This window comes from Salvia hispanica, chromosome 2, assembly GCF_023119035.1.
Source record: "Salvia hispanica cultivar TCC Black 2014 chromosome 2, UniMelb_Shisp_WGS_1.0, whole genome shotgun sequence".
NCBI classification, from domain to species: Eukaryota; Viridiplantae; Streptophyta; class Magnoliopsida; order Lamiales; family Lamiaceae; genus Salvia; species Salvia hispanica.
Window position 1 is genome coordinate 30246770 of NC_062966.1, and position 67450 is coordinate 30314219.

General features: G+C 36.5%; 12 protein-coding genes, 1 long non-coding RNA gene and 1 other non-coding gene across 23 annotated transcripts in view; 6 read left to right on the forward strand and 8 right to left on the reverse strand.

Moving 5' to 3' along the window:
• LOC125207912 (amino-acid permease BAT1 homolog) overlaps positions 1-272 on the reverse strand; it is a 7449-nt gene extending 7177 nt beyond the window's left edge. The window contains exon 1 of the mRNA XM_048107425.1: positions 64-272. Coding sequence (XP_047963382.1) covers positions 64-152 — 89 coding nt within the window. The 5' untranslated portion in view covers positions 153-272. The remainder of the gene's footprint in view (positions 1-63) is intronic.
• A 1048-nt stretch (positions 273-1320) lies between these two features.
• Positions 1321-4356, reverse strand: LOC125204016 (lipid phosphate phosphatase 2). Of its 2 annotated transcripts, none has more exons than XM_048102551.1 (9): positions 4215-4356; positions 3809-3897; positions 3186-3410; positions 2873-2960; positions 2617-2726; positions 2402-2492; positions 2093-2281; positions 1950-2009; positions 1321-1625 (listed from the first exon to the last, which is right to left on the reverse strand). In XM_048102551.1, exons 2-9 carry the CDS (start codon positions 3866-3868, stop codon positions 1462-1464), a joined length of 987 nt encoding a protein of 328 aa, XP_047958508.1. In that variant the 5' UTR covers positions 3869-3897; positions 4215-4356; the 3' UTR covers positions 1321-1461. The 2 variants fall into 2 exon arrangements, with proteins under 2 accessions (XP_047958508.1, XP_047958509.1); XM_048102552.1 differs by having other exon boundaries at positions 4125-4291.
• Positions 4357-10890: 6534 nt separating this feature from the next.
• LOC125203614 lies at positions 10891-13191 on the forward strand. Its single transcript, XM_048102001.1, has 2 exons — positions 10891-12090; positions 12189-13191. The coding sequence occupies exons 1-2, from the start codon at positions 11000-11002 to the stop codon at positions 12991-12993; spliced, it is 1896 nt and encodes a 631-aa protein (XP_047957958.1). The 5' UTR covers positions 10891-10999; the 3' UTR covers positions 12994-13191.
• Positions 13192-17142: 3951 nt separating this feature from the next.
• Positions 17143-21664, reverse strand: LOC125207945 (elongator complex protein 2). Its single transcript, XM_048107466.1, has 10 exons — positions 21427-21664; positions 21248-21335; positions 20960-21045; positions 20567-20720; positions 20174-20334; positions 19414-20076; positions 18761-19082; positions 18436-18644; positions 17823-18000; positions 17143-17741 (listed from the first exon to the last, which is right to left on the reverse strand). The coding sequence occupies exons 1-10, from the start codon at positions 21574-21576 to the stop codon at positions 17254-17256; spliced, it is 2499 nt and encodes an 832-aa protein (XP_047963423.1). The 5' UTR covers positions 21577-21664; the 3' UTR covers positions 17143-17253.
• A 2579-nt stretch (positions 21665-24243) lies between these two features.
• On the forward strand, positions 24244-29306 carry LOC125207946. Of its 6 annotated transcripts, none has more exons than XR_007174041.1 (10): positions 24244-24707; positions 25024-25101; positions 25501-26244; positions 26344-26446; positions 26846-26946; positions 27030-27204; positions 27530-27700; positions 27773-27873; positions 28551-28814; positions 28914-29306. XR_007174041.1 is itself a non-coding variant. In XM_048107468.1 (9 exons), exons 1-9 carry the CDS (start codon positions 24402-24404, stop codon positions 28557-28559), a joined length of 1788 nt encoding a protein of 595 aa, XP_047963425.1. In that variant the 5' UTR covers positions 24244-24401; the 3' UTR covers positions 28560-28817. The 6 variants fall into 6 exon arrangements, 3 of the variants coding, with proteins under 3 accessions (XP_047963425.1, XP_047963424.1, XP_047963426.1); XR_007174040.1 differs by having other exon boundaries at positions 28551-28666; XR_007174039.1 differs by lacking the exon at positions 28914-29306 and having other exon boundaries at positions 28551-28666; positions 28737-28817.
• Positions 28709-29994, reverse strand: LOC125207947 (E3 ubiquitin ligase BIG BROTHER-related-like). Its single transcript, XM_048107470.1, has 5 exons — positions 29524-29994; positions 29318-29431; positions 29150-29248; positions 28941-29063; positions 28709-28848 (listed from the first exon to the last, which is right to left on the reverse strand). Exons 1-5 carry the CDS (start codon positions 29869-29871, stop codon positions 28717-28719), a joined length of 816 nt encoding a protein of 271 aa, XP_047963427.1. The 5' UTR covers positions 29872-29994; the 3' UTR covers positions 28709-28716.
• A 2991-nt stretch (positions 29995-32985) lies between these two features.
• On the forward strand, positions 32986-34118 carry LOC125203310 (auxin-responsive protein IAA32-like). Its single transcript, XM_048101626.1, has 4 exons — positions 32986-33140; positions 33446-33655; positions 33736-33844; positions 33921-34118. Exons 1-4 carry the CDS (start codon positions 33005-33007, stop codon positions 34021-34023), a joined length of 558 nt encoding a protein of 185 aa, XP_047957583.1. The 5' UTR covers positions 32986-33004; the 3' UTR covers positions 34024-34118.
• Positions 34119-36739: 2621 nt separating this feature from the next.
• LOC125204788 lies at positions 36740-38031 on the forward strand. Of its 2 annotated transcripts, none has more exons than XR_007173647.1 (3): positions 36740-37387; positions 37479-37578; positions 37658-38031. It is a non-coding gene; the product is annotated as an uncharacterized LOC125204788 (long non-coding RNA). The 2 variants fall into 2 exon arrangements; XR_007173648.1 differs by having other exon boundaries at positions 36740-37358.
• Positions 38032-40554: 2523 nt separating this feature from the next.
• Positions 40555-43011, reverse strand: LOC125204470 (receptor protein kinase-like protein ZAR1). Its single transcript, XM_048103134.1, has 2 exons — positions 41428-43011; positions 40555-41351 (listed from the first exon to the last, which is right to left on the reverse strand). The coding sequence occupies exons 1-2, from the start codon at positions 42899-42901 to the stop codon at positions 40711-40713; spliced, it is 2115 nt and encodes a 704-aa protein (XP_047959091.1). The 5' UTR covers positions 42902-43011; the 3' UTR covers positions 40555-40710.
• A 6989-nt stretch (positions 43012-50000) lies between these two features.
• LOC125203827 lies at positions 50001-53892 on the forward strand. 2 transcript variants are annotated; one of them, XM_048102298.1, is made up of 12 exons: positions 50001-50153; positions 50278-50376; positions 50493-50577; positions 50968-51037; positions 51432-51492; positions 51574-51627; positions 52025-52181; positions 52263-52353; positions 52599-52708; positions 52977-53083; positions 53452-53562; positions 53652-53892. In XM_048102298.1, exons 1-12 carry the CDS (start codon positions 50067-50069, stop codon positions 53769-53771), a joined length of 1152 nt encoding a protein of 383 aa, XP_047958255.1. In that variant the 5' UTR covers positions 50001-50066; the 3' UTR covers positions 53772-53892. The 2 variants fall into 2 exon arrangements, with proteins under 2 accessions (XP_047958255.1, XP_047958256.1); XM_048102299.1 differs by lacking the exon at positions 50001-50153 and having other exon boundaries at positions 50283-50371.
• A 3448-nt stretch (positions 53893-57340) lies between these two features.
• LOC125206773 lies at positions 57341-58587 on the reverse strand. Its single transcript, XM_048105998.1, has 3 exons — positions 57947-58587; positions 57636-57845; positions 57341-57567 (listed from the first exon to the last, which is right to left on the reverse strand). The coding sequence occupies exons 1-3, from the start codon at positions 58585-58587 to the stop codon at positions 57522-57524; spliced, it is 897 nt and encodes a 298-aa protein (XP_047961955.1). The 3' UTR covers positions 57341-57521.
• A 1413-nt stretch (positions 58588-60000) lies between these two features.
• Positions 60001-61637, reverse strand: LOC125208025 (wall-associated receptor kinase-like 10). The gene is made up of 3 exons (XM_048107569.1): positions 60802-61637; positions 60671-60727; positions 60001-60327 (listed from the first exon to the last, which is right to left on the reverse strand). Exons 1-3 carry the CDS (start codon positions 61598-61600, stop codon positions 60293-60295), a joined length of 891 nt encoding a protein of 296 aa, XP_047963526.1. The 5' UTR covers positions 61601-61637; the 3' UTR covers positions 60001-60292.
• A 739-nt stretch (positions 61638-62376) lies between these two features.
• Positions 62377-62448, reverse strand: TRNAP-AGG. The gene has a single exon. It is a non-coding gene; the product is annotated as a tRNA-Pro (tRNA).
• A 3567-nt stretch (positions 62449-66015) lies between these two features.
• Positions 66016-67450, forward strand: part of LOC125207854 (uncharacterized hydrolase YugF-like) — a 2889-nt gene continuing 1454 nt past the window's right edge. For both annotated transcript variants that reach the window (XM_048107354.1, XM_048107355.1), the window contains exons 1-4: positions 66016-66285; positions 66807-66901; positions 66978-67075; positions 67165-67214. In XM_048107354.1, the coding sequence (XP_047963311.1) occupies positions 66088-66285; positions 66807-66901; positions 66978-67075; positions 67165-67214 (441 nt within the window). In that variant the 5' untranslated portion in view covers positions 66016-66087. The remainder of the gene's footprint in view (positions 66286-66806; positions 66902-66977; positions 67076-67164; positions 67215-67450) is intronic.

Here is a 67450-nt window from a genome sequence, read left to right on the forward strand (position 1 = left end):
TTCCAGAAATTTGGGATTAATTTTTGGAGGGAAAATTAGATCGGAGGAGAGAGAAATACATACGAGAGGGTGCGGCGGAGCTCCTGCTTGTAACCGAGCTGATTGAGGCGAGAGTCGCCGGAATCCGGCAGCCGGTGGTAGGGAGCTTCCATCGTCGATTATAGTAGTTGTCACTGTCAGTGTGTATATTTTTCTGTGGACTTTATTGCTTTATTTGAAGGGTCACGATTTGATTTTATACGCGATTGTGTATGCACATTATTATACATATATATTTTTCTTTGGCTTGAGTAAGATATTCTTCTTTATTTTGGACTACTATTTTTGTTTTTTTATTTCTTTCACATATTTGGATTTTATTTTCGATTTTTTAACTCTTTTGTTTTAATGATAAAACTTTTCAAGTATAATGAAATTCGTTGTTTTAAAGTATTCATGTAGAGTATGAATTAATTATGATATATGAATATGCGTATAACATGAAAAAGAATAAGCAATAAAAAAAATAACCATTTATCTCATTGGAATAGTCTAATCAGGGATAATATAAGTTTCAGATAAAATAAGAGAGAAAGTAATAAAAGTAGGAGTAATTAAAATAACGTAATGGAGGGTGTGACTCACAAATTAAAAAAAAGAAAAAAAAAAAAAGAAAAGCAAAGGTTTATATAGATAGTTATTGACTATTTATATAGGATTTATGAAAAATGAATTCAGCCAATTTTTACAAGACGGATGTAGCAGTATAGTAAAGCGTTTAGACATTGGTTATAACTTATAATTGAATAACTGTTCTTATTAGAGAAATCGTTCTTTTTTAACTTTTTCCTAAAAAATTTCCAACTTATGAGCATGTCGGGAATCACATTAAAAGATAACCTGTTTTCTGATTTTTATACTATTGAAATCTGTGCATTGAAAGGTGCGCGAATATTTAATTAGTTCTATTAAACTTTACAAATTACTCCTACTAGAGCAATTTATCAATACAAAAATAATTTTGCATTTGGACGAATTATCATTTTTTTACTTTGTATTTCCATGATTCCAGCCTGTTAGACACGATCTAGATCTTGCAATTTGATTCCTTTGTTGGGAAAAGACATCCATTCTTGATTGATGAAATATTTAAACTAGTATACAAAATAAAGCCCATTTCAAAGCTAGGACGAAACCCCTTCTATTTAGAAACTTGGGCCTGCCCAGAAATCATTTGTATTTTATTTTTATATTTGGGCTTGGTTGGAGATGTAGGCCCAAAAAAGTAGTAATACTACTATAAATTTTGTCTCCTAAAACTACGAAAATTAAAAAATACAGTTTCAGAAAAAATAAAACCAAATCAATATATTATATATCGTCATTGAACATCTTCAAAAGTTATACTCGCATCATAACTAAAATGTAACATAATTAACTACCTACGTAATTCACAGGGGATAAAAAAAAAATCTTCATAGCCTACCTTCTTCCAGACTCCATTGCATCAAAACTAGAATCCAAATTTTGATCAACACGGTTGTTACTGTTTGTTGCAGTCCGTTGCATGATGATACCGTTAATGGTGGGCGGGGCTGTGGAACGCGACTCCTCAAGTGCTCGGAAATATGCATAAGGACCCCAACCTAACACCAACATCATCGATCAAATCAAATCAAATCACGCATTATGTTCATGTTGGAACGAGACAATAGGTGATTTTTCTAGTTCTAACAGAATTAGGTAATCTACCATGGGAATTTCATAGATAATGAAATTTCAAAGTTTAAGTGGCAGTACGTCCCTCCCCTACAAACTGGTCTATAAAGATAAATGTGGTGTCTTGTTTTATAAACACAGATCAATGAGTATATATATCATAATGGCTATGGTTTAACAATATGACAAGTATAAGTAATAAAGTGCAATATTTAAAAAAAGTAACAGCGTAAGTAACAATGGGAATCTACCTTCAGAGTGATATGGAGCCGGGAAGAACTGTAGGTAGCACATTGTAGCAACTACGAGACCTGGAAAGGTAAGCATATGTTAGCATCATTTGTCGTAAAATGTAAGCAATTAGGGCTTCTTGTAATGTCCAAATGGGACGAACCTAAGAGACCCCCAGCAAACACATCTTGCCAGTGATGCCAGTAGTCGTCCACACGGGATATACCAACAAGACACGCAGCAAGAAGGGGAAGAATAATTAGGCACAGTTTGGCCACGTGCCCCTTGCCATCAAAGCATTTGATTTTTCCTGCCAAGTATAGTGATAGGAAAGTAAGGCCTGCAAAGGACCCTGCAGATTATCATGAAAACTATCATCACATCATCAAAATTGGCTATGATCTTTGATAAAGAACAAGGTAACTACTAAAAGTTATTCATCAACACCAATAGAGGCAAGAAATCAACTCACATGAAGTATGCCCACTTGGAAAACTCTTGTGCCCTTCTTTTATGTCGCTATCTTTACCATGACACACCACGTTACCCCACCGATCATATGCCTATTAACAAGACATGTGCAATAATTGGCTTTCGAAGAGACCGCAGATAATTTTCAAATCACATAAGTTGCCTTACATATGAATAAGAAAAACAGCAATATATAGGGGATTAGAATGGACATACGTCTTTTCCATCAGGAAAGCAACGCCAAAAGAAGTCAGGCCGTGGTCGGCCAACTGCATCTTTTATTGCATCCGTGAGGACTCCAGTTATGAGCACAGCAAATAAGAGACCTGCAGTTCAGTTGAGACCATGTTGTAGCCAACTCCAGTGAGACAACGAGTAAAATCTTTTGTATCAACAAATTGTGGAGTATTTAACTTCATCATCCCACAGTCTAAAGGAAAGGACGGAAAGGAAAAAGATGAGATCAGTCTACCTAGAACGCTATGATGCAGATCGTGCACATCTCCCCTCCGAAGATAGAAAAACACAAAAACAGCAATAGGCAGCAAGACTGCATACATCTATTGCACATGAAAATTCACATACTCAGTAATACTTCAGCAACAGTAACCTTTTAAGGCAAAACCATAAATGTGGAAAGCAAGCCCGGATTTCTATATTAAAAACATCACACACACGCATACACTGCAGCTTGATAATACAGTAAGTCTTTAACTGTTCTGCAATAGTGCAATGATCACAAACAAATATCTAGATGTCATAGTCAATTGAGGAAAAAACCTCACCGGAACTGCCCATATTGGCACCGTGTTTTCCTTCATAGGATATCTGAGATCTGTCATCATGCCTTCCCCAACAAAACGATAGAACGGGTGAATGATATTCAAAGTTATCTCTATTGCCGCGAGCAGTATTAGTATCAGCCAGTCGTGCTTATGACTTCTTGCAAGCTGTCTTCCATGAGTCTTAATCGTATACCGGCATCCCAGCTCAATCTCATTCTCTCTAGCCTATTATTCCACAGATACAAAACATGAGTTAAACTGCAGTTTATAATCCAGTCAAGATCAAAAAACAGTACACATACAGGAACATCTGCTAAAAAAAATCCAAAAATCATTATGATTTATGAACTTCCAGCCACTATTTAAATGTTCCACCCCTCTTTGCTTACAACACACGAAAACACATTTTAATAGTAACTGTTTAAATCTGTATTTTCTAGAAACAAACATTCAAACAATGATAAGTAATAACAGATCAGCAATCAAGGCAGGTGGTAAAGCAGGTCAACTTTTCCCCAAAGATTCTCACTAATTAGATACACCAAGTGGAGATCATAAATGGCTTCTACATAATGAAATATCGCCGATATTAACACTGATTGAAAGAAGGAAAAATTACAAACCTGAAACATGTTCCGAAAACTCGCTGGGGAACAAAAGGAGAACCAATTTGTCAAACCCATTGGAGCAGATCAATCCGATTCGTAGAAATCTGACCGCAAAAGATAAGAGTTTAATGAATCGGAAATACAAACCAAAAATGGCAAACAAGTAATTACAAAGGGAGCACAATGCTCGAGAAAACGGAAATGCTTAAACAACAAATTACAGATAGTTTTAGTAATATTGAAGTCGAAATGGCAAATTAAATGATGCCTTTGAATTAGTAGTATTTGTTTTCTTCTTTTTGTCAAAGATGAAAAAGAGGTTAAAACTTACAGCAAGTTGCAATTCCTTAAACCAAAAATTCAAGTTTTTCTTGACTAAGATTTGCTCTGGATTTTGAATAGTGTGAGAGAAGATTGCTACCTTCTGCGATTGAGATAAATCGAAACTGAAAGATTTGCTTCGTGGTGTAGAAAATTTGAAAATGTAGTGGAGGCGCCCCCGTTGAGGCGGTTGAGCGAGTTCGATAACGGCGTTGAATCCAACTACATTTATTTGATTATTATCTGTATTTATTAGGTAAGCATTATTTGATGTTGGGCAATATTTATAATGTTTTTCCTATATTTTGCTGTCAACGGTTGACATAAGTATACAACAATTTTAATTTCTTGAATTGTTCTACGCGGCAATAATAGTCACTTTCCTTTCCTCTATTTTATTCATTATTTATGATTCAAACTTACGAAAAATAATATCGAATCTAATTAATAGATTTATCATTTTTTCAAGAAGATGTTCCAAGATTAAGTCTCTCCACATTTAACAATGTAACGTATATGAATTATGAAGTAAAAAGTAAAAGGTGAAACAATTGTTAAAAATTAAAAAAAAGGAATTTTTTTTCAATTACTCCATGATAATTTATATCAGCAGAAAAGTTAATAGCAACAAAAGGATGCTAGTGGTTTCACCTTGATAATCAGTATTTTTAAATGAAACACTATATGAGCACAAAAATTTGTGAACAAAATATTATTTACGGCAAATATATTGTTACAAATAAACCCATGGGATTAACTTCAGTATGAAGAAACATTTATTAGTCCAAATTTGCTGAGCGCGTTTATTTCAATGAATAAGACTGGGCGTGTTGGCCCTATACTGTAGACAAGAAGCAACTGGTGAAGGCGTGGGCTTAGTACACACAAATTCAATCTATTATTAAATATTAGGATAAGTATATTTCAAACCTATAAAATTGACACATTTGATCCTTGTCTATTTTGCAAGGAGTCTGGGGTGTTTGTATAGTTTTCTTCTGATATAGTCTCTTTAGTTGCTTATACTATATAAAACAAATTATGAAATTCATTGTGAAAGAGAGAGTGTTTAACATACTTACATAAAACAAAATCAAATACTCCTAGCAGTTTAAAATTCATTGTGAAAGAGAGAGAGAGTTTAAAGCCTGTGCAACAGACCAAATTATGAAATTTGGAAGTTTCGGCCTAGTGAGAGGGTAATATATAAGCCCAAATTTTGGCCCATTAATGCTTCAATGTTAACCCAGTTCAATTTGATTTCAATACGTATAATTTTATGCCTCTTATATTTTTAAAACGTACTGCATATGTTAAATTATAATTATATGATGAAATATTATTGCAATAGAATAATATTTTAAGAAATTGTAATGTTTCTATATGATATTGATTGCATTGATATCCTTCAAAATAATTAATAAATTATGTATGAAATATATTACTCCTATGATATATTCCACTCCTTTCTCCACCCACAAAATTGTCACATTATTGATGACACATTTTAATGAAATGTTTGATATTGTGTGAATCAAATAAACTTCACGCTTTAAATGTGTAATGAGTATTAGAAGTTAGCGTGGATTCTATTATTATAAATTAGAATATTTGAAATCTATTTCGAAACAGTGAAAGAAATTTTGACATTTTTTTTTATGGATGAAGTTACGGTTACTAATAAATTATTAAATTTTAATAGAATAAGATTGATAACGGGCATTTGCGTGGCACCTAACACTCGCAGGATCCGACGTGGCATGATATAATATGGCATACAAATCACCAAATTTTGAAATAAAACATTTTGTGCAATTCTGCTTCAAAAACTATTTTATTTTTTAAAACAAAAATTCAGGTGACACCTACACTTTTGTTGCATGTGTTGTGTACGAATGATTCTCCAAGTTTATGATAATACATGAACGAGTGAATGAGTGATATTCATATAGTAGGAGTACTAATTTCCTCCATGTCATCATCATTATTCCTCACATGTAACTTCAAATAATTAAGCTAGTATTGTTTGTAAATTGAAAATTAGTAGTAGTAAAAACGAAATTTGTGTTCATTCAGATATGCAGACAGTCGAATCATTCGTCATAATTATAACCAGATACTTACCGCTTGTTCCGCCCTATTAGTTGGTCATTTTTGTCATTTTTATCGATCTCCTAGTAATTATCCGTTTTTATTTATTTTACCATAAATGATAAGTAAGTCATATAATCCATTAATTCATTTGACTAATATTTTATTATAAAACTAATACTTGTTCTGTTTCCAAAGAGTATGAACAATGAGTTCAATAAGAGTTATATAATAAATAAGGAAAAAAGTAAAAAAGAGAAAAAAGGATAGTAGAAATAATATAAATGGAGAGTGTGGTCCATATTATTATAATGCTATAAATTGTTAATGATAATGATATGAGTTGTAAATAAAATAATATATAGGAATAGTACGAACGTCACTCGCCAATGAATGATTTTGAGTACGTTTACAATCAAAATATGCAAATATATCAATATACTTAATGAAACTATACCTATAGGAGGTGATATTGTCCTCAAGAGAGGTCTATTGAGCATTTGAGCCATCAAATGCTTGCAAATTTAATAATACAATTACATTTCCTTTTTGGCATTATATACATTAAATTTAGGATACTTGAGATTGAGTTGGATCCCATGTTGTGTTCCAACCACAGCAGGGGCTGCTGCCACACACAAACATATATTTTATTAATAAAAATAAATAAATAAAATTTAATATTAAAATATTGTGATGAATGAGGTACAGCAACCCTCGCTGTGGTTGAAACATAGCAGGGGATCCAACTCCTGCTTGAGCATCATAACAATTCAATGCAATGAAGAACAGTATAATGTACGGAGTACTTAATTTTAGCATACAAGCTAGTTTTGACTTGATACATTTCTTTATATATTAAAATGATAAATTGACAATATTTGACGTTTTGCTTAGAGCATTCACAAGAGGGAGCCGTCCCACTGCCGTGCGGGACGGCGGTCGGGACGACTCCTATTGTGGAACCCCTAGCCATGGGAGGTTGGTGGCGGGCGCCAAAGGGACGGGCTTGGCCATGGGTGGATGGCGGTTAGGACGGCGCTCTCTCGGCGTCTATTGCGCACTGAGCGGGAGCTGTCCCGAACTTTTCATTTTTTTTTATTTATTTAATTTCAACTCTTTATATACTACAACTTATTGCAATTTTTTTTTAATATTGATAAACAACAATTAAAATGAATTAAATTGGAGGATTGTTGAAAGGCTGTAATAAATGTTGCAAGTGGAACTTATGGAATGACTATAATTTCAACTCTCTATGTAAGACTCTTCCTATTGTGAATGGTCTTTGTTAAATATGTCCTTCAGATACTCCATAACAAATTCTTTATGCGTCAACATTAATTCTTCATTCCTGCTAAATAGATTAGAACAATGTGTTGCGGATGATTCTTTATGTGTCAACATTAATTCTTCATTCTTGCTAAATAGATTAGAACAATGTGTTGTGAATGATTTTATATACTTGAGATTATAGGTATGTGACAAAATAACTTGTATCAGATTCATATCTACTAGAGAAAAAGCATTATCATCTTTTTATCTCTAAGAAGGTGAGATAATTGAGATGTATTTCTTTATCAATGTGATTGGCTGCACAGCTGATTTCACGCTCACAAGTTTCCTCCTTTCGAAAATTCTTGAAAAAGCGAGTTCCAGCTGTTTATAAATTTAGTTCATCACTCGATTCAACTGTAAAATTTACTGGATTTCATTAGAGGAGATTAATAGTTGATTGAGTGAATTGTTTAAATTAAGTTGAATAATTAAATATATAATAGTAAAAAAATAGGCCACATTACTCACTACTTTGATTTATATGTAATAATGTAAAGGATTAGGGATATAGTCAAAATTATTTTGAAAAAAAATACTACTACTATAGTTAAATCGCGATATTATAACATGTAACTAGCTTAACAAGCAGCACACAGAGTCACACTCTATCTACATTCTACAGAGTACATCATTAAACTTTTTCACCATACAATAAACAACTAATAAGGTGGGTTCCACCATCATTCAACATAATTTTAATTTTTTTTTCCTCTCTTTCATAGTACTTTATTAATTGCACATTATATTTATATTGTTTCTAAAATCTATTTTATGATGATAAAGTAATCATAGAATTATCAGTCGCATCTTATCATTTAGTTAGATATTTTTTTTAGATAGCAACACTAATCAGTCATGTCTTATTAGTAATAAAAAGTCTTGAGAGTTTCCAAGTACTACTAGAAGATAAGAGGACCAGTAAAAAAGTATAGAAGATCAGAGAATAAACAGATAAATGCGCAATAATTCACATATAAAAATGTTATTTAAATAAACTATAATAACGATTTGAAAATCAGAAGTATGTGATCTTGGGGTCAATATATCCCCATATAAATAATGTTATTTGATTGTATTATCATAATATAATCACCTAGTTCATCATAATATACTCTAATCACTAAATTCATGAGAATGTGCATGGTATATAAAAATTAAATTAAAGCACTGACTCAGGTATATTAGTTATTTAATTACATCACTCTTAAATTCTAAGTATATATTTTTTTATTGTGAATGTATAAAAATTAGCATTACCATTGAGCTTTCCATTTTTTTTAGTTATATCACATAATAATCCGTACAGACAATAATATCATTGTGTGAAAAAGTAAGTGAACGTGTTTCTTTTTCGGCACCAAAAACTTTATACTCCGTGATATTTTTATTTTTTTAAAATATGCTATTTTAAGTGATATCACTGGCGGATCGGGGGGAGGAGGGGGAGGGGGCGGTTGCCCCATCCGCGCGACTAATTTCCTCTTGTGCGGACGTAAAATTACCATGTCCGTCCCTCCATTTGCTCCGACGTCGTCCCAAAAATCGAAAAAAATTATCATTTTCACCCTAAACGAACCTACTAATATATATTTCGCCTCCTCCGTTTATGAATTCTGGATCCGCCACTGAGTGAGATTATCTAAACGTATCACATGGAAAAGAGTAATACAAAATATATACTAATACATTCATGATTCGATATTATCTTAAATAAAATAATTAAGGATTTGGTATGTAGTTTTAATTTTTAATAATAGACGCCATACGTGAAATAAAATAAGGATTTGGTTTGTATTATATAAATTTGTTTATACTAGATACGACTTTAAAGGTGAAATAAAAATAAGGATTTGGTATGTATTAGTAGTAGTATATAAAATTGTTAATGAATTATTATTATTATTATTATTATTATTATTATTATTATTATTATTATTATTATTATTTTCCTCGTTTTCTACACATAAAAATACTAGTACTATAATTTTTCCCGTTTGCTTTTAGATCTCAACTCCAGTCGCCGTATATAATCAATCCTTTCTTCGGTAGAAAAAACTTAGTAGTAGTAATATTCTGTGTAATCCGTAATAAATAGTAGTATATCTTTGAAGTTGAGGTTCGAATTCGGAAATTCATATTTATATCATGTACTAGCATGTACTAATAAAAAGAGAAAATAATTGAATGCTGATTTATCAACAGAATGGAAAAGATATAGAATTTCACGTCATCACATACGTATTTGTTAACTGTTGCTCATTCATTTCTCTTTATAGTCAAGTTATGTCATTATATAATTTATGGTGTATTTTATGTACGTTCCTAATTTCCACTAAATCACCTATGGATTATATTTGATTTTGCAACTAATTCAGATTTTAAATCAACTTTCAATTTGATTTTGTATACCAACTTTTAAATCAACGTACTTAAAATTGTTGAAGTATTAGTAATTTAATTTGTTTTTGCAGCAAATCATGAAACCTACCTTGGGATGTTTGCTACTCCATAATCCTCACTCCGAAAAGCAAAATTTGAAATAGGTTGCTTCTAAAATCATTTTACGGAAAGTCAAGTTCTAATGCATCATTTTATTACACAACCCTTGTGAGCTTTGGTTATTATTATTATTATTTTTTTTTTTCTGAGTACGTTGTGTTGTTTGGAGCAGCTCGTTTTGGGGCTTCTATGAACTCCTTGTGATTCGTTGTTGTTCAGCTCACCATTTTTCAATGATTTGAGCATTTTTGTCTCATCAAAAAAAAAATATAGTTACAAAAAAGTAATAAAATATAAAGTAATTACATATAATTACAAATTATATGCAACATAATGTACCCACATCCCTATTGAAAATAAAAAATACAAATAAATGCCGTGTTCGGTAGTCTAGTTAAGCGATAGATAACAAAATAACTTTTTTACACATCGTTCGGTACCTTTAAAAAAAATCGTTATGATTTAAAATATTGCCGTTATTCTATCATTACTCGGACAAGTCTTGTCGTCATTCTAGCATTACCTGGAGATAATTAACCGTTTGTATCACCTCACGACAACAATAATACAAACTCTGATTTAAAAAATATTATTACTACAAAACAATTCATTTATTTATATGAAAATCCTACATGCCAAACAAAATACTATCAATAATAATAATCTCAACAATTTCACATACAGTATTTTACTTACTTATTTAAACTATATTTCTTTAACATAATAGACGTCATGCAACCTGAACAATAATGTGATGCTTTATAATTATCCCAGAAACAAAATTGGCAAAAAAGTGCATCTCCAAAGATGATAATTCGAAAACATCTGCGCGTATAAAATGGGCTTCAGTCCCCACCAATTACTATCATCCTTCGCGGCTCTCTCTCTCTCTCTCTTCCAACTCAACTTCTTCGAAGCAGGGCCCCACCACTCTCCACTGCTGCACCAACAACTACCATGACCACCATCACTCAACCCACGGCGGCGCTCTCCCCGGACTCCGCCGCATCCTCCCCGCTCTCCCGCAACCACAACTCCTGGGACGCCGATCCCTCGCCGCAGGCCGCCAAGCTCCGCCTCATGTGCAGCTACGGCGGCCGCATCGTCCCCCGCCCCCACGACAAGACTCTCTGCTACGTCGGAGGCGACACGCGCATCATCGTCGTCGACCGCCACACCTCCCTCGAAGCTCTCCACCGCCGCCTCTCCAGAACGCTCCTCAGCAACCAGCCCTTCTCCCTCAAGTACCAGCTCCCCACCGAGGACCTCGACTCGCTCATCACCATCACCTCCGACGAGGATCTCGACAACATGATGGAGGAGTACGACCGCCTCCACAATGCCGCCCCCGCGGCCAAGGCCGGCCGCCTGCGCCTCTTCGTGTTCCCCAAATCGGCGATGAGCATCGATCAGCTCCTCGTTCAGAATACGTCGAGCAAGCCGGAGGACTGGTTTTTCAACGCGCTTAACGGAAAATCGAGCAATCAGTCTACTACTGCTGCGAGCGATCGCGGATTTTCGGACTCGTCTTCGGTCAATAATCTGCTCGGATTGGACGATGACTTCGCCGAGAAGGCGGCGGAGAAGGACGCCGAGCTCAAAATTGAGGCGCCGAAAATTGGGGGAAATGCCAACGGAGTCGCGAATGGCAATTACGTAATTAATCAGGACGTGCACTCGATTCCAGATTCCCCTATGCTCGATACGACGTCGTCGTTCGGTTCCGCCTCGAGCTCTCCGTCTGTCCCCAACTTGCCGCGTATAAAGGTCCATGTGGAGGAGAATCGCAAGGTCGGAGGTTTGGGAATTGAGGAGCAGTTTCAGCAGATAAGCGTTAATCCGCCGTCGCAGAAGCAGGAGCAAGAGGCTTTCACGGCTGCCGGAGCAGCGAATTCTCCGTTTCCGGTAGCGGCTGGTGGCGAGTATCGGTTTGTTTCCGATGACGAGAGATCGGATCACGGTGGACAGAGAAAGGCGCAGCAGATTTCTCACTTTCAGCAGAAACAAACAAATGCTTTTGATCCATCCTCTCCACATTCGGTTTCGAGGTACTTTTGCTGAAATCACGCTAACAGTTTGCTTTTTCCCATCGTGCTTTGTACCCAATTTTGACCTAAATTGATTGTTGATGATATAATTTTTGCAGTGATGGAAGTGGAGCAAATCAATTGCACAGGCAGAGACAAGCTATTTATCACCAAGAACAACCCATACAAATTCAATCTGGAAACAGCAGAGCTCCTTCTAATCAGGCCGATTTCAACTCTGTGGATCAAGCAAACGCCCAAATTCAGATGCAACCACAGCTTCAGGAATCTGGTTATCAGATTCAACCCGAGCTGCATCAGCCACAGCAGTTCATTCAAGCTGGTAACCATTATATCCCGTCTAATGCAGCTCCAATCACGTCGTATTATCCCGTATATCCTCCCCAGCCGCAACCCCATCCACACCAACCCGTGCTTGATCAGCATTACCCTGTTTACTATGTGTCTGGGACTGGTAGACCAACCCCAGCTTATAATTTGCCAATGCAGCAACCTGGTTATAGCGAATTAGGCCAAACTGCGCCTTCCAGCCACCCTCAAACGGCACCTGTGGCCCCACCGGCAGCTTACAATCATGCCAGGAATGTTCCTTCATCCCAACCAGAACTGGTTAGTGGTTTGTATAGAACAGGTGCTTCGGCCGCTCCTCATCCTCATCCGGTCCAAGCGCCTGCAAGCCAACCTCAATATGTTGCTTTTACTCCCATTCACCATTCGTCTTCAGCAGCAAATCAGAATTATGCTTATGAACTCTTTGATCCAACCAACGCGCAAATGTACTACACCAGGTTGCCACCTCAAATGGCTGCTCAGTTCCAGACCTTTCATCCGGTCCCTGCTATGGCTGCGAATGATGCATCTGCATCGCACTCAGCTGAGACGATTCACCATGGTAGCGGGTAGGAGATTGCAACCGTTTCAGGAGAGCTGGGAATGGAAGTACAATTTTGCAGCAGCTGGTTTGGTCTATCTTTAAAGCTTATAATACAGTGTTATAATTATCTTTCACTCTTCTGTATTGAGGAGGTCCAAATGATCTTTTCATATTGGTTTGTGATATGTAATAAAAACAGTTAATAATATACTCTGGTCTTTGTCTTAGTATTGTGTATATTATGTTATTATCATCAAGTGAAAATGGGTATGAATATATAAATGGATCTTTGGAACAACATTGTGTTTAGTCAAATTACTGGCAAATTCTACGCCAATGTTATGAAGCTGTGCTTCCAATGGGATGTTTGTTGATGTTTAATACGTACCCAACTCACTGGTAAAAGCTTCATTGAGAATCCAAGCTTCCTGCTGTTATGAGTTGTGTTCAGATACTTTTCTTTGCACATTAGATTTTACGATTCTTTGATGCACCTGCGTATCTTTTGGCCTATGTTGATAAGTATGGTGTTATTGCATTTTGAAGATGGACCTAGAGTCATCATCATCTTCTATCTTGGACACCATTTGTGTTCTTTATTTTTCATGATTGAAGATCCTTCAGTTAAAGAAAACCAGTTAAGACCTCTGCTCGTATGCTCTGTGCGTGTGCAGCAACCCGTGCATAGCTATGCGTTCCAGGTGATTATGTCTCATATTTCCCTTGTCATTCAGTGTAAAAGTTATGTGAAGATTAGTATGGAGATTATTCCACCTTAGCTGTAACAGTGCGAGTAATTTTTGCAACTTGCCATTGTATATATCTCTGTCCTTGTCAGACAACAATATATTTTTAGTCCATATTCCTCAAGATGAGTTCGCCCTATTTTTTTCCTTGAAATGGAATCCTAACTTTAGACAATCAACTTTGTCTACACCTTTTTGTTCGTATTATATTCACAAAGATGGAATTGCTTGTCTGGATGCATTGTGCTTTTCCCTCTCAGATTCTTTGTGCAGGACGTTCGATATTCCACCCTGCGATTATTGGTAGCAGCCACGAACACGTTCCAGGTTTGAACTTTATGCTTTACAGCATCTCCAATTCTTTCGTCTTCGCTGCTGCATAGTTTCTTCACAAAAAACAGAGCGTAACGATCTCTTTTGCTTCGAGTAGATGGAATTGGACCTTACATTACTCAATGGTTTAGAAATGTGAAGTAGTAGTATCTTTTTCTTTCTTGGTGTGCTTATGAATAATGAGGAATGTTGAAATCACACAAGAATTCAATTTTAGTTAGCTTTCTTATGCTAATTGATTGCTGTTTTCATGTGACTCCACAGTTATTCTTGTGGTATTTTATCATTTGTATGCCTGCTAATTTTAATTAACTATGGATTATTCAGAGTTTAAGGTACGAGGAATGTGTAAATCTTTTATTCTAGTGTATTAAAAAAGTACTATCTGACTTGTCTGACAATTTGAAATCTGTGTATGGTGTGGTCCATGCCTGACTAGATATGTTAGGCAGTTTAATTGCTTAATTATGGTCCCGTGTAATTGCCACATCATCACTCTTGTGGTCATTAATTTCTGCTGTAGATGTAGACACATTTATTATTGCAAGAATGCTCGTTTGTCTTATTTATTCGAAGATGATATTTGACAAACATGGATTATTTCTTAAGCGAGTATACTTTCATTTATTGATTGATTTAATGACAATTCATGATAAAATTTGTGGCAACGTTTTTCTCTGAATACCAGAGGATTTATTTTATTAGTACTCCATTTACTTTTGATAAATGCTTTGGTAAGATATTTTTAGTAGGGGTGTCAAAATGGATATCGGGAATTGGATACCTGATATCCGAATCCGAAATATCGGGTAACTGAATACCCAATACCTGATTTTTCGGGTTTTGAGATTTGGTTCGGGTATAAGATTTTTGGATTACTGGGCATCGGATAACCCGATATCCGATCGGATACACCCAAATTACCCGAATTACCTGATTTTTTTAATTTCTAAATTTAATAAATTATGTATCTTTTTTATTATTTTAAAAATTAAATATACTTCCGAAATCCTTCACCTTTAAGTCACATTTAGGGCTAATGTATGAATTGTGATGTTTATTATGGATGAATGATGGATGTTATAACTTATGGATTTTTTATTTCTAATAATTTGCTGTAATTTTTTTATCTTAAACTCGAACTATTTCAAGTTTGTATCATATTCGAACTAAAGTTTGTATTTCTAAAATTTTGTAGTTAATTTTCTTAAAAAAACTAATAAAAAAATATTTTAAAAAAAATCCACAATCAGGACTGGATACCCGAGTCGGTATCTGCGTACCTGAAGGCCTAATTTACATGGTTAAGCTAACAAATGCGAAAAAAAAAGCAAGAAAACACACATGAAAATTGGTTGGTGATATTATAAACTACCATTACAATGAGTCACTAATTATAGCAAAAGAAAATAATTTATAATTTGACTAGAATTTCTCCAAATCTAGAATCCTATTCTGACTTGAATTCCAAGTCTATAGAATCTAATTCTAATCTTATGAGGATCAATAGCCCAATATCAACATGATTTGGAAAAAAAAAAGTTTATTCACAAAATCACTTTGCTATCTTCCTGGAGTTGATCTAATTATTTTATTAATTGAGTAATTAATTTTAAAATAAGCTTAACATCTTTAAGAAAATCTAGTCTTGGAATCTTCCCAGTCTATTTTTAATTTACACAACAGGATAGAGTTTTACTATTTTAATGCATTATGATTGATTCATGCTCGATCTCTTGTGATTACGAAGTCTCTACTGATTTAGAAAAATAATGATGACATAGTTTATTAACGTGTTACGTAGGATTTGTATTCTTGATGAGCATGACGAAGATTGATAACTATTTTATGCAAAACTTTACAAATAATTGAGATAGAAACAACTCGACTAACTAAATTTCATTTCTTTCACGTTTCCATATACTTTTCATTATATCGTGTCTCGCCTTTTTTCTACTTGTTCATGACTACAATCATTGAAGCTCTGGAACTTTTTGGTAGTAAGTATTTAGGCGAAAATTTTGAGCCTTTTAAGCTTTGTAACGAGTTTTTTGTTTGTTAAATCACATATATAGACATGTATATGGTTCTTTTTCATTTATTACACTCATAAAGGACTGAAAAGTGAATTAAATAGCACTAAACTATGAGATTTGCAGTTATAGATTTTTAAATATGCATATGTTAGTATCTTAATTTGTTATGTTAGTATCTTAATTTGTTCAAAAACTTGAGTCCTATGTAATACGGTACCTACTTCATATCAATATTTTAGAATCTGACTTAATAGGACCACAGAGATATTTGAATATAAAGTATATCAGAAAAAAAGAAGAAGAAGAGTTGGAGTATAAATTTCAATTGCTGAGATTCAATATGATTCGTAAACGTTCAATTTATTTATCAAAAAAAAATAACTCTGATAGAATAAGGGTAAAGAATAAAAGAATCAATCATTCTCTATTGACAATTTGACATTCTACTTATCCAAAGCTTATGTCATATACAAGTAACTCATAAACTCCAATAAACTCATATGCAAATTTTTGAAAATTGATAAAAGTTCAATATGATGTCCACTCCATTTCAAATCAATTAATTTTTCTATTTGAGTAGGTGAAAGAAATTCAAAGCAACTCTTCCTTGCATCAAAGGACAATTGATTCCCTCCAAATTATGAATGTAATATTAGTTAAGACCCTGGTTTTCCTCGCAATTTGGAAAAGGTGACTCTTGAGTGAATATAAAACCCTTTGGTTTATGTTTTTAGGCACTGAATAAAATATAATTCATTTTAATTTAATATATCGGGTTTAATAAATAAATCGTTCTTTCTAGGGAGATACATGTGAGATCTATCTTACAAGTAAAACGTTGTAAAATGACAACCGTACATAAATCCAAATACTATCAAGTATCAACAAAACTTAGATTATAAATATATTAAGATGATTTAGAACCAAGGAATATAGCTTATAAGAAAATAGATCAATAAATCGATCAAAACTCAGAAATTATACAGCATATGACCTTAGTCAGACAGAGTAAGTGCTGAAGGCAACTAAATACCACTAAATTTTCAGGTATAAATCACTTAACTAAACTCAAAACCTTTCTAGTATACATATGATAAAATGAAGTTGAAAAATACAATTACATATAACTCAAGTAGTTTCAGTTGCAGTAAAACAAACATCATTATGCAACCTGCTAAATGTGTACCTGAAACAATCTCACACAATGATCAGCTCCACAAGAAGCAAGCTGCACACTCCTAGAATCATCGCTCTTCTTCGCGCTCTGCCATCTCAGACGATGAACTGCAGAAACGTGACACAGAAACGGGTCAAAACGAACCGCAAGAGTAGCAGTTGTTGCTGCAATGTCGCCATCGCTATTTCTGGTGCTGGAGAGAGTCCACAGTTCCACTACACCATTCTCCATTCCCACTGCTAAGAGCCCGTGGTTCTTCTGGCTGTCGACCCCCAGCCAAGATAATGCAGTAATGCTGCTCTGGAACGTCGGCAGAGTCATGAGCACCTTAACTGATGAACCGTTTACCAGTTGCCATATCTTTACTGTCTTATCCCTCGAACCAGTGGCGAATTCGTGGCCAAACGGGTTCCAAGAGCATGCCCATATTATTCTCTTATGGGCCTCCTGCCTGATGACGAGTTCGTGACTTAATTCATCTTGCCCTATTTTGTGAAGTGTCACTCGAACAATCAGTATTTATTTAGATGAATTTTATAAACAATGTAAAGAAAAATGGGTGTCACCTGTATGCTTGATTGCAAATATGGAGAAATGGCGATCTCTAGAAACAGATAAAAGAAAGTTGTTGTCGTGAGAGAACTCCAATTGTGTCACGGTTAAACTGTGTGAATGCAAGCGACCTACAGCCTTCCAAGAGCCTACTTGCCATAGCCATATCTCCGCAACAGAAGCCAACTGTGCCTGTGGAGTTTGGAACTTGGTCATTTCTCAATCCTCAAATGCTAATAAATATTACAATAGTAGAGCTAATTATCAAAACATTAGATAACTCTTCACAAAACGAAATCTCATGCATCCACTATTTAAACACTGAAGAAATCCACATACGCAAAATGCTTCAGTCAAAACGACCTAATTTTGCAAATCTCTCTTGTGTCTACCTTTTGTATTAGGGTAAACAAGATTTAGAACATGGAACAAATTTCCAGCATCATGTGTCCCGAAAAGTAACTCCTCAATTCACAAAAGAGCTCCTCTTTAGTTAAAAGGTTTTTAAAAATGGAAGTAGTGGCAAGATGAAGAAATAAGCACAATTGGGTAAGCTAAGAGAGAGTGAACTCTATATTATAAAACTAACCAATTAATTTAGCATGAAAATGAAAACAAAGAAATAACCTTGCAGGATGAAGCTACTAGCTTTCCCTCATGGTCACAACAAAGAGAAAAAAGTTCATTCCCATGTCCATAGAGCTTGTGGGACTCCGGCCACAGTGTATGCCATGCCAGTTGCTCCTCAATGGGTGGTTCTGTCAACACAGTCGGAACTGCTTCGGGAATAGTTTCAAGGGTATCAATCCCTTCATTGTTATTTATTTCTTTTGACTCTGGTAAAGATGCATAACAAGATAGATTAGTTTTGAATGTGCTTTAGACTTTTCATGCACAAAATCACAACCATACTCATTTTAAAACTTTTTAAGTGGAGAAGCAAAAGTCTCACCATATTGATATATTGGCTTCTGCGATAGTCCTAAAGCAGACATATTTGCACCAAGAATTTGCACATTTGATGGAAGATCGTCAGCATAGCTAGATTTTTGAGAAGTGGTGTGATTCAGTGTCTTCAAAAAGGAGAGGGGAGCCTCAAATACTCTAGCCACTTTCTCGTCAGCCCCACTTACAAATCTGTGGTTCCCCTTACCTTTGATCATTGTCACACAATTAATATCATGGCCATGAACTTGAGGTCGTGCAATTTCATGCCAAGCCTCTCCATCTTCTATTATAGATTCATTAGACCATGCAGAAAATACCCTAGATGTCTGAAAAAGAAATAAGCAAATTGGTACTATTAAATACCACAGGGAGCCAAAGACAACCAACCGATTGCAATCATATCATGCAACGCGTGAGTTTATATCTAGCCTAAAAGTATCTTTAGCCTTCCATTATATCAATATTAAATAAGAAATTCAAATAAACTAGAACAGAAAATGAAGGGCTGGCCTTTATACTAAATTGCATCCAACATGCTCATCTAGGTAATAAAAGGAAGGGTATCTGATACCAACATTTGTCCTTAAACAACTGACAAGCATATCCAGCCAACCGATAAACGAAATTTCCATGAATGAAAATCAATAAGGTTCTTACTTGATCATGGCTAACAGATAGCAGATATTCTCCATCCCTAGACCAAGAAATGTCTGACACTGGTGCAAAATGACCAGAAGGAACTTTCTGAGGTTTCCAATCATCAAAGTCAGTGCCAACATTTTTCCAATGATGAAAAGATCCACCATAGCCATGCGCTAAAATTGAGTTCCCAGTTGGACTCCAGTGACCACCATAGAACCCTAGAGCACAATGACTCAACTCCCCGACAGTTACCATGTTCATCCATATACCAGTAGTCTTCTCAGGCTGCCATATCATCATAGTCTTGTCCATGGATGCAGATAAAATGCTCTGAGGTTGATAACATTCAGTGCCCTCAATAGAGGAGCTTTGAGGAGGCTGCCATTCCACCGAGTACACCCAATCCTCATGTCCGATAAGAAGGGATTCCAGAGATATCTGGTAAGAGAATGAACCAGCTACAAATATAGGACCTTTAATATAAGCGGCCAAACTGGTTTCTTCTTTCGTGCCGTCAGCATGGTTATTTTGTACAGCCATCTTCCATATACGTATCCCTTTGTCTTGAGATGAACTCACAAGAAGAATTGATGGTTCACCATTTGCATATAAAGGTAATGAGAAATCCAGACAACGAATCCAATCATTATGCCCTTTCAGTTCACAGGCACTGACAAACTGGAAACAGATAAACACAATGCATTCGTTTTAGCAAAAGAAAAGTGCATACTAGAGCAGGAACATTAACTAAGATAATGCATTAGATGATACACACTTTTCCCGATCTCTCACCACTGTAGATGTGAATTTTGTTATCCAAACCACCCATGGCTAGAGCTAGGTGCCCACTGTTTCCAGGCAACTCCACAAATGAAAGAGCAACCATAGGTTTTCTACCAGCAACAATAGAATGCAAGCAAGACAATTTGCATTCACCTGAGATATTAAAATAAATAAATATGAGAAATCAAATAGCAGAGAACAGCACATGATTAATTGCACCATACTAACTTCCACTACAATCCACATCAGTTGATATTTGACTATCACAAATGTACCATAGTAGAATGATAAATATAAGAAATTAAGCATTGCAATTGAATATAATACCAATGCAAAGCAAATGCAGATTTGATAGTATAGTATTGCTCAAGTCCAAGCAACTCACCCTCCGCACTTGATGGAAATATGATTTCCCATATGCTCACAACTCCATCAGATGAGGAAGATGCAAATAAAGCATCTGTCTGAGACAGCACAATTGCAGAGATGCAAGTAACACATTTTTTATGCTTTTCTGATACTTGTAGCACATTCCTCCACTGCCATAAGATTTGATTGTGAGATGAGAAGATATTAGAAATGTAGTGCGATAATGACCAATAAGTCAATAATATCCCCAATTCTTATTCATAAGTATCTGTTTTTTTCATTAGAAATAAGTTACTACAGGGATGACAAGAGTGATTATATGTTACTGGAACACTGAATTAGGATATCCATAACAGAGAACATCAAATACATACAAGACAATAAAAAGGGAAACAGAGAGAGTGAGCACTTTTTTATCAGCAAGGGAAAATTCCCACAGCAAGATTTCTCCATCAGCATCTCCAGATAACAGATAATGCCTTTCGAAATTCTTCGCTGCAAAAGAAAATCATATTAATCATAAGAAACTACTAACCACGACCAAATTCAGATAAGCTCATCAGCTCATCCAAGGAAACAAATTTCAAGCGTTAAACAAACATTCAATCCTACTCCACTTCATAAATTTCACTCCACCACGAAAAAAGGGGGGAAAGGGGATTTTTTTAACCAACATAATCACAGGCAATGAACTAACCTCTAAATGCAAACTTGCTGCTCGGCAACCAATGCGTGCAGTTCACAGACGCTTTGTGGCCCGGAAGCGTCGTCAAAATTTGCGCAGTCTATCGAAGAAAGGAAAACATCGTTAATTGACACTAGCAAAAATCAATCAACTTGCAAAATCAAACAGTAGGGAAAAATTGCAGCAAAAACCTTGGGGCAAAATATGGCAACGGCGTTCTGGGCACCAAATGAAATCAAATCACAAGCGCCCCACGAAACGTTGTGAACTATTCTGTTGCATCCTGCTCCTATGAACGCTCTCTCCACTTCCACTGTCATTTCTCCACCTTCAGCTCGCATTAACTCACGCAAATGTGTGTGTGTGTGTGAGAGAGAGAGAGGTTTTGAGGTGGACGGAAGAAGAGGTTTAAGCAGGCAACGGGGAAAGGGGAAAACGACGATTGGAAATAACAAAATGGGCTTTGAGCAGTTACAATATTGGGCTGAAATGGTTTAGTAGTGGGCTTAGTATATCTTAATTGGAATATTCAATTGCTGGAAATGAGTTGGTGGTTTGGTGAAGGGTACAGTTTTACACTTTCACGACACAAGTTCGAATAAACTATCGACAACATTCATCAAAAGTTGGAAGGAATAAACAAAATGGATGATAAAAAATACACTCTTCCTAATTGCCATCAACTTTAGGTTTAATACTTTTAAAGATAAATTTCTCATTGTTATTCCCTTTGTCCCATATTATTTAAGAGATTTCTTTTTATGGAGTACAGATTTAAGAATGGATTATATGAAGGTAAGATAAAATAGGTTGGTGAATAAAGTAAGAGAGCATTAAATAATAGGTAGAAATAACTTAATTAATTTGAGATAATCAAAAGTGGAATACGATTCAAATAACTACAAACAAAAAAAATATTATACTACTCCATGTAAGGCCTTTTAGATTGACAATTGCTCCATGATCAACAAAATCTTTCTAGCATGCATCTATCTTAACTCACGTGCTTGCGGACTAGTACTTTGCAAAGAGGCACTCTCCCGTGCGCGCAAATGAAAACGATGACAAAAAAGGAGGGGAGGCTGCGGTGTAGGAAGTTGGAAACAATGGCGGTAGCGAGGGGGGGATAAAGGAGCAGATGCCAGGGGGAAGGAGTGAAAGGAATTGCAGGGGAGGGGAGAAGATGGGAGGAAAGGAGGGGCCAGACGCGCTGATCGTCAGCACGCTCGTATGAGAGAATTTGTCTTTTATAAATGTCTAAGGGCACTAAAAAAAGCTACATCTAATAGTATGAGTAGCACTTATCAAATCTAAGCTCTTTTTCGTCATATTTTTAGAATATCTCTCTATCTGTTAAGTTCTCCTAGAATAATCATCCTCATTCATGTAGATTTTTGGAATATTTGGTACTCTATTTTAGTTTTGTTAAGTTCCACCCTCTCTCCGTGTACAAGATATATATGCAGTCTCATAAATGCATATTTACATACTATTTCCTTTTGATTTAGAAGTACGATAAAGATTCTTGTGATTGCACCCTTTCATATTTTCAAGATGTGCCACAAATATTTGATCCTCAATTTTTATCAAAAATATGAAAGATAGGGTGAGCCTAGCCCCAAAAACTAGCCTAAAAAGGGAATTTGGTTGGAGAAAAAAAAAGATGGAAAGAAGGTGTAAATAGCAAGGAATCCTCCTTGGGACCTAACACCTCATAGAAGAAAATGAGACAATTCTAGGCTACTTTCACTAAGACAAACACTTCATTTGCTCCACAATTTATGGATACACCACTATAACTGCATACATTTACTTGACCTAATCTATAATATAAAATCAAGCAACCTACAAGTGAGAATTGGATAAAATCTCACAATTTTTTGCGGTTTCGGTTCGGAACCGTAACCGCCGGTTATGGTTTTGGTTTTAACCGCTGGTTCGATAAACCTTGGGCAGGTCTCACGAACCTCTTTCGAAGACGAAGACATTGGTGGTATTTGATGAGCATTTGAATGTCATTTCAATTGGCCGATTACTCTTGGAATCTAACTATGGCTGAAACGTTTGACGCACGGCTCCCATGATCATATCTAAGTAGGAGCCGTACATTGTTCCACCGAGTCATCGACATACTCTCAGATTGATGGTTAGATCAACAGACCAACACACATGGGCATATGTGGTAAGGAAAGTGGGGGTCAATGATTCCCCAATATTTGAATAATTTATAGATGTATATTGAAATCATGCAAAGATTAAGAAATAGAGTAGCGCGGTTGGTTTACTAAAGGGGTGTTCGGTTGGTAAGACTAAATCTCATGATTAAATATGTATCATGTTTGGTTCATAAGATTGACCTCCTCAACTTAATCCTAGATGGATAGTCTCATGATAATAAGCCATAGCTTTCCCCCTCCAATTAAAATAATCCCACAACTTAATTCTAGATGGATAGTCCATGATAATTAGTCATGACAACCGAACACCACCTAAGTAGACTTAACTGGGAGAGGCCCCAAAGATTGATTTTTGATCTCTAGAAAATTATTGAAATAATAATATTAAATTTTGAAGTCATAGATAGTTGAAAAAAAGATGAACACTATAGTATAGTTTATTACTCCGTATTTAATATCATGTGCTTAGCTCCAAGTAATAATGTTATTAATAACAGTTATGTCGAAATTTTTAAAAATACTCCCGCACACGTTTGGGCTCCCATCATCAAAACACACACAAGTTCTACTAGCCTACCCTGTGCTCCCACCCTAGCCATTACCACTATCGCCCCTTGAACGTGCTTGTTTGTATCGTGTTAATTTCGTGCAGATTCGTATCGGAACAAAAATTGCTAGCCCTACCCTATCGATCACCTGTGCAATGTAATAACTGCCGAATTTCAATTCAAAGCGTCGCAACCACAAGTGAGTTCTGATTACGAACCGGCGGTTCAACGCATGTTTATCCCGTTTCCTTAACAAAAATAACAAAACAGAAAATGATAAAGAAAAAATCCTATTCTTCTTCCACCGCTTCCAAGGAACCTCCTACACACTGTGGAAGAAATTCGATTTGGTGAAACCACGCATCTGAGGTCAAACCCCAATCTGCAAATTCCCACAAATTTATTTTAAAATTCACAATTTTTACTTGAGAGTAATCAACCATGGCGATCGCCCAATCTAACATGAATCCGGCGATCCACCTAGCAGCCACCACATTCCGTCACCACCACCACCACCGCCTCCTCCAATTCCGCCACTGTTTCGTCTCTCCGAGAATTGCTTCCTTCCGCCGCCTCTCGCTCGTGTCTGCGAGAGTTAGAGCGTTCTCCACCAACGACACTCAGCCGGCCGATGTCGATAAGCTCCCGAACAAACCTCCGATATGCACCGCCGACGAGCTCCATTACGTCACGGTCAGCAACTCGCCCTGGAAGCTCGCGCTCTGGCGCTATAGCCCGTCGCCGCAGGTACTCGTCGTCATTGGTGTTGGTGGCTTGTGTTGAGTGTGCGAGCTCCTGCATACATATAGTCGATCCACGATTTAATTTCTAAGCAGATTATACTTGATTTAAGATGGTAGGCAGAAAGTGCGGCTGAAGTATTTCAGATTTTGATTGCAAATTGACCTTGAAGTAGAGAATTCCATGTTGAATCCTGGAAATTGCTATATGTACAATTTCGACAGTTATTGTCTTTTTATTAGTAATATACTTATTGAATACGGAAGAGATTATCAGTCTTATTATGGAATTTAAGTTCAAGTTAAATTTTATATGGAAGCAGGCTCCACCGAGAAATCATCCGCTGCTGCTGTTATCCGGTGTTGGAACAAATGCCATTGGATATGATCTTTCTCCTGGGGTTAGTTTGATTCTCTTTCGTGCATCAACGTTACTCATGAAGATTCTTTGAACTGTGACACAATGAAATGGTTTCAGTTGAATGAACAAAGTCTGCATCTGTAACCTTCATTCTGATTTTGTAGATGAACACACCAATCTATTAAGGGGAATGCTTATGAGGTTGAAATATAGACAATGCTGATATGTTCATCGATACCCTGAAATCTAAATGGAACAACTATTTAATATGAGTAGGCAGGATTCATTATCATCCCCAATAGCCATTATCTAACATCATATACGGACATACTGTTATACTAGTTTATTATTAAGACTGGGGATGCATGTATTTTTAAAATAAAGGAAGAAAAGAAAGGAAAACTAATGCCTTTACTTTTGAAAAAAAACATTATTGCAGTCTTCATTTGCCCGATATATGTGTGGCCAAGGATTTGACACCTGGGTACTAGAAGTTCGGGGGGCAGGATTGAGCACCCAAGGGTCGGATTTCAAGGATGTAGAGAAGTCAGCTCATGCAATATCTGAACAAATGGAAGCTGCTGCAGAGAATTTGACTAATGCTACCTCCGTGCAGAGTAAGACTTCTCGTGCAACATCAGAACAGATGGAAGCTACTGCAGATAATACAAATGGTGCTCCTGCCAACCATCAATCAACCTCAGCACTGAGCACGGAAAAAACTGAGATTTCTGTTGTAAATGAAGAACTAAATGGGCTTGCTACAGTATGGGATGAATCGAGACTGGTAACAGAATTGACAGAAACCTTTACACGCTTGTCCGAACGACTTTCTGGCTTTCTTAGTGAAAGTCAATCAAAGATCATGTCAGCGAAATTTTTTGACCAAGTATCAGATCTTTTGGAGGGCTCATTTATATATGACCGTTTTAGTGAAGTAAGGAAGAACCTTTTAAGTTTGCTGGAGAGGAGGCAAAAATCTGGTGTTGCTATCCAGATTAGGGATCTAAGTCAAAAGTTAGTTGATATCATTGATGAAGCTCAGCGTTCAGTTTCGCCTCCACTTTTTGATCTTTCAGAGCGTCTAAGAACAACTTTACAAGATCTCGAGAATCAGTTGGACTTGATTGTCCAATATGACTGGGACTTTGATCATTACCTGGAAGAGGATGTTCCTGCTGCGGTGAGGTGACATTCTGATATTGTTTCTTTAGTTATTATTTCTTTTTTTCTTGTTTTAAAAAAAAACCTTTCTATGTTTCTCCTGTCGCCTATTTCACAGATGGAATACATAAGGGCCCAAAGCAAACCAAAGGATGGCCGGATACTTGCTATTGGTCACTCCATGGGGGGAATTTTACTATATGCCATGCTAGCACGATACAGTAAGTTAGATTCCTGCATAGATGATGCATGATGTATATTCTGACTTCAATAACTACAGAGATACTCTCAAGCTCAACTGCTTGCAATATAAAATGGTTTGTGAATCAATCTCAGTTGTAAAAGCACCATGGCTCTATGCATCTTCATGAGTATAGGAAACGTGACTGTTTTAATATGGATTATTATTCACTTGGGTGATAATCCCTTCATTGGTACTTTCTACAGTTATGAGTAGTTAGTTGTCGCAATGCTTTTTTTTTCCCCCTTTTATTTGTGTAGATTTTTGAAATGTCTGACAATTTGATACCTTCATATTTAATCCTATAACATAATTATGTTAAACACATTTTTGTTGTTGGTGTTGCGATAAAAATATTTATCAGCTACTGTTTTAAAAGGTTCGGAAGGAAGAGATCCTGGATTAGCTGCCGTGGTGACATTGGCCTCATCACTCGACTACACATCATCTAAATCATCTCTCAAACTTCTTATTCCTCTTGTAAGTACTCAGTAGCATTTTTTTTAATCGGATGTGAAATGCTATCTCATCCTCTTTCTAAAATACCTTATACTGTGCTGCAGGCTGATCCTGCTCAGGCTCTGAATGTGCCTGTTGTTCCTCTAGGCGCATTACTATCTGCAGCTTATCCTCTCACGTCCAGTCCGCCTTATGTCTTATCATGGATGAATGACTTGATATCAGCCCAGGACATGATGCACCCTGAGCTGTTAAAGAAGCTCGTTCTCAACAACTTTTGTGAGTCACTGTAACTCTTACAAAGTTCTCTTTTACATTATATGTTATTAAAATGCCCTTGTGAACTATTCTTCTTGCCCATAGTTAGATGCTTCTACAATAACTAGGCTTATATTGAATTTCTTGTTTATATTGTAAGAGACGATTCCTTTTAAAAAACCCGAACACAAACTAGGCCTTGGAAGCTGGTACAACAATAACTTTTTTTAGTGCACATGGTTATTATTGGTTCTTTCTGTGAAATACTTGAAAGCACTTCACTGAAAAAATAATACCAAGCAGAAATTTTTCAACCTTCTCAATGGAATTTTGTTGCTGCTGGCAGGTACTATTCCAGCAAAACTATTATTGCAGTTAACCACTGCTTTTAAAGAAGGAGGGCTCCGTAATAGAAACAGTACATTTTTTTACAAGGATCATCTACCTAACAGCGAGGTTCCTGTATTAGCGCTTGCTGGAGACCGTGACTTGATCTGTCCACCAGAAGCTGTATACGGTTAGTTTATTATCCTGTCAGACATAGCATACTTGCCACATACTTATGCTTACACCAGTCAGTATAATTCAGAGACCGCGAAGACCATTCCTGAGCACTTAGTCACCTATAAAGTATTTGGAGAACCTAATGGTCCACATTATGCTCATTACGATCTGGTGGGAGGACGACTGGTTTGTATACTAACTCTGCCCTCTTCACTTGATCTTTAGGTGCCTTTCTCATAGGTCCATGACTTGGGTTGATTGCTTAAAATTTTACTACCTAATACCTGCAGGCTGTGGAACAAATATACCCCTGTATAATCCAATTTCTAAGCCGTTATGACTCGAATCAGTAGTCGAAAGCAAACTTTACGTTCTCTGGCACAGTATATCATCTTTCCAGAAGTCATTGGTTCTGGTGGTAGGGCAGAGTTAACTTAACTGTGCCAGTGAGCTTTCCTAGCATCCCGCTACATCAACCATCTCATGATTCATGAAGTTACACTACATTTTCACGGCGTAGGGGTGTGGGGAATGCCATTACTTCTAGACGATTCTGAACCTTTGTGACTCAAGCTATGCAGCTTTTGTTGTGGTTTGCTTTCTAGTTTGTAGTGATGCTTTTAATTCCTACCTTCAAAATCAGTACTTGATTTCTGTTTCCCTTTTGCGCGACCAGTGTAAACTAGAATGGAGCATGAGATGTCTGTAAATGATGCCCATCTTTTATATTTATGATGATACTATGTAAATCTAACACTCGAAGCTTGTATGTTATGAAGATTATTCAACAAGTGTTGTGGAGATTATTTTCTGAATACTATATTTATGTGGCTGCAAAATACTATTGAATTTTCATGATGTAGGGAACATAGCTCTGCTTAATTAAGCATTACAACAGGCAACCCCAGAGCTTGGACCACGATCTCATGCTCCTATCCAGAGTGCCAGAACCACACAAGTAAAAAGTCATGGAGAAAAGGTGAGATTTTTAGCCCCACAATTTCGAAAAAAGGCAAAAAATGGCTTATTTTACTTAGACAAGGCAGCAGATTTGCAGACAGGGCATGCATTCTTCTGTAGAAGCCACTGCTTTATGCATTCCATGTGATGATGATGGCCACATTTGAGTATTCCTATTTCATCATCTACCTTGCATCTCTCCTGCATAATTTTTGCATGATTTTAACATTAATACGACGTCTTTTTTTTGCATATCCCACTCGTAGAGGAGGGGGGAAAAGCAAAGAGTTCACCTGGCAAATGCTGCACTCCCAATCTTTGTTGATATGTTTGAATTTCTTTAGACAATTGGATATCTCTGCTTCCTGCAACCCGGTGCCTACGTACCCAATTCTGTCTCCCAAATTAAGTAGCTCCTGTTGTTGCAAAGTTTAATACTATAGGAATTGGAAGGGTGAGAGATTAGGGTACAAATAGGAATCAAGAGTTTCTGTAATAGCACCTCGTACGACATATCATCCACGTCGAGCCTCCAGTGTTGATATCGGTCGTGTTGCCGGAGTATTCTCCCCGGCAGCAGCGCTTGCCGGTTCATCAGCATCTGCATTGGTCATTACAATATAATTATATCAATAGAAATTCACAATGCAGTTTTTACAGCCAAATTTACCTCTATGATTTCTTCGGAAGAACGATAAGTAGTTCGTGACCCTATCCCAACCGGAAATTCAGCAGCTGCATCAACATCAACATCAACATCATTTCTTCTTGCTTCTCGTGAATGCTAAAACAACAAAAACATCCACTTTCCAGCTTGATCACAAATCACTACCAAAACAAAATCAAAGTTACAAAGCAGCATTACATGTTTTGTACCTTTCTGTGTGGTGCAGCTCGAGGTGCAACATCCGAAGCAATACCTATTCCTGGTGGCGTGCAACACATGTTGACGTGAGGAAGATCAACAACAACATTATCCAGATTCCTTCGATTATGCAAAGGTTTTCTCTTCTGATTTCTTGCACCCTTAGCCTCCCACTCAGCCGCTGATCTTATGATCGCCGGCGTCGTCTCCACCGCTTTACACCCCAGTCCTTTAAGCTTGACAAACATGAACACCTTCTTCTTTGATGGGATTCTTGATTCAGCTCCATTGGTTGCTGCAAACGAATTTTGTTGTTGTTTTTCGCTGCATCTTTTGTGCTCTTTTTTCACTTGAGGCATAATTCACATTTACTAGCCTCTGTAGTGTTTTGATACTAGAGAGTGAAATGAGGAGAGAGTAAGTGTTTTATGGGAAAATTTGAACTAAAGGAGGTCTTTGAAAGGAAACAGACAATCTTGATTTTTGGAGGTGGTAGGGAGAATCAAAGAAAAGTGTTCATACATGTCTACCTTATGCAATGGCTTTTTGTTGAATGTTTTACTTTTAGCTTTTTTGTCCTTCACTTGTTAAACATATTTTCTCTTATGTCCATCTCCGTACTATACTCTGTCCCATACAATACTAGTAATACTTGCACTAGGAGTACTAGTAGTTATTTCTTCAAGATATTACGAGTTCATAATTTAAAGTAAAAAATCAAAATGTGGATCTTTTTAAGATTATAATCCTCCCTCTGTGACCAATATTACTATTTTTTCATTTCAAGGGGTTTACAAAAATTAATCACTTTCTATATTTGGTAAAATTTTCTTATTGTTATACTATTAAAAAAATTACTTTCTCCGTCCCCTAATAATTGTGCACTTTGGTTCTGGCACAGGTTTTAAAAAATAAAATAAAAAATGAATTGAAAAAATTAGTGGAATAAGGATCTCACTTTTATATATATGTTTTACAGTAAAAAGTGAGAGTGGACAATTAATAGGGGATGGACAAAAATGACAATAGTGGATAATTAATAGGGAAGGGGGAGTATAATTTTTTTTTATATATAAAAGGACTTCATTTACTTTTTTTTTTCCCTCTCTCAGTCATATATTTATCAATTTTGTATAAAATTCATATTGTCCATTGCTAATATTATTGGTAGTACTATAGACTATATATAGTAGACGGTGGAAAGGGAGTATGAGTTTCAGATTGTTAAAAATATTGTTTCAGAGAAACTCTATTCGTATGCCTGGTGTTTGTGACATTGCCATAGCATGCGTATGAATATGCATTGCTATGGCCTTTGCTGGTTTTGAGGAAAAACTGCAAATGAGGTTTTTCAGTTGAATATTGGTATATCAATGACTGATGTCCTACCTTTTTTTTATTTTATATATTCGCTAAATCTTTTTGAGCGACATACTCATTCAAATATTCTAATTGTGTCGACTCCACATCTTGTTTCTTAAAAGCTAATTTGACTAATAAACAGTTCAAAAAGTTTCTCATCATTTTTGTTGTTAGTGGATTTAGAGGTGGAGGTAATGACATTAAGCCGCGTTTAAATAATTGTATTTTAATTGATCAAATGGGAAAAAATTTAGGATCGTTTCTTGGCCAGGCCACTTTCCTATTGGGCTTTATTATAAAAGGCTGTCGGCCACCTAGCGTCGCCACAAGGCCCACGAGACTAGACCTTTTTTTATATATAGTTCTTATTTTCTACGATGGAAGTCTATTTTATTATGACACATATTTTAAAAAAGGTAAAAAAAGTGGGTTAAATAAGTTAGTGGAATATGAGTTCCACTTATATATATTAATTTTATAATAAAATATGAGTGAAATAAGTTGGTGGAATGTGAGGTCTACTTACCAAATAGGACCCTGTGTGATATATTAAAATGATAAAATAAGACTCTTTAGGATAGATTAAGTATATATTATTGCCAAAGTAATAATAGGGTTTGCTGGGATTAAGTGCTCAATATATTGCCAAGTTTTACATATTCTTATTGGCAAGGTAATACTTTAGAACTTCAGATTTTCAACTCACATCACAAAGTCACGCTTGGAAGTAACACATTCCTGTGCTATTCACTCAACATAATCAAAATCATGCATGTTATTGTGTCATTCAAACCAATCTCAAGCTTTCCAAAATCAAGAATCATATTTGAATATACAATGAGAAAATTATTGAAATAAGGTACAAATGAATTACCAAGCTAAGACATAAAGTTAAGCAACAATACAAGCCTCACAAGACCAGCTCATGCTAGATTATAAAGAACTAGATAATACTAGCAAAAATCTGCTCATGACCCATGAGCATAAGATTTTAGAAATTCAAAAATACAAAAGTGTGGCTTCTTTTTTGGTTATTTTCACTTGTTTTTATTAAGATATGAATTCGTACAATGGTTTTCCATATACCACCACTATGATGTGAGCCTCAAACTTATTGATTTCTTTGGGGAGCATCTTGCCAACTGAATTGCGCCTCATCCTCCCGTTATTTTCCCGGTTGAAGGTTGACGCTTTTCACAGTGTCGACAAGCCGGTCCCAACTTTCCGGCCAACTATGTCCCCCAAGATCGTAGTTGATTGTTTAGTACGAGAGTTACATTGGTAGACATAATCTTATGGTATGCTAATGAAACAGATGATGCTTATTCTAGACATGAGTGTCCCCCCTCATTAAAATTTGTCCAAGACATGGATTATCTACCCCATCACCACTTTCTCACCTATTTATCTTTCCTTGCCCAACCAATCCCCATCTTATCCACGATAACTTCAACCATTAACTACATCCATCCAAACAAAAACACAAGCTCCATTTACATCACAATAAAATCCCAAAAATAATAAAATTTGTGGGGCTGCATCTACTAGTGCAACGCCACAACAAGGCGTTGAACTGGGCTCACGTATTAGATATTAAACTGATATCAATAGGTACTAATTCCCATTAGTTCCCTCAATATGTGACAACTCATGAACTTCATTTCATTAAAAAAAATAAGTCTCTCTCTCGTAGAACTTGTCCGAATCTTGAAACATGCTACAGCATTTTGCAGCACAGGAAATGCTCTGCGCCAAACACCGTGACGTGCCCAGCGACAACGGGTCACGTGTCGTGCTGCGATGTACAAGGGAGAGGTGGAGTTTTGTAGCAATATGGGGATGCAAGAATGCAAGAATCTCACACATCTCTTACCCCTTAATACAAATACTGATATGTGTTGCTGAATTTAGAGCCCATCACCTGTCCTTTTCCTTGCAATTTTGTCCAAACACAATACATGTTGAGAATGTCAGAATTTCACAACTACTACCTTTATCATTGGTCATGGGATAAAGCCCCCCTTGTCTTCCTTTTGTCCCCTCCACTATTTTTCTCATATATACTTCCTTCCATTTTTTACTTTCATTTCATATTTCCTTTCATTTTTTATTTTAATTCTAGTTTTCTATATGGATTCAAGCTACCTTCTAAATCATGCAGCCCTTTCCTCCTATCTTGGAAAAGAAGATTCTAGCATCATCGATTTGGGGCTGAGCTTGCGCATTGTGCAGCCCGATCCTGCTTGCTACTCTCAGCATTCCCATGGTACTGCATTAATTTCGTATTTTGATTTACGTCTATTTTGAGTATTTATAGTGTTTAATCATTTTTCGTGTCTCCAATTTTTAATATTTGATTTATGTCTAGTTCGCATGATTTATATGTGCATCAACTTAAGAATTCGACGAGCTGACTCATCATTATATCCGTGCAACGAGAGATAAATTAAACTTTTTCCGTAAAAATTGAGATTTTAAACATTAATTAGTTGTGGACATTTTTAGACAACTCTCTAAGTTGAGACATAATTACAAAACCATTATATTGAAAATGTGGGTGATTAAATGTAGAGAATTACGAGATGTTGGTGGAGTGGCCGAAAAAGAGTGAGGATTTGCAGTCAAAGGAAAATTGTGAGGAGGAATGTGAAGGGATTGAAAGCAAACAGAGATGGAGTTATGTGAAGGTTAATATGGATGGAGTGGTGGTTGGGAGGAAAGTTTGCCTTCTCCACAACATGGACTATTTTACCCTCGCCCTTCAACTCGAAGACATGTTTGGTACGTTACGTTTTCACCAAATAAATGTAAGAGAGACGAGAGAATAAAGTATGAGATACGTTGTGTTGTTTAATCTACAGGGAAACAATCCATGTCTGGATTGAGGCTGTTTCAATCAGACTCGCCGTTTTCGTTGTTTTATAAGGATAAAAATGAGCAGTGGAGGAAGGTTGGAGATGTTCCATGGAAGTAAGAAAATTATTTCTGATATATAAATGAATTAATTATGTTTTTGAAGTGTTAATTAATGTGTGTGGTTGAACAGGGAGTTCGTGGAGGGGGTGAAGAGGCTGAGAATTGCATGCAAGGATGAAACAACTCGCCTTTCTTCTTCTTCATCTTCATCTCCATTCTTCAACACTCTCTGACTTGATTAAACTATGCTGTAATATTCACTAAAGTGCTGTACTACTAATTATCTAATGCCAACTCTTGCCATTGATGACTATGGAGTTTAGATTTACCACGGTCTTCATTTAATTTTTTTATGATTTATCTCCATTTCGCGTTTTATATATTTATGATATGGCCATCCTTTGTAGTTATGAATATTGTGGAGTAGTATCTGTTTTAAGAGCTAAGGAAATGAATTTATCCTTTGTTTCGGGTATATAAACTGGTGTGGGAACATATATGAACTCTTTCATGGAAAGCGGTGTAAATCGAGTTCTTTTGGAATCGCTGATCAATCCTATTTTCGATATGAGCATTTGACATTTTAATCTGATTTTGACCATTATTAGTATATCACACAAGTGAGAAAGAAAGAACCGACTCTAATTTGTTCAGTGATAGTGTAATTCAGTCTCTCAATCTTATTTAACTTAGGTATACACAGTTCAATTTTTAGATGCAATTAAAACATTAAAGACTAGTCCATGAATGATAACTAGACGATATCACAACTTTAATAGATAAGACTCTTCTCCTCTCTTCAATAGGTTGAGATTTCAAGTAATGAATAGGTGAATAGGGAATTAAAAGTTACTCCTATTATTGGTATCTTTTTTTAAAAAAATGTACTATGAAATTTGCTAAAAACTATTGAGATATTTAAAAATTATCCAACTTGTGTTATGAATACGAACGTCCGATCCTAAGAGCTGGCTATAAATAGGACTGTTTAGGGACTAGGAAAGCAACTGGCCTAGTTTATCGTACTTATGTTATCGCTCATATGATTGCATAGAAATTATTGAGGCTTGAATTTGCATAGAAATAATTGAGGCTGCATTTAAAACAACTATATATAACAATTTCAGTAAGATTTTTACAGTCGAGACACAAAATTCCTCAGTAAAAAAATTGTTAAATACTACTACTAGTTATTTCAACTGAAAAGGGTAGGAGTCTAATCAAAACATTTAGTGATTTATACGAGTTATACTAGCATTTTTAGCATAGTAGCGATTGCGAATTATATTTTTATTATCACCTCTTGCTCACACTTTATTGGTTCAGGTTTTTATTAAGTACTCATCTTTTACACAGTGCATCATTTTATTCACTTTTATAAATATGCAATATATATGCTTCCTGTCACGACCACAACTCCCTAGTGCTAGTGAGCGTAGCTATTTCGCGACTAAACAATTCTCAATAATCAAGGGACAACATAAAAAGGATGACATCACTTAAATCAATAGTATCAAAGGCATATGGGTACATAGTCAAAACGTGTTCAGAGTATCAAGACTAAGTTCATAGCTTTCTAGCACATAATTCTAGATTTGCAGCGGAAGAGTCCAAGACAAAATAGCACGTATGAAGACATGCTACTTTGGGCTACCTAACTACTTATTTAAAATGCTTGTCCCAACACCTTCGCCTGCTCGTCCACGTTCAACCTGCACATTTGAAAATAACATGCAGGGCTGAGTATTTGATATACTCAGTGGGCACATTGCCAAAAATAGTTCTATCTTTAATTGTCAATGCCACAGTTGAGTTGAAATCACGTTTTGAAAGAAATGCCCACCTCAAAAGCTAAAGCTCCTTCCGAAAATTTCCTTAACTTGGTCTTAGATGACGTTCGAAGACGTCCCTTTAGGAAATAAAATGATACTTAATTAGATTTTGAGATATCCATTAAGTTTAAACATGAATGCATCCTAAGTGCGTGATCATTTTATTCCTTTTTCCTTAATTCATAAGAAGTCCTTGAGCACTAAATAAATCTTGCGATTTAGTTTGGTGTGGAGGTCTACCAATTATTCGTTTAACGAAAGAGCGTTACCTCCTATATATTTTATTCAAGCACTAAAATAGACTCGAGGTCTATTCATCGTTAGCGCAAAAAATTCTGAAACAAAAAGTATTTATTCGTGCACTTAACTTAAGGTCCGGAAAATTAGACTTATCCTCGTGACAATAAATATCGGCCATTATTTAAATCCCTACATAGGAGAGTCCATGATTTAATTAAATTCTTAGTCCATTCATTAATTTGTTGGTGGCCCAATCCAAAATAAATAAGAGGCCCAAAACAAAGAAAAAGGGGAGAAGCCCAATTTCTCCCTAACCCATAACCATCGACATCTCTCTCTCACTCCTTCACTCTCTCAACCGAAACCCTAAGCGGGAGAAGTGTGGCGGCGCCTCCTCGTCGCCCGTCGCTAGGAGCTCCGGCCGGCGCCTCCCTTGCGTCGCCGGAGGTTCCGATGTCCTTCCTCACAAACCCTCGGCTTAATCTCTTCTTAGAACAAAAATCCCCAATTTCAAAACACGTCCGACCTTAATTTCTTCGCCGCCTCACCCGTCGCCGCCATCTCGTCACCAACGCCGCCATCCCGTCACCGCCACCTCGCGGCCGCCCTTATTCCCGGCTGCCCGACGAGCAGGGCTGCCGCCCGCTGCGTCGTTCAGCGCCGCTCAGCCATCTCCGTCTTTCCCCTCTTCTCCGGCGACTCGCCGCTGCCTTCTTCACCTCAGGAGCTTAGGCTCGCCGTGGAGTTCCCGCGGCTGCCCTCGCCTCTAGCTTCAGCGAGTAGTGCCGCCTCGCAGCCCTCCGTCACCGTCCAGATCGGGCAACCCAAGTGCAAATCGTAAAGCTAAGTCCTTTCACCCCTTTTGTTTATTAGTATTTTGATCAAAACTTGGGCAGTAGCAATGTTGGAAACGTTTTGATTGTTGTGATTTGAGGTTGTGATCTTGGATATATACTTTAGTTTACTGGAAAGAGATTGATCTTGAAAAGGTTATAGTTTGCTACTGAAAATTAGCATGAGGGCAGCCTATTGTGCTCTTGTTCCATTTATGAGTTAAAGTTCTTCAAAGGCTACTACTGCTATGAGATTTCTCTAGCAAATTCTACATCCTTGAGCTAGCATGATGTTCTAAACAAGGGCAGAGAGTGTGCTTGTGTTACTTTGATTGTGCTTCCTAAGTTGTGGTGCCTCTATATGATGATATGTAAAGCTATTGGGGAAGGAAGATGGAGGTGTATTACCTCTGGAAAAATCGAAGGAATGGCTGTCTTTGCTGCCGTTCACCTTGTTCCACCCTCTACTCTCGGTTTGTGCTGAAATTTTGAAGTGTGTGTGAAAGGGAGTTGAATGTGGTGTGGAGGGAAATTTATAGGCAGATTGGTGTACTTGTGAGCCTTAAATGATGCTGCTGAAACTCTTGTTTCTATCCAGCAGCATATCTCTCTTTTCTTGATCTTTTGCAGCAACTTTAACTGAAACTTGGTGGTATACTAAGGGTATATTGCAGCAACAATCCTTTTTGCTGGTTCTTCACCACCCCTTTTATTTAATTAAACTTGGTGTTTTGTCTATGCATAAGTACTCTTGCATTAATACACTTTGTTTGATTTTTGCAGGTACAAGCGAGAGAATGCAGGGGCTGTAAGCTGCTGGCTGTTTTAGTACTTTTGAGGGTGGAGAGTTTTTGTTCTCACATAGTTATTGTCACGAAAAGGGGTATTAGGGAGCCAACTTTGCCATCCTCAAATTCCCTTTTGTTCCCCTTGCATTTAATACACTTGTTTATCTTTTGCAGGAGAAAGAGACAACTTGGCTGCCACCCAACTGTCCCGAGAAGTAGGCTCGCTGCCCTGGCTCAACGGGCTGACCGGGTAGGGTCGCGGTGGTGTGCGAGGGTCGCGGTGGTGTGCGACTTGGGCTCGAAAAAAAGAGGCCCAAAGTGTAGTAAAAGAGCCGACTTTAGTTTCTTAGCCTTTTAGCCCATACTTGTATATTTTGTACTAGCATTCAAATTTCCTTTTTCTTAAACTCTTAACTCACATGTACTTAATTATGTAAGCTAAAGTGTAGTTCGGCAAGTAGTTGAACTTTCTTAGTTAGGAAAAGAACTCTTCATATTCTTCCTCGCTAGTTATGTATCAAAAAAAAAATATGGAATTGCTTTGGTTCGTTCCGACTCTCACTAAGACACGTGAAAAACATTGTGCACGTTCCCGAAACTCGGTGGGAGTGCCAATCTGTACGCCACAGGACCCACTTCTTCTAGAATTTCGTAGGGTCCGATGAAACGTGGTCTTAGCTTGCCCTTGACGCCGAATCTCGAAATCCCTTTAGACGGAGATACCTTTAGAAAAACTTTGTCTCCCGCCTTGAACTGCAGGTCGGTTCGGCGAGCATCCGCGTAAGACTTCTGCCTGTCTTGAGCTTCCTTGATTCTCTCACGGATCTGGCGGACGATCTCTATCATTTCATCTACAGAATCCGGTCCAAGCGTCTTTCTCTCACCGACCTCATCCCAGTAAAGTGGTGATCTACATTTCCTCCCATACAGTGCTTCATATGGGGCCATGTTTATAGTCGCCTGATAACTGTTATTGTAAGCAAACTCTATAAGTGGCAATACTGGCTCCCATTTTCCTCCGCGGTCGAGCACTACGGCCCTCAACATATCTTCTAAGGTTTGGATTGTCCTCTCAGACTGCCCATCAGTCTGTGGATGGAATGCCGTACTGAAATTCAACCTGGTGCCTAGCTCTTGCTGCAGGCTTATCCAAAACTTAGAAGTAAATTTCGGGTCACGGTCTGATGTGATCGTCACCGGTATTCCATGTAACCGTATGATCTCTTGCACATAGATCTGAGCTAACTTGTCCGATCCGTAAGTGATACGAACTGGTACAAAGTGGGCGCTCTTGGTGAGGCGATCTATAATCACCCAAATAGCTGTATTTCCCCGTTGGGACTTTGGCAATCCTGTCACGAAATCCATTGCAATGTGCTCCCATTTCCACTCGGGAATTTCCAGGGGTTGCAATTTCCCATAGGGTCGTTGATGTAGAGCCTTCACTTGTTGACATGCTAGGCACCTTTCTACAAACGACGCTATGCTCCTCTTCATGCCATCCCACCAAAAATGCTTCTTCATATCTTGATACATTTTCGTACCTCCTGGGTGGGCGGTGTAGGGTGTCTCATGTGCTTCACTCATGATCTCATTTCTGAGAGCCTCGTCATTGGGCACACATAATCTTCCTTCAAAAGTGAGGGCGTTATCCGCTTCTTCGCGGTAACTCACCTCTTTTCCCGTCCTCACTTTAAGTCGAATTTTAAGGGATGATGGCACCCTGACATGCTCTAATATCTAAATAAAATCAAGTACATACCGGCCATAAATTTTGAATTGAAAGGTATGCCAGAAAAATAGAATAAGAAATCTCCATAAGGTTATAAAACTGCATAGGTAATACTCCTTCCGTCCGCGATTAGGAGTCCCGGTCACTTTTGCACACCCATTTTAAAAAAATCATAAAAAAATACTCCCTCCGTCCCCCATTAAGAGTCACACTTTTCCATTTCGGTCCGTCCCCAATTAAGAGTCGCACTTCATTTTTACCATAAATAGTAAGTAGGTCCCACATTCCACTAACTCAATTTACTCACATTTTATTATAAAACCAATATAAAAAAATGGGTCCCACATTCCACTAACTTTTTCAACCAACTTTTCTTTATATTTTTTAAAACCCGTGCCCGGTCAAAGAGTGACTCCTAATAGGGGACGGATTGAGTAGTAGTTAAAGTTGAGAAATGATAAAGTAAGAGAGAGAATAATGTTGACAGTAGTCTTAACAACATTATTCTCTCTTTTACTTTATCATTTCTCCACTTTAACTATTTTTTTATCATTTTTATAAAATGATTGAGCAAAAGTGACCGGGACTCCTAATCGCGGACGAAGGGAGTATTATGCTTCTGGAACACTTAGAATAATTAATTAGATTGATTGACCCTGAGTAAACATAGGAACAAATTACAGCACATCATGAAAAAGAAAACACACCAAAATTCTCAAGCCATGCCAAACAAGAGAACTAACATTGACTTAATTGGCAAATAATAAATCAACTACTGTTAGAAGAATCCCTAAACCCAAATTGCCTCTTTGACCATTGTTCAACAACTTGTCCATCTTAATTTCCATGATTGGCGGATGGATGAGGATGCCTACTGTTATAATCTGTATGACCAAAGAAATATGAGCACGATTGGAGAATACCTACTGACCTACTCCTTTATACACTTGTCCTCAATACTGTCAAATATCATAAATCAAGAAAAATTTTGGATTTACTATAATCATCCCAATTAGAACCGTGTAGTACTAGGTCTGCTCGGGTCAGTTCCGTTATACGCAAAAAGTCCGGCCCTTTTCAAGCATAGTCTTGGCCGGAGGCGAGCCTAGCCGGGCATGGCATGACCCTATCTCAGATTGACACTTTTTATTTCAAATTTATCACTTGTGATTTAGTGAAGTTCGGACTTGTCAACGAGTTGAAGTGACTAACGGTCATATGATCTAGAATCAAGCTTGGATGCTGTGATGTCCCCACCAATCCCATAATTATCAGCGCCTACGGATATTTAATGATTTTTTGTCACATAATCAACAATTTTCACCACCACAAAGTAGAATACATCTCCAATACCAAAACAATGCAATAATTTAATCAGATTCGTATGTTACAAATGAATAATTTCACCAATGCAGCATCGCACAACCAAAATACCAAAAAAATAACAATAAAACAAATACGCCGCTTAACTCACAAACCAACACGGCCAATTTTGCTAAACCGGCTCGAACGAACTTTTAATCACGGGAAAGTGGGAGTCTCTTTCCAAAGCATCGAAAACATGCCTCATTGAAGGCCTCCTGTCAGGGCTACAATGTGTGCACAACACTGCAATCTTCAGCACACCAATCATCTCTTCCTCTTCTCTTCTACCACCATTTTCTTGAATTAAATGCAAATCCAATATTTCTGAGAGAGGCCTCTTCTCTTCAATGCATAGCTGCACCCAATTCACAAGATCCACCACTGATCTCCCAGTCACAACTTCCAACAGTATCATCCCATACGAGAAGACGTCCCATTTTTGGGACGCCTTCACCACCTTCGCGGCCTCAGGAGCCCGATAGGAGGCTGCAGGAGAGGCCCAAGTTGGGACAACCTCCGAAGACACATAGCTCCCCTGCCTTTGGTGGTGGTGGTGGTGCTTCTCCGTACCCACCCCACCGGCTATGTGAGCAAGGTGGCCGAGGCCAAAATCAGAGATCTTCGCCTCCATCTTGTGGTCGAGTAGTATGCTTGATGGCTTTAGATCACCGTGGACATATTTCTTGGGACTGCATTCATGTAGATAAACTAGGCCTTTTGCAACTCCTCTCATGATCTTCAATCTCATACACCATGGAAGAGGATTGTTCCCTGCAAAATAGCAAGAAACCAAGTAAGAGATCGAAACTACAACAATCAAGAACGCATTTTTATGAGGCTAACTCACCATGGATGGCTGCAGTGAGATTCCCATTTGGTAAGAAGTCATAGATGAGTAACTTCTCATCAACTGACCAATAATAAGCTCGAAGAGTTACTAAATTTGGATGTCGTAGCTTTGCAATTGCTTCAACTTCACTTTGGAATTCCTTAAACCTCTGTGAGCCTCCTTCCCCTAGCCTTCTAACAGCCAAGGTAAGGCCATCATCAAGCACAACTTTGTACACAATCCCGATCCCGGTCTTGCCAAGAACGAATGCAGACGCCTTCAAAAGCTCGTCCAGGTCAAAAACCACCTCTGCATCCAAATGCACTAGATCATACTTCTCTGCATTTTCAGATAAAGAGTCTGACTCTTCCCCCAGGAAGCATGAACACTGCTTCCTACCTCCACCCCCCTTCTCACCGCCATTAGCCCGGTCTCTCCTCATCTTCGCATATCTCGTGTAACAATAAGAGAGTAAAAATCCTATCACACAAATGCCAACAGCATCACTCACAACAATGGCAGCTACAGTTGCTTTACTCAGCCCCTTCTCTCCATCAACTTTCCCAACACTCTCCCCATCTTGGACAGGGTAGTTATAGGGAAAGTATGGCAATGAGGAGGGCGGATTCGCCTCATTACTCGAAGAACAAGGGTTCTTGAGAGGAGGGCCACAGAGACCAGGATTCCCAACAAATGCAGTTGGCCCTCTATTCACCAAAGCACCATTTTGTGGAACTGGACCAGTTAAATTGTTGTATGTTAGATCAATGTAAACTTTCTCAGGCAGATTTCCAAGACTAGCCGGAATCGAACCGTTGAACAGATTATGAGACAAATCAACGGTTCCTATCAAATTAGACAAAGACCCTAAATCATCAGGAATCACACCACCAAATGCATTATAAGAAAGATAAAGCTTCTCCAACAAAACCAAGTTCCCCCCAATCCCAAAAGGCAAAACCCCACTAAAATTATTATGACTGAAATCAAGATACCTCAACCTCTTGCACTGAAGCAACGCCAACGGAAACGACCCACTTAACAAATTGTTCGAAAAATCTAAACTTTGAAGTGATACAAGGTTTCCAACCTCAAAAGGGAGAGGCCCAGAAAAGGAATTCCCATAAAGAACCAAACTTTGCAGAGCAGGAGCGTTAAAGAGATGAGAGGGCAAGGCCCCATGAAGCCTATTGCTCCTCAAGTTGAGATGGCGGAGCTCGGAGAGAGAGCCGAGAGAGGGAGAGAGAGAACCAGAGAGTTTCTTGTTGGGAATGCTAATGGAAACAACTCTGTGTTGTTTGCATGTGATGCCATTCCATGAGCATGGGGTTTGGTCGGAATAATTCCAGTTGGTGAGTGAGCTTTGAGGGTCTGAATCAATGGATTGCTTGAATGAAAACAGAGCTATGCCTTCATCGTTTAAAGAAGTCACTACAACAATATTGGTGCAGTGAAGCAAGATTGAGAGGACGAGAGAGAGTAGAGCTAACATTTGCAAGAAAATGAGGGATGCAACCGTTGGAGATGCAGCTGAGAGTGGGGGAGATAAGAGGTTTATGGAGATTGGTTTTCACTTTTCTTTTGAGTTGTTAATTGGCGCAATCACCGAGAATAAAACAAGAGTATATCATGAAATAGAAGTGAGCCTATATTTGTGGATACGGAAATTGGACTGTACCGTTATATGTCAGTCCTCGGAAACATTAGCTTAGATTCCTCCTCTACTTTTAAGTTTAAGAAATTTTAAAACAAAAATGATTGAAATTTTTTCTGAGTACAAATAGTCTAATTTTTCTATTTTGGGTGTCCAGAAAAATAGTTTAATTTTTTAAAATGAAAATGTTTCTCTTTCATATTTATCTACTCCCTCCGTTTCTTCATAGTTGAGGCGAAACTTTTCGACACGGAGTTTTAGAAATGAATATTGAATGTGTTAAATAAATAGATAAAAAAGTAAGAGAGAGGAAAATATAGAGAGAATAAAGTATAAAGTGAATAAAGTAGAGAGAATTAAGTAAGATAGAGGAAAAAGTTACCATATAAGGAAACGATTCAACTATGAAGAAACTTCCCGAAATAGTAAAATGACTCAACTATGAAGAAATGGAGGGAATACTTTTTATTTCCTTTCATATTTATCCATATTTCTCATTTCTCTCCTACTTTACTCCTGTTCTTTTCCTTCTTTATTATACTTTATAATTTCTCATTGAGACGTATGTTATCTATCAATGAGCCTATTTCTTTTTGGATGAATAGAATATTAGTGGAATATAAAGTTCATCTATTGAAAATAATAGTTATAGTAAAATGAGATATTAACTATGTAAATTTTTTTATTTATATGTTACTGGTATTTTTTTTTACCTGGGCAAATATCACTTTATGTTAGTAACATTCCAAACTGCCAACATAAATACTTTTGTCATTTTTAAATAATATGGCACATAGCAATGTCCTTTTATGCTCTAATATTTACAAAGTGTTGTGTTGTTTTGTTTTGCGCCTTATCCTTTTAAGTCATGTTATTTAAAATGTTTCAGGGTTTGGATAATGTACACTGGATTTTTATAGTACTACAAAATTGATAATCCACATAAATTTCCAAACTTTGTTTAATGTGTGAAATGTCATAAATTTGCAATGGTGGATGGGGTAAAGAATGTATACAGACGAATATTTCATTTTCAATTCTTAATTAGGTGTGTTGTTGAAGTTTATAGATTATTGACTTGCGACTTAATGTAAATGTTGGAAATGTTAAAAAATATATTGAAGAGTGAATTACATTTTTAGGTCCTATATTGAATATTTGTGGTCCCCCTCGTCTTCTTCGGCGCCCCCGCGTCGGGGGGCGGGTATTTTTCCCCCGAGATGGTCCCAAGTCAATGACGAAGGTCCCCCGGGGGCTTCTCCCCCGGGGGGCGCGTGGGGGCGGCCGTCAAAAAAACAAACGAAAAATAATCACAATAATTGATTACAAGACAAGTAAAATAAATTCAACTAGAAACAAGATAAGTATTTATTATACTAGAAATTCTTGTATAGTAAATATAGTGTGCACATTAAATTTATTTTAATGTTCCAAGCCTAGAGTTGACTATTTGATTAGTTATTGTTTTATTTATTTTGTTGTGAAAGTGATAATTAAAATAGTGGGAGCTTTTCTTAATGAATGATTAAATTCTAAGTGTTTAATAAGAGCTTCATAACTCGTTTTATTAAATTAGGATGAATTTAATTCCAAGCACTATTTAAATTGTTTTAATAGCCTTAAAGAATATTGAGACTAGTATTTTTCTACTTTTAAAAGTGGGAGCTAAATTTTGTCTCATAGAATATTCATAAATGGAATTAAGGTAATGTTTGATAGAGTTAAAAGGGTTCACACCCTAGAATGAAAGAAGTGATGAATTGCACACTTTCTAAGACTCTAATAACATTAAAAGACATTTCCAAGTTAGCTATTAAATTAGAATTACTTTTGGATTTCCAAAGAAAGTATTTCTAAAGATCACAACAAATGGTTAAATAAATGAACTCTTGGAATTTATGACTATAAAACAAAGAATGCAATCATTCGGTTTTATTTTGTCATGAGGACTAATTTCCAATTAGTCATTGTGATGAGGTAATTATGTTCATGCATAAATTTACATCACAAATTATATAGCAAGGTTAATACCAAGTTAAGTTGGTATTATATAATTAAAGTTTTGGGAATCATATTCGACATGATTAAAACTTTATATTTGCTATAAGTATTCTACTTTAATTAGTAGAAATTCAGAAGGATCAAAATAGTGGATTTTGATAGAGGAATATGTATAAGTGCGCTTGAGAAAGGCACATAAAATTATTCCACTGGATCAAAGGGCCTAGAAATATTTTGATCAAATAATCGTGCTCCTTAGCAAGAATTAAGGTTATAAATTACAAGTATATTTTCGTTTTATGTACTCTAGCAAACTATGTTGGTAGATTCTTTTTAAAGAATTATAGTTTTGAGTACATAGTGGCCAAAGCCTGCTTTGAGTATAAGTGGGAGAAAATGTGTTGTGAATGTGTAGCACAAGGCCAATAAAGCGGTTGGTATACTCGAAAGCATTCTTTGAGTATAAGTGGGAGATTGTTGGGGTTTGTATACTAAAAGATGCTTCGAGCGTACATGCCTTTGTACAGTCAGCTTGTGCATGTATACGAGAAACGCCACATCCACTTGTTTACCTATTTATGAGAATAAATAATATAATATAAATGGTTTATTATTGAAATATGATAAACAAGTCTAAGGCTTTTTACTAAGAAGGTCAAGTAGGGAAATTCGATGAATCTCCTCATGAGTTTTCCAATAGGGGACTTGGCCAGATCTAGTAAGAAGAAAAACGTATTCACAACCTAGATAGGCTTTGGCTACCTATTGGAACGGTTGCGGTGTTTGTGATAATTCTCTCTTACCTAAGATGAGATTAGTAACACCGGTGTGGTAAAGCACTGAAAGGATCTAATCCGAAATGTATTCTTTATTGCTATCTACTGAAAGAATATATTTCAAGAAAGTTTAGTATTTTCTAGTCTATGATATTAATATCAATATTGTTTATTCAATCAAACGCCACTTTGACTTATCAATATGTGAGAGTTTGTACGTAACTCAAGTTCATGATATCTTGGGTGGTAGTAATTGAATAACATGAAGGTATTGGAATATTATTTCATAGAATTCGCGTGCCCAGTGTGGTATGATTAAATCCCTAAGGGGTGATCCCCAAGAGGTGTTTGAAAAAGGAATTTATTATTCAGAAAACTGCGCAGTTGGAATTTATTCCACGAATAATAAATAAAGTTTCAAACTAGAAAAACTCTTTGGAGAATTAATTTAATTCTAGTCACATAGCAGACAAAAGAATTAAATTGATGGATCAAGATAATCTTAAACGCGGAAATATTATAAAATAAAATGGACCCAAGTTATTTGTAATTTGGTGATTTAAGTGGGAGTGCAATATTATTCTTTAGTGGAATAAAATAATATTCCATTGATAATATATTAAATCATGGGTCATTTGATTTAATTAGTAATTTATCTAATGGGTGAGCCCAACACTTAAGTCATTCCATGGATCCCCTTACTAGCCCAATAAGGTCCACTATAAATATTGAATGAAAGGGAAACCCTAGCACACAATCCAAGACAACACAAAACCCTAACCCTAGCCTTGAAATCGGCGCCTCCTCTCTCTCTCACTTGGTCTCGATTTTCGTGCCTAGCACGTGGGAGAATTAGGGTTTTGATTATTGTTCTTGATCTATCCTAATTCATAGGATTAGATCTAGACAATTTGGTGTTTGTATTTCCCTAGATCCATTCAAAGTTATTTAATTGGTTTTCTAAGATCCGCCCACACGGATGGAGAACCAAGGACGAGGGAATAGTACGGAAGATTCGTGGTCGATAAACCAAGGATCTCCGGGTGGTGCAGCTAGCAACGTCAATCCAATGATGGATTATGAGGTAACAATCGAATCTACATCAAATTGCATGATTATGTGTTTATTTGATGTTATATCTATAGATCTATGAATATTGCATGAAATTGGAGTTGAATGCATAATCACCTAAATAGATCCGTTCTAGGACCTGTTTGGTTTCCGTGTCTTCCGCTGCGGTAGTCCCAACACCCCCGGCATACTACCCTGGTTCCCCCCCCATCGCACCCCCCCATTGGCGCACCAGCCATCATCCCCATCATCTCGATTCCAAGGGATGCTAAACCTCGGAGCCCATCCGCCTTCACCCGGATCCAAGCGATATATTCATGCGGCCACTGGGTGAGATCACATTCGTCATTTGAGTGGAACCATCAAGTATGTCGATCCATCGCTTGACGATGCTCTTGTACAGAAAGTTAGAGAGAGAGAAGAAAACTCGTTAAAACAAGTGGTGCAAAATGAAAATGAAACGAAAATCGCGTTTATATAGGTTTTTAAAAATTTAGCTGATCGCTACCGATCGATCGGCTAGCCGGTCGCTAGCCTACGACCGGCTATTGCGGATGCTCTAAAGAGCATTTTTATACACTCACTCTCCAAAAGTAGATACTACTTATTGGATATCTATGTTAGTTTGAGTACTTTAACTATGATTTATATTTTATTCGAATTATTTTTGTTTGGATTGTTATAAAATAAGAAATATGCATAATTTTAATCTTGGATTTTAACTTAATAAAAATCGATTTACTATAAAGAACATATTCTATTTCCTCAGACTAAAATGAATCAATTAAAATGATGATTTTAGGGGGGGGTGTTTAACATTTGAAAATTCTTTAGAAAATTTTAAAATATCGTGGCTTTTAAGCACAAATAATTTAATATTTTAATATTTCAAAATATATTGTAATAGTAGTAATTAAAAATAATATTATATTGCTATTATTTCATTTTTAGTGTCAACTAGGTTACTTCTTCATGAAGAAGTCGGAAACCATTTTTAATCTCTAACTCTCTCAGATTCAACCTTTCTCATTCATTCAACAATATGACCATTTACTATTCTGGAGCAGAATTTCCGTAAGAGCTAAATATAATTTGTAAAAATTTAGAAAATTTTTGAAGAAGAAAAACTAAAAAAAAAATGGGTAGGGTAAAAACTAAAAAGCCACACCCTTCATTTTTTCTAGTTCCGCCCCTGTGGGTTGTGCACAATGACACTATAACCAATCCAAACAAAATTATTCGAATAAAATACAAATCATAGTTAAAGTACCCAAGCTAACATAAATATAAAAATAAGTAATATTACCTACTTTTGGAGAATGAGTGTATAATGCCTTTTAGGCTTTTGAGGGCGTTTTTGTCAGAAAATGTGGTCAACATGTGAAAAAGCACCTAAAACGAGCAATTGGTATAGTATGAGAACCACAAATGATATTTTGCAAGTATAGGGATCGCAAATATTCGTCGCTGAAAGTATAAACCCTAAAAATGTAATTCACTCTATATTGAATGCGATTCCCATTTAGAAAGAGTGGAGTTCATTTTGATACGGTTGTTTTTCTAGGCTATATATAGTTTAAACTTTTTTTGAACCAAAATATCCTACAAAATCCCCATCGTATTTTTTTATGCTTAGTTCGTTGGCTAATTACATCTCGAATCAAGTAAAGGAAGTATGAAGTAAATTACATATATCCAGCGACGGTTGATACTTGATAATACAAAAGTGGTTGATAATGTGACTCATAATATATGAAAATATATTAAAAGAACAAAGATGATCAAATAGAGCATGTTAGAGTTGGAGCGCGCTTCTTCACTTATTTACCTTTAAAAAGAGATTACATTTAATATTTAGTAGTAGTGCTTTTGAGTTTTGAAGTAATTAATAGTACTTTAATTATTTAGTGCTACAGTTCACAAATCACAATGCTTCCAACGCTAATAATTGCAAAATAACGTAAACTAGCAAACTTGTTAGCAAAATAAATATTGATAACTTAGTTTAGACATTTTTATTATTTTAAATAGTTGAACTTAGTGTCCTGGACCACTGGTGTGGGGACCCCTCTTGTCCATCTGAATTACCAAATCACATTAAAAGAAATAGTATATGCGTGCGACCATACACATCCATAAATATTACTAGTAATGTAATTTAACTATGATCCAACAATTAACAATACAGTGACGATTGTCGAGTGCGAAGAATATTGAATTATTTATTTCCAGAATATAATTTAATTTAATTCCATTAGCATTTTATTATATTTTCCATTAAATAAAATAGATGTACTCCCTCCGTTCCACAATAATAGATGCATTTCATTTTGCGCACTCATTTTGAAAAAAACAATTATAAATAGTTAAAGCGGAGAAAAAGTAAAATAAGAGAGAATATTATAGATAAGACTCTTCTCTATATTATTCTCTCTCTTACTTTACTCTCTTTCCACCTTAACTATTTAATACTATCATTTTTTCAAAATAAGTGCAAAAAATGAAATGCATCTATTACTGTGGAACGGATGGAATACTTAATATGAAATATGTAAGAAAAAACAAAAGATTGGAATTTTCTTGTTCATAACAACCTAATTAAGCTGGACCAGTGCTTCTTAGGTACTAGTAGTACTATTAGTATGAAATTTTTATTAAAAAAAAAAAGAAAATAAACAATTCATAAATATATTACGCATACAAATGAGGGCCACATCAAAAGCAAGTAAATTGTCTTATAATTGTTGGGCAGGAAGTGTACTTATAAACCTATAATCGAAGATTGAATCAATGTAATCACGATTACACCTTATGCAATATAATCCCTACTTCTACTGTATTCTTGTTCTTGTTAACAAGTTTGTCTTTGTCACTTCTTATTTCAATTAAAATACTAACATCAATTCGAAATTATGCCAGTTAAAGATAACTTATTACTACCTTATTATGTTATTCAAATAAATTTGCAGTAGTACTTTATTATTTGGGTTTATGATTTTTTAGAATTAAAAAAAGGGATAAAATATGACATATTGCTAAGATTAGGTACATAGTTAAAGCGAATTTTGTTTATAAGAGAACTTTTAACGTAAACGACAGCGTTTAACGTTTTTACCCGCAAAGGGACGACACTCTTGCAATCCGATAGCCTAATTATGGACGCTTCGGCACGAGCGTTGGTGGAGGCCATCCACGCCACTCCCACTCAGGCCGTACTCCATTTCGCCGGCGGCGGTTCTCAGGTTAACTTCCACGACAACTCTTAATATAATTCAAAAAAAATAAAAAAAATTGTACGTCATATGCTACACGACAGCTGTTTGATGAAATGTCCGAATGAAGTAACCGATGAAATTCATACGGCAGGCGCTCGGGTGGTTGATGTCTGTGCCGGGAGCTTCGAATACTGTTCTAGAAGCAGTCGTGCCGTATTCTAGAATGTCCCTCGTCCAGTTACTCGGCAAGGTTTTTTTTCCTTTTTTGTTTTATTTCTTGCTGTTTTTTGTTTGTATTTCTTGAGTGAAATTGGATTAGGTTTTAAACGTCTGATAAGGGGTTTTGTATTTTTGCGATGTTTAAAGGTTCCAACTCAATTTGCCAGTCGACAGACTGCGGAGGACATGGCGTTAATGGCGTACAATAGAGCTATAGTGCTTTCCAATCCAGGTTGTTGGTTGTGTGTGTGTTTTCCGAATGTAATTTGTTAGAAGCTTTTACCAATTGATGTTTTACTGCTTTATTTAGTCTAAGCTGTTAAGAGTAGTTGTCTGGCTATCATGATGAGAGTATTGGCCTGGAGTACTGAACCTTTGCATGTGTTAGAAATACCAATTGTTGATATTATGACTATTTGGATTTTGCAGCTTATCTAGTCTTGTAGGGGGTGTTTACTTTCGGTGATACCGTGTTAGGATAAATAGATAAAAATAGTTCGAGTTCATCTACCATTTACTTTGATGGATTGATTAATTTTGACCATATTATCCTTCAATAAGAAAGCATGTGTTTTATCAGTTTATCCAACTCTCAAAGTAAACGCCTACTTGTTGAAATCAGGTTTTCCGGCTCTTGGTGTGGGTTTCAGTGGTTCTCTGGCCAGCTCGCGCCCCAAGCTTGGGGATCACAGGTAACAAATTAATTTCACACACATTTTCATATTATATAAGTATGTTGTTTATGCCTGCAGTGATTCGCTGTTGCTTACTGCTTTATGTTGCATTATGACAATTATATGAACCAAAGCAGTCTATGTTTGTGTTAACAACTATCGCCTATTAACGAGTGGAAGTTGCTGATTAGTAGTGCATTTTTCTTGACAAACATGGTAAACTGTTTGTAGGTCTAGATATGTGAGAAAGCCAAAAATGAATCTCGGTTTATAAGAGACTCTAGAGTTCTAAAACACTTCATGTGTTTTAGGTCTTAAATTATGATTACACCGCTGCTTCATTATTTCAGTCTATTTTATAGAATTCATTTATTTGAGATAGAATGGACTTTAATCGTTCAACTTCATTCAGGTTTCATGTATCAACAAGAACATCTGACCAGCTTTTGTCATCTACAGTAACCTTGTCTAAGGTAATAGATAAATTCCCCATCTTTCTAGCCCACAGGTTGTATTTGGTTCGTTCTGTCATCTATGTATATTAATTATTTCAGGGTATGAGAACACGTGAACAAGAGGATAAAGTTTCTAGCCAGTTTGTATTGAAGGTAATGTGAATGTATAATAAGTTAAAGAAGTCATACATGCAAGTTATGGAACTGATGGTATAAGAATAGAAACAGAAATATGGAGTATAATAGTAGTACAGTGTATCTTAGTAAAAAAGATTATTTTCCAGTCCCCATATCTGTTTCCTTTGTCACTATTTTCTTTGTTATTCGGCTTCAACTCTTGTCAGAGACTTCCACATATTACCATCATGTTTTCTCAATCTATTTAGTGATTAATGGAAACTTGGATGTGGAGCATGAAATTCTCCTTGCTTAATTTAGATGTTGTTTCGTTTATGCAGTATTCTATATTGATTTTAATTGATAAGATAGTGAGATGTTTGTTTCCCCTGTTTTTTGTAAAATATCATAAACTCGCATCACCTGTTTGTAGGCAATAGCATATGCTTGCAAGGTTCCGACAACATTCATCTCCGAGCTAACTGATTCCGAAGTTCCTGATGAATATAAATTGCAATTCAATGAAGATCAGGAATTGGAGCAACTTATCAATGGTGAAATATGCTTTAAGGTTTACCCCTTTTCAAGTGGTATGGTTTAAGTTAGTGCAAATTCAAGGTTAGATGATTTATGGTTTCTTCATTGTTCACTGTGAAGGACATGTTGTGCAGATTTTTCGACGGCTGAAAGGAAGATAATTCTCCCAGGCTCTTTTAATCCCTTGCATGATGGCCACCTAAAACTCTTGGAAGTTGCTATGAAGTACTATTTTTTTTCTTTTCTTCAATACCTTGACCTATAGAAACTTTCCTGTGACCATTATAGGAATGGATTCTATCCTTGTCTCTCATCTTCACATGATTGCAATGCTAAAATAAAATATGGTTGTGCTAAGAATATCCAACCATCTATTTAAATGCAATCAATTAACATTTATAAATTTATAATTTCATCCTGTCTGTTGCCATGCATTTTAATAACTGTAGTCACATTACCATCTTGTGCAGCATTCTTGGTGAAGGATACCCATGCTTTGAGTTGTCAGCAGTGAATGCAGACAAACCTCCACTTACCGTGTCAGAAATCAAACGCCGTGCTATGCAATTTGAAAAAGTTGGTGAGGTTAACTCATGACCTTCAGACTCGCAAGTAGAATCTCAGATGTAGCTTCCCAATAAATCTATCATGTTTTCTTTCTAGTGATTTTGTGCTCACAGAGAACACATCTCCATACTTATACATAACTTTTGGTGCGTAACTTTGTTATGTCATACATTTCTAAAACATAGTACTATTATTGTGTAACACAGTAAAATTAATGCCTATCCTTCTTTAGTATACATACAACAGATGAGCTATTAACATGCTGTATTTTCTAAATCCAGGGAAGACTGTCATAATATCCAACCAGCCATATTTCTACAAGAAAGCCGAACTTTTCCCTGGCAGCGCATTTGTGATTGGTGCTGACACTGCAGCAAGGCTTATAAATGTAAGGGACTACTCTTTATTCTGGACTACTGCATTTTTTTGTGTTTTTCATTCTCATATGTTATTGTGAAGCATTTCTAACCCACAAGTATGTGAGATATTTGTACAAAGGCTTATCTCTGCTTTCTACAGACGTTATCATCTTATGAAACTGACATGGTAGGATAGCATAGTATGGCGAGTGATTCCCTTATACATATGTGTCTCTCGCCAATTTGGTTCTGAATTTTTCCCTTTAGAATATACTACTACTTTAGTGATTGAATGTAATATTCCTCTTCAGGAAAAGGAAAGGAAAAGAGAAAAAGGAAAAATGCTAATATGCAATTGTGTTTAACCTAACACAGAAATTTTTTGTGCTCTTGACAGCCCAAGTATTACAGTGGCGATTATGGGAGAATGTTAGAAACTCTATTAGGTTGCAAAAGCACAGGCTGTGTCTTCCTCGTTGCTGGTCGGAACATAGACGGCAAGTTTAAGGTAAGTCTCAAATCCTTAGGTTTGAACTGTGCTTGTTGCATGTTTTAATGATTTTAGAGGTGAAAGTAAAGCGAGTTGCATGGTCTTAGGTTGTTGATGATCTCGATATTCCAGCGGAGCTAAGGGATTTGTTCATTCCGATTCCACCGGAGAAATTTCGGATGGATATATCGTCCACTCAAATCAGGAAGACTCAAGGAATGCTCTGAAAACAATGTGTATTCTATACACATGTTTTATTTTTAATTTTTTTTTTTTTTTGTGATTGAAAATATATCTCTACTGGAATACTCTAAATAAAGTGATTTTGTATACAGATTTTATTTATTTTTTTATATTGTATCTCTATTACGATGTTTGGTTCTTGAAACGAACGATTGTATGTGGATTAAGTGTGTTGAAATTTTGATACGGAATTGTGGAGATGTAGATCAATCAGAATGAAGATAATTTTTTTTATTTTCTTTTGTGTAATTTTTGTATGATATTCAGATAGTGCCTGATTTTGATCAATAGATGTGAAATGATAATCGAGTATCCAGATGATTTTGGCTTGTGAAATATACTACTACTAATAAAATAAGAGAACAAAATAGAGAATTATTAATATTTGGCCAGTTACTCTTTTTTTGTTATATATAGTTAATTTAATTAATAATATCTCAAATTATTACTGAGATCTCTAATTTCGTAAATTACATGAAAATCAAATATATTTACTTATTTGAAAATAAAAGAAAAAGAAAAAAAATGGTGACAATAACTAAACATGGGACACCAATAATAATCAACCCATGAAAATAAATGTAACTTTTTATATACTTTTGTGATAATAATTAAGTATTTTGATAACATTGAAGATTCCATGAATTGATGAAGGAAGTGAGGCAGTAAGCATTCAAGATTCTTGAATAATTTACAAAGCGCTTTGTCCCTTCCAAGTATAGCAATGAGAAGATGATTTACGACGGTGAGCCGTCATCCGCCGCAGCCGCCGCCACAAGCGCCGCCGCATGCCGCGCCGCCGTACGAATCAGCGGCCGAGGTCTTGTCTCCCGACGCGCCGCCAGCGCAGGAAAATACCACGGCCGTGATCAGGACGAGGCTGACCAAAACCGCCCACAAGGCGAGAATAGCTCCGCCGTCCCCGCTATCTCCGCCTCTCCATTGCCGCACCATCTAAAAAATAAGTGCTGAAAAAGTGGAAAATAGGTGTGTGGATTAAGTGAGATTGGATGGGGGTAGAGGCAAATAAATAATGAGAAAAAGGCAAAATATTCAAAGTGGATTACACTATACAACGACAAGTGCTCAAATTTATCCCACTTTCAATTTTTGTATTAATATCTAATGTAGCTAGTTTGTCAATGTGGACGCTTAATTGAGATTGGATTAGGCTAATTAACAGATATTCGTTAGAGATTAGCGTAGATGGGTTGACTTTAACTTAACTGCCGCTTGTCTCTTGTAAGACAAATCCCACCCGTGGTCCTATATGGCGCCGTCTTCTTCTTTTCTAATTTCTTTATTTAATTAATAAATTATTCAACGTGCACTAAATAAATCAAATAGCAAAAGAGTAGGAGAAAGTAATTTAATGGGATAAATCCTTTTGACTATATCCAAGTGACGAACCTAATAAATGTAGAAAGTAAGATTATATAATCAACTACGTGAGTAGTATTTCTTCTCTAATTTAATTACTACAATAAATACTTAAAAATATGTGTTGAGGACTAGGAAGACGCTCCCTCTGTATCTTAATTAGCATTCTATGTCGTCAAAAATTCACTCTTCTATTGTATGAAATTGAGTACTTCAAGATTATTAATGAAATTTTAATCGAGATCAGAGATAATAGTGAAGAAGGGGAGAACAAAAATCTTGAAACCGAGTCAAATCAGAATTCAATCAAAAGAAGTCGCATACCTAAAATGGTGGTTATTTATAGTTTTTCCATATGCCTATTATTTAGAGGATTTAGAGGGTGGGATTTGGGCTGTCTCCACTATAATATTTTTTGCCGAGTTAGGCACACACGTTGCTCGCCACAAACTTTAATTTAGTGAAAAATAGATAAAGAAATGCAATATGATATATTCGTATACCATTTATACATTCAAATAATGAAGATGAAATTCCACTTAATTGCTCACAAATAGTAGTAGTATCATTCAAGATGAAAAATATGAAAATTTGAGATAATAAAAAAATATGTACAATTAAAATTTATAAACATGAGATTAAATACAAAGTAAAACACTAATTATGGACCATTGATTAGATACGAATTAAAACAGTAATTATGAACCATTGATTTGATATCTTAAGTGTCGACAATATTCCTTGAGAGAGGCATAATGCGCTTAACCTTTACATGAATCCTTCGGCCAAATTATTCGTGATGGATATGATTTCAATTATATATGCTGTTATACTATATTCAATTATTTTTCTTTAATCTAAGTGCACTATGAAAACGTTTTAAATTTGAAAAGGTTGTTGTTCGTGTCAGCATCCTGCAGCATAAATATAAATTTATGAGGACTGGGGCATAATATGTGATGAATAATTCAACAAGAAATCTAATAATAATAATAAAATAAAAATATTGTAATTTCTATGACAAGGTGGCGAGCTTGATATATACTCCATCATGGCAGTCCTGAAAAAAGGAGTACTATACTATTGCATTGATTAATTGAGGTGGTAGTTTTCTTGCTTATCCTTTGTACCTAACTTTAGAATGAGTTCTTCATTAGAGACTTAGAGACTATAGTGTCGGAAAATATCTCACTTGAACATGCAAAGCAATTACTCCCTCCGTCCATGATTAAGAGTCCCATTTCTAAATGGCACGAGTTTTAAGAAATGTTAAGAAAAGTGGGTGGAAGAAAGTTAGTGGAATAGGGGTCCCACTTGTATATATTAGTTTTAAATGATATGTGAGTGGAATGAGTTAGTGGAATGTGGGGTCTCTTTACCATTTATGGTAATTATGAATCGGGACTCTTATTCATGGACGGACCAAAATGGAAAAACGGGACTCTTATTCATAGACGGTGGGAGTACTAAAGATTATAAACTACGTTTATGCTATTGCAAATTGTCATAGTCATACCGTTTCCCTACTTCGCGCCGTATTTAGTGTGACCGCAATTGTTGAATGAGATTAGTTTTTCTCCGTAAAAATCATAAGATACTCCTATAAGATAATAAGAGTATGAACACCATATTTGAAAATTCGGTTCATCATAATCAAACTATATACATCGAGCCTCCAGGTGAAGAAACATTTTACTTTATTAAAGAGAAGAGAGAAGTTGACAAAGTGGAATTGCCATTTGTTCTATCCGATGATCAATTGATTATGTTAATAATTTCCATTAAATCAGTTAAGATGTGTTGCGATTTTGTTAATACAACTATAAGATATCTTTGCCTAGTCATTATGTGAATTTGTTTCTTCCATCTGTGCCTGTGGGATAAAAAAAGAGTTTATGATTTTTGGATTTATGAGTAGTGTACAAAGTTCTAAATTTTCGATTTTGATTGGATCTCATAGTTAACTTTCAGAAATTCGACTCAGTTTGGATTCATTTTTCATAAGAAATCATATTTTTCAGATCTATCCAGATTAGGCAAAAATCCAAATTCAAAATCCGAATATTCACCCTTAGCCGGAATGCACTAGAAAGCCCACATTGTGGGTGCATGAATCAAAAACTCCTATATTTCCTATCATAAGTAAAAAGACAAATGAATTCATCCAGCTTTTAGATTTTCAGTTTCTGTAAATTCTAATACGTGCAAGATTACAAATTTAACTAGCAGCCGTCAAATATCTTCTCATCATCAATAAAAGTGATACTTACTTGACATACACACGCACACAATAGTGCCGTTTAGAGCTCCCAATTTCGGCAACGGTTTCACCAAAAACTTCTTCAAACAACCAATTAAACCTTATGTTTTCTGGGACTGGCTACACCCCTACCCATCAACCTGCATTGCACATGCTAAATTACTCAAAAAAACACTTCAATCAGAGAGAGAGAGAGAGAGAAGCTCACACGTAAGAAGAAACAGGACGGGTTCTCTTTGTCTCGCGGTTCCGCTTGTAGCAGCAGCCAGAACTCGAACTATAGCACTTACTGCAGCAGCTAGGGCAACTTATGCAACAACTCGAACACCTTGGCCAATGAAACCAATGGCCACAGCTGCAGCTACACATCCTAGCACAGCACAAGCACCGACATATTGGACATTCTGACTTGCTCGTCCTGTGCCATAATAACAAAACTCATATAAGTCATACTCGGAAAGGAAATAACAGATCAAGAACAAGGGGACTCATGATGGAGGAACCGAAGAATCCTTAGACCTCGAGAGATTTGAGTCTGTGTGGATTCTTATGAAAGCCTCGGGAGGATCACATGTTGGTTGATGAGAAACGTCTTCTTTCACGTCCCTTTGCGACTTCTCTATGGCTTTTGCTGCAGCAGGGGAAGTGTGTGATGATTTTACTGATTGATGCAACTCCCCTGACTTGGGAGATATTCGAGGCAGAGATGCTTCGGACAGGGATAGTTCCCCAATGTCTCCACTTATACTCAACGAACGCTCCTTGGAGATACCGTCGTTCTCCATGTGGATGCTGAACAAAGAATCACCCGAATCAAGACTCCACCGGTTTGGACTGTCCGTTGGGGCAGTGTTGGGATCAGAGTCTTTAGGCCATTCCATCACTTGGATGGCAGGGGACTCAGTCAGCACCAAGGGATCGCGAGCAACATCTTTGAATGATCCCGGAGAGGAATCAGCAATGGGGGGTTTCTCCAACCTGAACGGAGGCTCAACCAGAGCAATTTTTGCAGGGCTTCTTCCATTTCCTTGTTGCTTGGTCTCACTAATGCTGATTCTTTCACAATTCACAATTGGAAAAGGCGATGTAGGCTTCTCACCCCAGTTGTCTGACAGATTAGCAATATTTATACTCAATCGCCTCCCGTTTTCACCGCCCATACTCCATAACTGAAATCAATGGTTAAACGTCACATAATATTTGAATCCACTACTTATATCTGTTTTTTAAGTTCCAAAGCATTAAACTAGCTGAGACTATGAAGAAACACAATGAAGGGTTGCAGTTAGTAAGATGAAAAGCACAGTTATTCCACTCTGATTACAGATATCTAACTACTTAACAATAGTTTATAGCCAAATGTAACACCACACAGCTGAAGATAGTTGTAAAAGTTACAATTAAATTGGAATTTAGCAGTAGACTTGATCTTCTATCACATTTTACAAGTGAAGAAATAACTCGAAATTACTCTTGTCGGCAAAAAAAAATCTCCAAATATACATCGAGACTTCCTGCAGTAAAATTAAAAATAACTAGCTAGCTAGGATCCTGCAATGCAATGAATTAACATTTCTGAGCAACAAAACACCAACATCGAGCCGAAATCATGAAGAAGGACAAAAGTTCTCTGCATAGAGATGAAACCGACATGCAATCGGCAGATTTTTCGATGGAATGAAGCACAAATGCATATGCTAAACCATGGATTTTTACCTCACGTTCGAGCAAGTTGAATTCTAGGTAGGAATCCTCGGTTAGAGATAAATTTGGAAGCAAGGAAACGTGGAAAACACCGAGAATACAGATATTGAGCTAGGGTTTCTGTGGGAACTGAATTTGGGGAAAAGAAATAGGAAGGGAAGGGAAGAGAAGGCGTTAGGCTTTCGGAATGTGAATTTCTTTTTAGTTACAAACCAAGTTCTTTTTGGCGCCACAGTGTCACGTGATAAGCACGTGAAAGAGGATTTCGCAATTGTAACATTTTTCTCTAAAAATTCTGTTTCATTTTGTAAAAGCCTAATTGTTTATATGAAATTAATTTCTCTTACGACTTACTAGTTTTATTAATATTTCAAAAAGAAATTCATCTCAACACGAATGACCCAAATTAATTAGCAATTTACATAATTAAGCCACATACAAGCTACGCTACGTACATGTGAATTGTGATTATAGAGCACACGAGTTAGTGCTCAATACCCTTGAGCATGTCGATGCACATTGAGAGCATTGGCGATGGCACACATATGCATTCATGATATATTGTTGACGTAGTTAATGCTAGCTCGTAGCCAATTATAGTGCGTCACTTGAGGTGCTTTAATTTATTTATTTTTAGTTCAAATATAAGATTTTTGTTTATACATAGACAAATGCAGGTAATGTGCCGAAGTTAAATGGTATTTTATCAACTTTGTGTGATTTTCAGAAACTAGGAGAGTACTAAAAATAGAAAAAAACATTGGATCTAGCTGAAATTTTATTGAGATGTATAAAATAGACAAACCTTTATCTATCATAATCATACTAAGCTTTCGTAGTGCTCTTCAAGGTTAAAGGAGAGTAGAACATACACTAATTTCTTCAAAGAATTGACGCACGAGTAAATGTATTACTTAGCTTATACTAATAATAATTTATGCATCTTGCATGTTGCAGGATGGTGCACATACATATTAACTCACCAATTTATAAGACATGTTTTAACATACGAACACCGTTATACTATTAACTAAAATTAGAACACAGCAAATTGATTTCCACAGCATCTCAAGAATCAAATTGTGCGAAATGATAAGATGATTTTCCTCTCAAGTTTTATCTCCTGGTCGACATTGAGGAATTACAAAATCTGGATTTATATTAGAGGAAAGCAATCATCCACATAAGCAAGAACCCTGCAAAAATCCAACAGCATGTATAATTCAAAACCTGATTTCATGTGAGGGAAATCTGGAGTATGTAAATGACTTCACTAATATGGTGATATATTTAAATCTACATAAATTAGCAGATTAGCTAAGACCATGGGATTGGGATTAGTATAACTTGCAAGAGTCCTAATGTACTAATGTAGTCAATTTCTAGATTGCAAAAATAATTAACTAAAAACTAACTCAAAAATAGTAACAGAACTGATCTAACTATCCATATCAAACCGATCAAATGTAAAGATGAAGACTTTTTGCACCCAATGTGGTGAACATAAAAACACGTAAGAAAAAGGCGTCAGCTTTTTACCTCCAATAGTCAATGCCGTTTGAATTCCGGGTGTCCCCGCTCGGCTCCAGCCATTGCCTGATCAAAACACACGCATTAATGTCGCTTCAAATGTGTGTTTGTGTGAGAGAGAAATAGGAGAGAGAGGAGACCTCTCCCATAGCAGTTAACGGTGGAATTGACGCCGTTACGACACCTACAAACAAACGACTCCTCCACACCCTCAAACCCACAAAACCCACCACTATCCTCACAATTCCTACAATCACTACTCTCATAGGAATCATTAAACCTCAGCAATATCCCATACTGCCACCTCATCGGGTCGCCCTCGCTGCCCCCGAACCCGTAAACCGCCGAGTACGACGAGCACTGCAGCTTCGGCAGATCCAAAACCGAACCTGCAAAAACCTGCATCGGCTCGTACACACAGCACGTGGATATCGGGTCGTGGGGCTCCAACCCGATCCCCTCCACCCCTCTACACGAGTAGAGCCCGCGGCACACGGTCTGGCCCGAACCCGTGTCGCAGAAGTCGGCGTCCGGGTCGAACACGGGCGAGGTGGTGGAGCAGCCTACTAGGGCGAATATGTTGTCCGGGGAGAGGGAGAACGGGCTGCCCGGGTCGAGCGAGAAGCTGCCCGAGTTCTGCATGGACGCGCACGTGGACATGAGCGGGTCCGCCGCGGCGAGGGACCCGGAGGCGTAGTCGATGGACGAGACGTCCAAGTAGGCGTCCCCGGCGGTGGACAGGCGGAGGGCCCCACCGGGGCTGCATTTCACGTAGCGGGAGAAGGCGGGGTGCCCGCACCCGCTGCCTGACCCGAACGGGTATTTGATGGGGATCGGGCCGCACGTGTCGCGGCACGTGCCGGGGAGGGATGGGAGGGGAGGGATGTTGATTAAGAGGAGTGTGAGGAGGAGAATGTGAGTTGTGTTGATTGCTTTCATTTTTGTGAGAACTGGGAATGTGTTTATTATGTATGGAGTAATGTTTATTATGGCATTGGCATCATTTTATTTATTTATTTATTATAAGTATATGAATTCACCTCAAAAGTAGAGCCTTGAGACTATGGGATCCAGCAAAGATTGTTGACTGGGTGCACTCGAGGTACAATTATATTTATGTTTTTTTCTTCTTGACGAGAAAAATTTGTTGTGGATGTCCAAGGATGTGATCATATTTGGAGAATCGAGTTAAATTGGTCTATAGTTAAATAATGTATTTTGGAATTCTATAAAATGCCACTGTTAATACAAATTGAAATAGTTTTCTAGTAAGTATTCCATCCGTCCCCGATTAAGAGTCATACTTTTTTATTTTGGTATGTTCCCAATTAAGAGTCACACTTTATTTAAATAGTAAGTAGGTCTCACCTTCCTAACTCAATTCACTCATAATTTATTATAAAACCAATATAAAAAAATAGATACTACATTCCACTAACTTTTTAACCAATTTTTCTTTATATTTCTTAAAATTCTTGTCCGGTCAAAATGTGACTCTTAATTAGGGACGAAGTGAGTACTGTACGAGAACATAAATTTCCAACAATAGTTTAAATTGTCGGTTTTAGTGATGATTGAGAAATTATCTTTATTCTTTTGAATAGTAACTAACAACAGTATAAGCCCAAGAAAGAATTGGCCCAGTAAGAGTGGAAATGAGAAAAACTTAACAAGCCCAAACACAAAACACAGACATGAGAAAATTAAAAAAGAAAGGGGCATTCCGAGAATTGAACTCGGGACCTCTCGCACCCTAAGCGAGAATCATACCACTAGACCAAATGCCCATTTGTTAGCATCCTTTTACATGCATAACCAAGATTTTAAATTGTGAATCCATGAAGAGTTATCAACAACGTAAATTTTGTAATGTTTTATCCAAGAAATGTACTCCATAACTTAGTGATTGTATATTGTATCATTGTAAATGTAAATTACATTCTCGTTGAGTTACTTAAAATACAATGAACATTGTTTGTGAAAGTGAGGGATAATAACTAGTCAGTCAACAATAAAATGACACTTCAGTTTCATTATAAAGATTGAATAAGATTATTATAGTAAAAGAAAGTTTAAGACAATTCAAATTTAAAAATAGGATATTGGTGTCTTAAAATATTACGAAACTTTCCGAAAACTTATTTTATCCACAAACTTTAAACTTGACATATATGATATCACAAACTAAAGTAGTTGTTTAATTTTTTCCATTAGCGACAAAATCCGGTTACATTTCATTTGTTATTACATCACATAAAATATGGTTACCATTGAAAAATGATAGTGATGTGATTACAAAATTCATAAAAGTCAGATATGGTTATCCATCTCATTTTAATGTAATTATATGTCAAATTAAAAAATCATGGAAAAAAATAATTTTTAAAAAGTTTCGTGATATTAGAATATCAAAAGTTTTTATTTTTATAGAATGAAAAGAATACTAATTTTGTATTTTGTGAAAATTAGAAAGAGTTAGTGATATACGAGCTATAGTTGCTAAGAATGTTAAAAGTAAAATGTACTAGTTCCAATGAAAAGGGATAGACAAAGTGGGACAAGTAATAGAGATACGAGTGATCGGGGTGTATTTTATCATTTAGCTTGGTTGGTATTGAGACCGAAAGATCGACGATTGTTTAGATTTTACCATAGATGCCTAATTTTTTAGGCCCCCTATAATTGATGTTGCAACATAGTCGGCCTTATTATACCTCAATACACATTAAACTCGTTTCTACCACATGAAGTTGTGACCATTAGAAAAGTGTACCAAATACCACGTGTAGTGTCTATTGAAAGGTCATGCATATTGGTACATTATTGGTACTTTTAAGTGCATCTGCGCATGACAAGTGTATTAAATTCCAATTCAATTTAAAGTTTTTGAATACACGTTAATTATACATAGGACAATTTGTACAAGTAATAAGTTAAAGTGGTCCAGTGCCTTAATTTGGACATATTTTATTCGATGAGAGTCTGAACCTCAGTGTCTCAAGTCAATTCAAAGTACTTTTATTTTTGCAATTTTTAATTATTTGATACACAATCATCATTTTACCTTTCATGCAGTGCATTTTTTTTATTATTATTTTGAGGTTTAAGTTTGAATCCGGTATCTCAAATCAATTCCAACTGAATTTGATTTTTTACAATTTTTAGTTATTTGACATATAACATCGTTTTACATTTGTTAGTGCATTTTTTAATTATTATTGTGATGTTTTACCTACGCCAATTTATATGATTTTATACTTTTTAAATACTTCAAAAATAGATATTTTCGATAATTCATTAAATAAGTACTCGTGAGTTTGATAATATTCAATGTCAGTTTAGAACTAAAATAGGTTTTTTTTTCTTTTTATTTTCTATTTTAGTTCATCCCACATAATTATTCAATATTCTATTATAGAAAATAGAGTAAAGTTCCTTTTTGGTCCTTAACATATAACGATTTTTTTATTTTGGTCCATAACATTATCTTTTGAATTATTTGGTCCTTAACAAATAAAAATCGGTCATATTTGGTCCGAAATGGACAGAAATGGTTAAATCTAACGGTCAACGAATATGACTTGAATTTTGACCGGATTAATATTCAATTAACGAGCTTCCCCTTCCATGGCTCCTCGCTCAATTCCGACACCAAAATCCCTAGCGCCACCGATACCTTCATCGGAGTCCCATACATATTCCCTGAAACATCACTGATTGCAAGGCAATTCCTCAATTTCCCAATCTTCGCCATGTCATCCAACATTCTCCTCCACTGCAGCTCCGCCACTTCGCCGTTGTGTTCAACATTCGATTATCTGGTGAGGAAGCAATGCTCCGGCAGCAATTGTGGCTTTGCTGGATCTCACTCTCCCGGGATACTCACGAAACCTCTCCTCATCGCGAATGAAGAATAGTTCCATGTAGTTTTTCATCGCCACGGAAGTGACTCTGTTGTAAGGCAGAGATCCCCAATCGTTGGAGCCGATGTAAACCTCCGGCAGCTGCAACGCCTTCCGCAGCGGCACAAGCACCTCCTTCCTCAGCCGATCCCTCACTCTATATGCATAATACGTCTCCTCCACGCTTTCATACTCCGAAAACTCCGCCACCGGAAACACCTTCTTCGCTATGGTCTCACACAGCAGTGTGATTCTGTCAAACGACGAATACAGAGAGGGGCACCATTTCACGGCGAGGCTAATTCGGTTCAATTTCCCCAATTTCAACATCTCCATATCTAATCTCAACCGATCCGCGAAGAGATCGGAAATGCAATCGTGCAGAAACCTGAAATCGGCGTCATGATTGGCCGCTCTCCTCGCTATTGCTGAATATTAATTGATTTGTAAAAATAAAATAAAAAATAGTTAATTGAATATTAATCCGGTCAAAATTCAAGTAATATTCGTTGACCGTTAGATTTAACCATTTCCGTCCATTTCGGACCAAATGTGACCGATTTTTATTTGTTAAGGACCAAATAATTCAAAAGATAATGTTATGGACCAAAATCAAAAAATCGTCATATGTTAAGGACCAAAAAGGACCTTTACTCTAGAAAATATTTTTACTACATATTACATTATTAGTAAGGCGAGTTTTAGTATCTGTTATTAATATTTTAATTATTTATTTTCCATTCTTTTTCATACGTTGTGAATTTTTTATGTTTCATAATTTTTTTTCAAAAAAATATGTAATTTAAGTTTTTATTAATAAAAAATTAGTGCTATTTGCGATGTCATATTTAATCAAAGTTATAAATAATAAAGAAAATTAATAAATGTTAATATGGTTAGATGGTCAAAATATAAGTGTATTCAGACATTAAGTGTCTCCAAATTTTGTTCGAGTGTATGTGTGTGTGTGCGCGCAATGTGTATGTGTGTCGTGTATCGTGTATCGTCAGTGTACTTACTCGCATAATGTGTAAGTATGTATGTTGTGTATTGTGTGTGATATAATTCATTCCATTCATATTCATTTGTGGTCACAAAACCTAGAAATGGATCAATTAAGAAATATAGTACTGTAATTTCATTTTTTTGGTATTCCATGTGCTTAGAACATTTCTAATGGTATACTATAATGTAAAATGGAGTGGTACTTCAAAATCAGTTACGTTTTTTATTTCTAAGTATAATATACATATCTTTATATTTACACAAATAAATTCAAAATATTTTGTGAGTTAAAATAGGTAACAGGATAAAGAATATTCTTTTGAGTTTGAATTTAAGGTAAATTTAGAGTAAAATCAGTATGACTAAGCAAATGATAAAGAGGGACCGTACCTATTGGCGCCATTTACTTAAAAGGTCCGATGAATTTAGATTACGGGTTCAGTTCCTAACTCAACGGTGACGCTCCACAAATTTGTTTGCCCATTTACCCGGACCCGGATTCTTTCGGGCTGAACCACGATGCTCATTGCCGGCGCCGCGCTGCCTCCGCCGCTCGTGGGACCCAAATCCGCCGCTGAATTCAGCCTAAATTATTCAAAGCAAAGCTTCATAACCTCCGCCATCAATTTTCCCGCCTTTCTTCCTAAAGAAATCGACAGTATTACGGATCCTTTCGCCAGAAAGCTGGCTTCCAGGATTGAGCGAGTGCCCGTCAATGTAAAGCTTTGTATTGCATTACCTTTTTATTTTTGAATCTGCTATTTGGTTCAATTTACTGGTTTTTGCAGTTGAACATTGTTTCAATTTTGTTTTCATCGCCTGCAATTGGACCTGTTTACTCCATTGCATGCTCAATTTGAGAGGAATACTTCTTTTTGTTACAAAATAATGTTTCAGTTCTCTTTATTTGAAGTGGAAACCGGAGAGTGCGGATGAACAGACTCCGTGCATGCGGAGATTTCGATGTTTCACGGGAAATATTTCACTTCTTTATTGGTGTTTGTTAGGAGATATCGAATCTTAGAATTTCGATTTTTTCAATTTTGTTGTTACTTGTCCTTTTCATTTGTTTCGTAAATTTCCACTCATGTATGTATAGAATGTATACATCTGCAAGTTCAAGTTGTGAGATCTAGATGGATATGGGGAAATGTGTATGAAAAGATGTTGACTAGTGTTGGTGTATGGCTTGTAAACTCTGTCATTTCAATTAACTGGAAATCCTCACTTCTGTGTAGCTAAGTTTGTCGACAGCTCGTGTAATGAGTAGCTGCATAAAGCCGAAAGCAAAGCTTGATACAGCCCCGTTAGTTCTTCTTCACGGATTCGATAGGTTTGAGAATGTGAAGATTATTTGGTAATTTTGAGAACATTGCTCTGTTTTTGATTCAACATATCTTACCCTTCAGCTCATGTTTTGAATGGAGATACGGTCTTCCTTTGCTCGAGGATGCTGGATTTGAGACATGGGCTGTTGATGTTCTTGGATGGGGCTTCTCTGATTTGGGCAAGTTCTCTTGATTAAGATTCACTTTACTTCTTAGATATGTGCATTGTATCGTGCTTAACGTTTATTGACGTGTTGTGATTTACTAGAGAAGCTTCCCTCGTGCAGCGTGGCTTCCAAGCGTGATCACCTCTATCAGGTGTGAACTCTCCTATCCGTGACTTCTGTTTACGTGAACACTCTTTTAGGTTATTATTTGCGCATTCATTATGAAGTAAACTTCGCAAGATTTTGGGATTAGATCTAAGCGTGTGCAGTTTCAGACGCTAGAAATGAAGTAGTGTTGCAGAGTACCAAAATCTCACTACTGTATACTGCCATCAAAATGATCTGCCTTAATTGATTCCGTGAACTTTAGGTAACCTAACCTCTTGA

Excerpts from the sequence above, each read along its gene's own strand:
- LOC125204016 (XM_048102551.1), bottom strand. The coding sequence starts at position 3,868 with ATGGGTTTGACAAATTGGTTCTCCTTTTGTTCCCCAGCGAGTTTTCGG. Across the intron at positions 2,493-2,616 it reads GCTTTCCTGATGGAAAAGAC|GCATATGATCGGTGGGGTAA; the intron begins GTATGTCCATTC and ends TCTTGTTAATAG. Across the intron at positions 2,010-2,092 it reads GTTTGCTGGGGGTCTCTTAG|GTCTCGTAGTTGCTACAATG; the intron begins GTTCGTCCCATT and ends TTACCTTTCCAG.
- LOC125203614 (XM_048102001.1), top strand. The coding sequence starts at position 11,000 with ATGACCACCATCACTCAACCCACGGCGGCGCTCTCCCCGGACTCCGCC. Across the intron at positions 12,091-12,188 it reads TCTCCACATTCGGTTTCGAG|TGATGGAAGTGGAGCAAATC; the intron begins GTACTTTTGCTG and ends TAATTTTTGCAG.
- LOC125207945 (XM_048107466.1), bottom strand. The coding sequence starts at position 21,576 with ATGCGAGCTGAAGGTGGAGAAATGACAGTGGAAGTGGAGAGAGCGTTC. Across the intron at positions 21,046-21,247 it reads CAGCAAGTTTGCATTTAGAG|CGAAGAATTTCGAAAGGCAT; the intron begins GTTAGTTCATTG and ends TTTCTTTTGCAG. Across the intron at positions 18,001-18,435 it reads TAGTAGCTTCATCCTGCAAG|GCACAGTTGGCTTCTGTTGC; the intron begins GTTATTTCTTTG and ends CAAACTCCACAG.
- LOC125207946 (XM_048107467.1), top strand. The coding sequence starts at position 24,402 with ATGGCGATCGCCCAATCTAACATGAATCCGGCGATCCACCTAGCAGCC. Across the intron at positions 27,205-27,529 it reads GCTCGTTCTCAACAACTTTT|GTACTATTCCAGCAAAACTA; the intron begins GTGAGTCACTGT and ends TGCTGCTGGCAG. Across the intron at positions 27,701-27,772 it reads TCCACCAGAAGCTGTATACG|AGACCGCGAAGACCATTCCT; the intron begins GTTAGTTTATTA and ends AGTATAATTCAG.
- LOC125207947 (XM_048107470.1), bottom strand. The coding sequence starts at position 29,871 with ATGCCTCAAGTGAAAAAAGAGCACAAAAGATGCAGCGAAAAACAACAA. Across the intron at positions 29,064-29,149 it reads TGGATGATATGTCGTACGAG|GAGCTACTTAATTTGGGAGA; the intron begins GTGCTATTACAG and ends TTGCAACAACAG. Across the intron at positions 28,849-28,940 it reads GGGAGTGCAGCATTTGCCAG|GAGAGATGCAAGGTAGATGA; the intron begins GTGAACTCTTTG and ends AAAATTATGCAG.
- LOC125203310 (XM_048101626.1), top strand. The coding sequence starts at position 33,005 with ATGGATTCAAGCTACCTTCTAAATCATGCAGCCCTTTCCTCCTATCTT. Across the intron at positions 33,656-33,735 it reads TCAACTCGAAGACATGTTTG|GGAAACAATCCATGTCTGGA; the intron begins GTACGTTACGTT and ends TTTAATCTACAG. Across the intron at positions 33,845-33,920 it reads GTTGGAGATGTTCCATGGAA|GGAGTTCGTGGAGGGGGTGA; the intron begins GTAAGAAAATTA and ends GTGGTTGAACAG.
- LOC125204470 (XM_048103134.1), bottom strand. The coding sequence starts at position 42,901 with ATGTTAGCTCTACTCTCTCTCGTCCTCTCAATCTTGCTTCACTGCACC. Across the intron at positions 41,352-41,427 it reads TCTCACTGCAGCCATCCATG|GGAACAATCCTCTTCCATGG; the intron begins GTGAGTTAGCCT and ends GCTATTTTGCAG.
- LOC125203827 (XM_048102298.1), top strand. The coding sequence starts at position 50,067 with ATGGACGCTTCGGCACGAGCGTTGGTGGAGGCCATCCACGCCACTCCC. Across the intron at positions 50,578-50,967 it reads TATAGTGCTTTCCAATCCAG|GTTTTCCGGCTCTTGGTGTG; the intron begins GTTGTTGGTTGT and ends TGTTGAAATCAG. Across the intron at positions 53,563-53,651 it reads ACATAGACGGCAAGTTTAAG|GTTGTTGATGATCTCGATAT; the intron begins GTAAGTCTCAAA and ends GCATGGTCTTAG.
- LOC125206773 (XM_048105998.1), bottom strand. The coding sequence starts at position 58,587 with ATGGGCGGTGAAAACGGGAGGCGATTGAGTATAAATATTGCTAATCTG. Across the intron at positions 57,846-57,946 it reads ACAGACTCAAATCTCTCGAG|GACGAGCAAGTCAGAATGTC; the intron begins GTCTAAGGATTC and ends ATTATGGCACAG. Across the intron at positions 57,568-57,635 it reads CGTCCTGTTTCTTCTTACGT|GTTGATGGGTAGGGGTGTAG; the intron begins GTGAGCTTCTCT and ends TGTGCAATGCAG.
- LOC125208025 (XM_048107569.1), bottom strand. The coding sequence starts at position 61,600 with ATGAAAGCAATCAACACAACTCACATTCTCCTCCTCACACTCCTCTTA. Across the intron at positions 60,728-60,801 it reads CGTTAACTGCTATGGGAGAG|GCAATGGCTGGAGCCGAGCG; the intron begins GTCTCCTCTCTC and ends TGTTTTGATCAG. Across the intron at positions 60,328-60,670 it reads AACGGCATTGACTATTGGAG|GGTTCTTGCTTATGTGGATG; the intron begins GTAAAAAGCTGA and ends GGATTTTTGCAG.